Here is a 60,948-nt window from a genome sequence, read left to right as displayed (position 1 = left end):
AAAACAAATTAAAGTGCCCACAGATAGTGCTGTCTGCTGAATGCATGTACAATCTGTGATAACCAAATGGTTGTGACTATACTATATCAGCGGCCCCTGATGGACCAGAAATGAGGAATTGCTATAACTCAGCTGATAAGATAATGTACTAAATATTGTAGCTAAGTATCACTGCTGGGGAAATCAAGGAAATGAATAGATAGTCTACCTAGAGACCCCATATTAGAGAAGAGAAATGCCTTTGGAAAGAGAATATCATAACAACACAAAGCAGATAAGAAAAAGCTACTAGAAGAAACAAAAGGCACTGTGAAAAGAACAAAGTATAGACTCACAGCTATTCTGAAGTCTATCATGGGATTCCTAGGATTAGTGTTGAAAGGGATCTTAGGCCCCTCAAGTTCCACTTCCCCAGTTTACAGGTGAGTTAACTGAGGGACAGGAACATTGACTTGCTTCCGGTCACACAGTAAATAAGCATCTGAGGGAAGTTTTGAACTCAGGGCTTTCTGACTTCAGGTCTAATGCCCTGTCTACTATGACACACAAAGAATATTGCTGGAAATAGAAGAAGAGAGCAGAGAAGAGATCAGCACAAAGGGAGTACATGCATCATCTGTCACATAGTTTCTAGAGGGATTCTTAAACTAAACTGGGGTCTTCGGGATTAAAAAAATTAACACTGTCTTTCATTACAATTCTTTCCTTTATAATTCTATGTATTTTACTTTATGCATTTAAAAACATTGTTCTGAGAAAGGATCTCTAGCTTTATCGTACTGCTAAGGATCACACAGATTATGAATTCATTCTCTTGGGATTCTTTACAGTCATCTCAACAGAAGGTGAAGAACTCATTCCCACTTATTGCTCCAATAAAGATAGGCCTTCCCCTAACTTGCACAGACACAGGGACCCTCCCATCAATGGGGAAACATATTAAAAATCTCTTTTTTAGTCCACTTGAAAATACTAAGAAATAAATACCTCTCCAGTCCTTTCCAGACTTACATCTTCTTTCTTTTAACCCATTCCTTTCTTTTAGGAAAGTGTGTAAAAGGTCAAGGATGAAAGCAAAGGCCCCAGAGTATGGATTAATGGTGGTAACCAAACAGAAAGAGAACTATTTTATGTCTATTTAAGACCATGGTTTTCCTCCTCTCCCTGAAGGGATTAGAGTTATGATCTATTTAGAGCATTACCTTCTTTCGCCCTTTCCTGAAGGATCAGAGGAAGGAAGTGCCTTTGATGATTTCAGGTGACCTTGTGACCAGCTGTTGGAGAGCCCCTGAGGGAAATGGTGAAATTGGGATGAGCCGTTTTAAAAGAAATGCTCCAGGACTGTTCCTGAAAAATCAAGTGACTTTCAGATGAAGTTCTATGAGATGGAGTCAAATGTTAACCCTGAAGTATTTCATCATATTGTGTTACATTTTCCTCACTAAGAATTCCTAGAACTATTATGTCAAAATATCTTTGTTTAGAGAGATGTCTTAGAATATGAGTCACAATCCTCTCTCTCTCTCTCTGTCTCTCTCCCTCTCTCTCTCTCTCTCTGTCTCGCTTAAAAAATACTTGGATTTACAACAATGATTAATTAGTAAAAATTGTTCCTAGTGGAAGTTGTGCCTAAAATACAGAGCAGAGTACTAAAGGATGTTTTCTTTGTTACTAAGTATAGCCAGAAGAGACCACAGGAGGATCCACTTCATGACAACGAACAGATTCCGCCTTGATGATGAAGCTTTGGAAGAGGTCATAAGAACTGGAAGCTGGAATGGCTCTGATGTTGCTTAGAGACTTGACGAAACCCTTGGGAGGGAAGGGGAGGGAGCCTCAAAGGGGCAGAGTGGGGCCACCTTCAAGGGAATATTCTCTAAACCCCTTCCTTGTCAGGACCTAGATCTGCAAGTGTGTTCTGCCAGTTTCTAAGTAGATGTTGATGTTAGAAGGGAGAGACAGAGATCCCAATGATCTAGAAATCATCCCACTCTAAGGGAAATAGACACCATGAATCTCCTTCCTTCCCTCTGATTGCTTTCTCCACGACCTAGGGCAGCCCTTTGTTTTGTGGCTCTCTAATGCACTTATGCAATGCTGCATATTACACTTATTTGTTTTGTTGTTTCAGCCACTTGGACCATCATAAGCTCCACGATAGCAGCAACTGTGTCTTGTTTAAATTTTATATCTCCTCATAGTACTCAGCATGTGGTAGGAACTTCATATTTGCCAAATGAATGGATGGATGGATGAATACAAGAATAAATGGGTGGGTAGGTGAGATATGTATCCAAGCATTCCTGTAACATAAGTCTTGTACCCTACCCTTGGCTGTAGGTGAGGAGTGCGGGTCAATCTTTGATCCCCTACTGTTTCTTAGGACCTACATTTTGAACCAGCAAGAGGCATGCACCAACTTATTAACCAGAGACTCAGCCTTAGCATGGCTCTTTATTGGCATCCTGTGTCAGCACAAAAGATAAGGCAACGAGTATGTGGCCTAGAGCAGCGTTCATAAGGTAGAGCTGGAGAAATGGGAGGCCAAGAGGTGAAGTCAAAAGGAAGAAGTGACATTTTGGATCCATTCCCTGTATTTGTGAACTTTGGCAAAGAGCCCACCACTTCCCTGCAGAACACACCCATATGACATGGTCAAAATCCCATGGATCCTTCCATCACATATGGCTGGAACAGCTGAGATTTCCTGCCAGTGAGGAAAAAAAGAACACGTCAACAAACAATTTTGAAAAACTAAAGAACTCTAATCAATTCAAATGTCAACTCTTCCGACCAGCGGAACAATGATAAAGCATTCTACCTAGCTCCTGGCAGTCGTGATGAACTAAAGTACAGAATGAGACAGATTTCTAGGCCTGGACAATATGGGAATTTGTATAGCTGAACTATGCCTTTTTCTTTTTGGTTACAAGAGTTTTGTTTTCCTTTTTTTCCCATGGGGGGCATGGATGGGAGAAAAATATATGCTTGATAATTGAAAAATGAATTTGAAAATTGAATAATTTTTAGTAAAAAGGAGAAAAAAGAGCTTGTTAAGCAGACTGGCACAATGTTAAAAACAATGTGGCTTTCCAGTGCAACAAGTTGGATTTGTATTCTGCCTCTTATACGCTAGGTGACTGTGGACAGGTCACTTCATGAGGGAGTTGCGCTAAATGACCTCGAAGGTGTCTTGTGGAACTAAATGCGACACCTCGATGTTCAATTGTGTCTGATGTTTTTGTGAGAACTATTTTTGGGGTTGTATTGGCAAAAAGACCGGAGTGGTTTTTGCTGTTTGTTTCTCATTTTACAGATGTGGAACTGAGGCAAACAGGGTTAAGTGATCCTGCATTTAGGATTTCTAGCAGGAGAACCAGGGGTCTTAGAATTCATCTTCCTTTCCATCTGTCTGTCTATGTCTTCTCCATCCCTCAGGAGGCATGCAAAGCCAAGCCTAAATCCACTTGCAGGGGAAATTGGGTAGCTGTGGGCCTGCTTGCCCAGAGAGCCCTCCCTTCCTAGTTTAGGACTCCAGACTCCAGACTCCAGACTCCAGTTCAGGGACAGAGATGGGCAAAGACTTTGCTGTTTAGTCCCTCATTCCCTGAACTCAGTATTCAAGGAGGTGGAGTAATGATGGGTGTTACTTTACTTGTTATTGTGCTATCTACAGCTATAGCACCCTTATCCCTGTTCCTTTTGTCTTCTTTCTCCTCAGGGACCATTGCAGAGGAAGGGATGAGCTACCTGGCATGGGCTTATGAAATCATCGTAGAATCCCACACACATTGTATTTGCTGACAGTTTTTCTGGAAGCACTTTGGCACATTCCTCATCAGGGAGAATGTCATGGATTACCCAGCTCAGGATATCTGGGTGACTTGCTACAGGAAAGAGGAGAGAGAAACCGAATCCTAGGGTTACTTTCACCAATAGAATCTAAATTATATGCTCCCCCACAGCACCAGTTATACTCCCAAAATTATACTACCTACCATCCTTTTAACATGGCCTGCAACTTCCTCCATTTGTGATGCTTTCACTGTCCTCCATTATCTGCCCTCTCCCCACATTTCCAATTACTGAAATTCTACCCAATTTTTGAGGTTCAATTCAAATGCTACTTCCTCCATGAAGTCTTTCCTGATCTAGCCTGAAATGCTCTCCCTCTTCTCTAACCTTTTAAGAGGACCTTGTCATTATCTTTTGCTTAGCTTATACTGTGGTATTTAAAATGCTACAACCTGACCCCTTTCCATCTTTCCTGTCTTGTTCAACTTTACTCTGCTACATATCTTCTATGCTCCAGCTATATACTGAGTTACTTACTGCTCTTCACACATGACATACCATCTACCTTCTTGGCCTTCCCTCGTGCCTGGAATGCTCTCCCTTCCATCTCTGCCTCCTGGCTTCCTTGCCCTTCTAAAAAGTTTATAGCAGCTCTCTTTGTAGTGGCAAGGAACTGGAAAGTGAGGGGATGCCCATCAATTGAGGAATGGCTGAACAAGTTGTGGTATATAATTGTGATGGAATACTTCTGTGTTGTAAGAAATGATGAGCTCAATGATTTTAGAAAGACATGGAAAGACTTGCATGAAATAAGAGGAGTGAAATGAGCAGAACCAAGAGAACAGTGAATATAGTAACAGCAATATTGTTTTAAGAATGGCTTTGAATGAATATTATTTTGTCAATTATGAATATCCAAATTAACTCTAAAGGATATGTGAAGAAAAATGCTATCTGCATCCAGAGAAAGAACTGATAAGTAGAAGAACAAATCAAATAATTTTACATATGTGTGTATGTGTGTGTTTTTGCTTAGGCAATCGAGGTGAAGTGACTTGCCCAGGGTCACACAGCTAATAGTCATCAAGTGTCCGAGACTACATTTGAACCCAGGTTCTCCTGACTCCAAGTCCAAAGCTCTACCCACTGCTCCACCTAGCTGCCCCATATGTGTGTGTTTCTGATGATAGCTGTCTCCAGGGCAGGGAGAGGGGAGGAAAAAAAGAAAAAAAATTACATGATAATTTTGTTGTGTAATTGAAAGGAATAGCAAATTGTGCATAGCTGATTTGCAGTTTCATGTGCAATGATATTTTTTATTGTAGTATGTTATGAAAATGCTTTTTTATTCCGTGATGAAAAAAAAAAGATTTAGTTTCTACAGAAGGCCATTCCTGGTTCGCACCAGTGCTAAGGCCTTCTTTCTGAAATTACCTTCAATTGTATGGATTACATTGTTTATATCGTGTGTGTATGCATGTATATATGTATATATCCATGTATATGTATATGTATACATATATTACACACACACACACACACACACACACACACACACACACACACACACACACATACACATTTTCCTGCTGTCTCCCCTACTAGCTCGTTGAAGGCTTGAACTATACATTTGCCTTTGTTCTTATCGTTTCTCCAGGGTTTAGGACAGTGCCTGTCAGATTGTAATCAATAAGTGTTGACTGACTGACTGACTCATACTATTTCATTGTGTATTATAATGGTTTCTGTATATGTCCACTCCCCTTACTCGAGTGTAAGCTTTATTGAAGGCAGGGACTATTTTATTCATCTTTGCATCTTCCTCAGAGCCTACTACACTTCTTTAAGCATATTAATGGTTACAATAACAATAATAATAATATAAATATAAAAGAGTGCTAGGACCTTCTCTATCAAACTGAAATTTTCAGTGTAAGCATTTGTACTTCAGAAATAGGTAGATATGAGAAATCAAGGTGTGATTTCTTGTTTTGTTGATGATCTAGACTTAAGAAAGTGATGGAAAACATGCTAATAGTATAGATTAAACATAAAAATGTATCATTTTTTCCCCCAGGAAGATGTTTCTTAAACATTTATCAGCACACCCCTGGTTTCCTTCCTGCTCCTCAAGAGGACCACCTAGTCTACCTCTAGAGATTCTTCAGTAAAAAGAAGGGCTGCTATTATGAAATCTTGCCTAAATGTGCCTGTGACTAAAATTTGGGATCAACTAAACCCAGGGCAGATATACGAATGGGTACAGTAAAGTGGCAATAAGGGTTCCCTATTCCCCCTTATTTTCCATTCACTTAAAAAAATCCCTTCATGGCTTCGTCCTTCTTCCTCTTCCTTCCCCAATTTAAAGTGCTTTTCGGTTTACAAAGAACTTTGTTTACAACAACCTGTGAAATGAAGCCAGGCCAAGTATTATTTTACATTTAAGAAAACTGATTCTTACAGAGGTTGAATGACTTGGTCAGCTGTTTACCAGTCACCTCTGTTTGCCAGAATGTTGGTCCAGGGTTACTTTGATACTCCTAATCAATGGACAATGGCACCTTCTGTGAAGAGGCTTTTAGAAAGCTGTGATAATGTCTACCAATACTCTGTGAAGTTTTTGATTGTTTAGTTTTCAAATTAATGTTCTTGTAAATAAACAGACACTTGTGTTGCATATGTGTATATATATATATATATATACACACACACAATATTATTACATAATTATATTGCATATATATATATATATATATATATATATAATGTCATTAAAGTCAGAGAAACCCATCAGTTCACATACTCAGGTTAAAACTAATTTAATTTTTCTCATGTTTTAAATTAACGTTATCTAATCATTGATGTGTAAAATATTTAGTGATAACCTAAGAACAAAACTGATGAGTTGTGAGGTCTATATTTTGCTTCTCACCATGGCTGATAAATGTCAGAGCTAGGTCTTCTGACTACAAGTACAGCACCTTTTCTCCAATACCAGTTGGATGGTTGCAGCTGATAACCATAGCCCTTTCAAGTTCTTATTGGACCCCTTCTAGACATTTCTCCCTACTTGCTCCTATAAATTTCTAAGATATCCCAGTAGTCGAAATGGCTCAAGAGTTCGTTGAGGGCACTCACAGTTATTCCATTGTGTCCAGATCCATCCGGGGATGAAACACCTTCTAGTTTCAGAAGGAGCCATGGCCAGGGCCACTGTGCCCACATGTTTGTTGAGATTGGCAGGCTTATTTAACTTAATCAGCATGAGGTTGTTGTCCAGGTTTTTGAGGTTGAAGTCAGGGTGCTTGATGTTGACTAAGCAATTCTGGATCTGCTGTCTCTTTTCCTTTACATTGGGTTGAAGAACTCCCAGCCTGATCTGAGACCTTTGAGAAAGGGAACAAATAAAGGTGGGGAAGGCGTCGGGGCAAAGAAGAGGTATGATAGGTCTTGAAAGCATGAATTAATCATTCCCAGACACTCTCAAACCATCCAATGCTGAATGTGACTTAGGATTCCTCATTTCCATAATTACTTCTATCATTTAAAACTCCTTCCTATTATTGCTGTAAGAGTAGAGAACATATTTCATTAATCTGCACCCTGTTATGTGTTTTCTTTTCCCAATTCATACCATAGCCTTTGGGAATATTTGGAGGCAGTATGATATAATGAGAAGAGAAGGAAGTAAGGAAATAGTTTTTCATCTGAAGTTGATCACTAACTTTTTGATAATGAGAGCTGTCCCAAAGGGCAATGTGCTGCCTAGAAAGATAATGAGTTCCTTATACTGAAGATCTTCTAGTGGCATCTGAATGGTCAACTTGGTGTGGAAGTTGTAAAGGGATCCTTGTGTATATAAGGATACCTAAGGAAGGGATCTCAGAGATCTCTTCCATCAATGAGGTTGTGTGAACTAGTTAAGTGACGCAGATCAAGCTATTTTACCTCTGTTTCAGTTTCATTTTATGTTAAATAGTGGAATTGGACTAGATCATTAAGGCTTTTAAAATTCTGTGACTCTATGATTGTTTGAAGAGCCTACATTGTGTTTTATTTCTTTTGCCTCTTTCATAGGACCAAGAGCCATTCCAGAAACATGATAGGTGTTAATAAGTACAGTCAATCCTCAGTATTTACGTGACTAACTTTCATGACTTTAAGCATTCGGGTGATTTTATTAGTAACCTCATTTTCACTTTCGAGTTGGCAACCTCACATATTCGGGGCTATGCACATTAGAGAAAAAATTGAGAGGCACGGTGTGTGCAAGTTTGTGGAGTGGCTGGTATTCTACTAGGCACTTCATTGATCTTGTTCCACCTACCAGTGTAAAGAGCTTCCCATACATTTGTTGTATATTTTCACTGTTTGCCTTTGAAACTCAAGTTCTGTGCTACAATTATGCCTCCAAAGCATAGAGCAAGTCCTTTGGGTTCTCTGATGTGGAGAACTTGCCAGTCTCTGCATGTTTGGGTAGCAGTGACTAAAGTCCCATCAACCTCTTGGTTTTCAGAGGGTGGGCAAAGGTACAGAGGTTAGCAAGAGCATAGAATATAGTGCAATGCCCTGACACTGCAATCTGATACAGTGGAAGATAAGAATCAGGTTAAAAAATATTTTAGTTTTAAGAATTTTACTTGCTGTATACAGTATTTATGGCATGGTAGTTTTGTGTGCTATAAAAAATGAATATTGCCTGAAATTAATATGTTTTTTCAATTCAAGTGGTAGCATAAAAGGTCACAAAATCGTAGGGAATTATTAGTGGGAAAAATACTTTGTACGTTAACAATTTTATTTTCTGTACTGCATTTTGTGGTTACTGTGTTAGGAAAAGTGCATGTTATCAGAATTAATGTTTTGTTTTAAAGAATTATATGCAGAAAAGTGTATTTTCAGCACTCTCTAGTGAGCGATTCCAGTTTTTGGTGGTTACAGGAACCTAACCTCTCATTCCCCCATACGTTCAATGTATCAACATTTACGTTTTTGACATACGCCATTTTCTAGGAATGTCACCCCAACAGAAGTTGAGGATTGACTGCATGTGTTGAGGTTAATTGACTTGAACATCCATTTACTGAAAAACCAGGGACAAAAGAGTCCAGAAACCCCCTAGAAACTCACTGAAGTGTTTGGGAAGGTGTCAATCACACCCATCCTTGGGTATCACAAAAATTCATTTGAGCCCAAGGGAAAGGTCAGCTGTTGACTATGAGACAGAGCCTCATAGAAATTTCCCCTTCTCTACATTTCCTTTTCTACATTCCCAGTCCTGGACCCTTCTCATAACTACTAGGAATGTGATGTTAACCATAGAAGCATACCATGCTAGAATAGAAGGGACTTCATGGTTCTAGACCAACTTTGTCATTTTATAGGTAAAGTGATTTAACCTTACCTCCCTAATTTTAAAGTTTAAAAGACTGATAGGAACAAAAGTGCCATCATTACTCACGGTATGCTGCAGTGAGCTGCTGTTATCACCCACTGGGAAAGAATCAGAGTCCCCATGCAGAATGGGGAACTGGATTTCAGGTAGGCCATATAGGGGCTTGTAGCATCATCATAATTGTTTCCCAGGGAAGCCAAGGTCTGCTCAGCTAGTTAGTTTACAGAGAGAGCAGAGAGAAACAGAAAAAGGTGAGATTTCAGAATACTCAGGCAGCAGGCCTTTATCACTTCCTTACTAATACCCTTTTCTATGAGGTTTCTCTATCCTATACAGGAAGAGAACATGTAATTACAGAGAAAGGGGAAGGAGATTTCCCTTTGGAAGACACAAATTCAAATTTTTTTCAGAATGATCCCAGGACAGAGATCCTGTACAATGCATTTGGCTTAGCCTAAAAACAGGTAACTAAAAGATCCTGAGAGGTTATAGGTAATGGCTTACACTGAAGCAAGAGATTCATCTCATGGATAGGTTATGAGATTCAGTGACTTCCTGCTCCCATCACCCATCACTACAATTCCTGAAACCTCTTAAGCCCTCTTGTTTCATCAGTATTCAGTTCTTATTAGCTACTAGTGACAATCTTTCTTGCCAAATTTTCTTCTTCTTTTTTTTTCCCCAAAAGGTCTCTAACCTTTCTTGAAAACAGGAAACCCACAGATTCTCACCAGCTGCTGTCAGGAGAACAAAGAAGAGAAAGCATTTCATAGTGGAGTTCAGGTGGTATTACAGTGATGAAGCCAAAAGTCAACTACTGCTATTAATCCTGGTTTACATTTTAGGTCAGGGGCATTTGACAACTATAGTGATGGCTAGAGAGGTTTCTTCTAGCTATAGCCTGAATTAAAAGAATTCTCAAGGACCTTGTGGAAATCTTGGAGATATCAACTCTTCTCAAGGTCTACTTCCACAAAGCAACATGTTAGTCTCCTCTAGAGGCCGTTACAGGTGAGGAAAAGGACAATGGCTCAGTGTCTCAACATCCTTACTGATATTTCTTTACTCTAGAAATCTCCTGCTGTCTCCCGATCTCCTGTCCCTGTGGAGGAATAGGAGAAAAGAAATTTTGTATTCAGTGTTCAAAGGTTTTCCCTCCATAATCATCCTGTCACTTAGTTTGTGACATGTACCCATTCTCTGTGCCATAATTATATTCCTCCTTCCCACCATTTGACTTGTTTCTTCTATATGACCACTCCCTTCATTTTGACTGTGGACCTCTGCCCCTCTCCTACACTAGGAAATGGGCAACTACCCTCTGGAAAACTTTTCTCCAATATACACTTTTTTTTTTAGAGTGAGGCAATTGGGGTTAAGTGAGTTGCCCAGGGTCACACAGCTAGTGAGTATCATGTATTTGAGGCCAGATTTGAACTCAGGTCCTCCTGACTCCAGGGCCAGTGCTGTATCCACTGCACCATCTAGCTGACCCCAGTACACACTTTGATGACAGGTTGACAAGCTATAAGAAAGCAGTGCATTTAGTCAAAAGCAGTTAGCATTTGCAGTAATTGCTGTATGAACACCAAATTGAGTGTGTGCAAGAGTGTGGCTTTTTTGAATGCATATTGAAACAAACCTATAATGCACCAAACATACATATGCTTGTTGTCAGAGAGGAAAATATATAGAGTCGTAACATATCTGGACAATTATTTACTGCTTAAAGTGCCATTTAAGAATTTTTAGCATGAATCTCTCAGACCACTTTCTTTCTTTCTTTTTTTCTTTTTTCTTTTGGGCAGTTTTGCTTATTAATTTATTTTTAGTTTTCAATATTCACTTCCACAAGATTTTGAGTTCCAAAATTTCTCCCCATCTCATCCCTCTTCCTACCTTGAGGACAGAATGCATTCTGAATACTCCTTCATGTAATTTGCCCTCCCTTCTATCTCTCCCCCCTTCTCTTATTCCCTTCCCTTCTATTTTCCTGTCAGGTAAGACAGATTGCTATACCCCATTGCCTGTATATCTTATTTCCCAGTTACACATGAAAACAATTTTTAGCATTTGTTTTTAAAACTTTGGGTTCCATATTTTCTCCCTTCCTCACTCCCCACCCACCCTGATTGAGAAGGCAAGCAACTTGATACAGGTCATACATGTGTAGTCATGCAAAACATTTTCATAGTAGTCATGTTGTAAAAAAAAATAAAACTATTTCCCTTCATCCTCTCCCAGCCCCCATTTATTTTATTCTCTCTTTTGACCCTGTCCCTCCTCAGAAATGTTTGCTTCTGATTACCCCGCCCCCAATCCGACTTTCCCTCTAATACCCTCACACTCTTTTATCCCCTTTCCCCCTAATATCCTGTAGGGTAAGATAGATTTCCATACCCAATTGAGTGTGTATGTTATTGCCCCCTTAAGCCAAATCTGATGAGAATAAAATTCATTCATTCTCTCTCACCTTCCCCCACTTCCCCTCCGCTGTAAAAGCCTTTTCTTCCCTGTCACATGTGAGATAATTTACCCCATTCTACCTCTCCCTTTCTCTTTCTCCCAGTATAATCCTCTCTCACCCTTTAATTTTATTTTTTTAGATATCATCACTTCATATTCAACTCACCCTGTGCCCTCTCTCTCTCTCTCTCTCTCTTTCTCTCTCTTTCTCTCTCTCTCTCTCTCTCTCTCTCTCTCTCTCTCTCTCTCTCTCTCTCTCTCTCTCCCTCTAAATATAATTATAATTTTTTCCCCTCCAACTACCCTAATACTAACAAAGGTCTCATGAGTTATAAATATCATCTGTCCGTGCAGGAATGTAAACAGTTCAACCTTAATAAATCCTTTATTACTTCTCTTTCCTGTTTGCCTCTTCCTGCTTCTCTTGAGTCTTGTATCTGAAAGTCAAATTTTCTATTCAGCTCTGGTCTTTGCATCAGGAATGCTTGAAAGTCCTTTATTTCACTGAATGTCTACTTTCTCCCCTGAAGGATTATACTCAGGTTTGCTCGGTAGGTGATTCTTGGCTGTAATCCTTTTTCCTTTGACCTCCAGAGTATTATATTCTAAGTCCTCCAGTCCCTTAATGTAGAAGCTGCTAAATCTTGTGTTATCTTGACTGAGTTTCCACAATACGTGAATTGTTTCTTCTGGCTGCTTGCAATATCTTCTCCTTGACCTGGGAACTCTAGAATTTGGCTACAATATTCCTAGGAATTTTCCTTTGGGGATCTCTTTCAGGAGGTGATCGGTGGATTCTTTCCATTTTTATTTTACCCTCTGGTTCTAGAATATCAGGGCAGTTGTCCTTGATAATTTCTTGAAAGATGATGCCTAGATTTTTTTTTCCATCATGGCTTTCAGATAGTCCAATAATTTTTAAATGATCTCTCTTGGATCTGTTTTCCAGGTCAGTTGTTTTTCCAATGAGATATTTCACTTCTATTTTTTTTTCATTCTTTTGGTTTTGTTGTATACTATCTTCATTTCTCATAAATTCACTAGCTTCCATTTGCTTCATTCTAATTTTTAAGGAACTATTTTTTTCCTTTTTTGGACTTCCTTTTGGAAGCTTTTGGACTTCCTTTTCCATTTGGATAATTCTGCTTTGTAAGGCACTCTTCTCCTCCTTGACTTTTTGGACCTCTTTTGCCATTTGGGTTAGGCTATTTTTTAAGATATTATTTTCTTCAGTATTTTTTTTGGGCCTCCTTTATCAAGCTGTTGACTTGTTTTTCATGATTTTCTTGCATCACTCTAATTTCTCTTCCCAGTTTTTCCTCTACTTCTCTTACTTGCTTCTCAGAATCCTTTTTGAGCTTTTCCATGGCCTGGGACTGATTCATATTTTCCTTGGAGGCTTTGGATATGGAAACTTTGACTTTGTTGTCTTCTTCTGATTGTATGTTTTGATCTTCTTTGTCACCAAAGAAAGATTCTATGGTCTGACATTTTTTTTGTGCAGTTTGCTCATGTTTCTATCCAATTACTTGAGTTTTAAACTCTTTGTTAAGGTAGTGGTGTGCTCCCAGTGTGGAGAATGTACTGTCTCAAGCTTCGGGGGTTTTGTGCAGATGTTTTCAGAGATACTTCTAGGGACCTGTAAATTTTCAGTTCTTCCAAAGTGGAGTGATCAAGGGTGAGATGTTGACTCTTTTCTTGGCCTGTGCTCTAGTCTATGAGTGATTACAAGCACTCTTTTCTGCTTTGGAACTGTGCAGAGAATTTTCTCTTAACTGCTACTGTAAGTTGTACCATGCCCGAGCTCCTTCTCGCCCAAGGACCGCCACCCAGAATTGTGACCCAGATCCAAGCATGGGCAAAGGAAGAGATTCTTGACTCAGCAGCAGCAAAGAGATCCTTGAAAAGGATCCACTCACTCCCTCTCCACTCAGTTCAGAACCATGGTTTCCCTCTTTACCATATTTCAACTAATTTAGGAGACTTGGAACTGAAAAACCTTCTCGAGTTTGAGCTCCTGGATGAAGTGAGATGGGAAGATGCCTTGGGGACTGGGGACACCAAATATTTTCCTTCTAAAATAGCTGTATGATTGTAGTGATCAAAGATAACACAGACATTGTGCTTGCACTAATGCAGGCACCTTAGGGAAGGCTGTTGTAGATGGGACACTTTGGAGAAAAAAGACGGGATGGGCAAAGCAACCTTGAAGCCAACCTCACCTTTATTCTCTAGCTTTGTTCTGCTTCCTGAGGGCACAGACAAGATGAGGAGGAGGAGCTAGGAGACATTGAAGTGGGAAGGGAAAGGGGAAATAAAGAGAAGGCTAGATTCCCTGGAAAACATTATTCAGGAACTAATGTCAAACTAAATGTATATTCTGGACCTGCCTGGGCAATATGTCTGGCTCTGAGCTCTATTCCCTGTGATGCATGGAAGGAAAACTCTGACCCATTCTATTTTCCAATTCTAGGGTGACTCTGGTGGCCCTGTGGTCTGTAATGGAGAACTCCAAGGAATTGTCTCCTGGGGTTATGGCTGTGCCCTTAAAAACAAACCTGGTGTCTACACCAAAGTCTGCAACTATGTGAGTTGGATTGAGGAGACCATTGCAAAAAATTAAGCTGCGTCCTCCACGGCCCCTTTGCTCTGATCTAATCCTCTTGCAACTACAAAAAATGGAGAGCACTACTGCTATTAACCACAAGTGGAGACATTGGATCTAAATAAAGGCTTTCATGTTTTGTGTTGCATCTTGTCTCATTCCAGTCCTTGACTCTAGCATACCTACTTTTTTCTGATACTGATAGGTTGGGTAAGCATAGAGCTTACTCTAACATTCTACACCTTTTGGAACCCTCTCTAATGAAGAAGAGTGGCCATCTTCTACTTTCAATCACTATCCTGACAGCATTCCTTAGTAATCTCTCTTGAAATCCCCCTCTAAACATTCACCTGATATCCTTATTGTCTATGGGCCAAGAGTTCCAGAAGCAGCCACTGCCCCTGGGCTGCAGCGGGACTGGGGCTGGCACTGAGCTTCTCTCTCACTGTGGTCACAGACCTTTCCTATTGACCTTCTAAGTTGTCTTTGGCATTTATAGGTTGAGAAATCTGGAAATAGCCACAGCTGCCTGTGATTTAGTCCCTGAGGCCTGCTTCAGGTTCTCTGAGGTCTGGGCTTTGCCTGCATGGCCCACACTGAACTGTGCTCCTCTCCCATCCTGGCACAGTAGACCTTTCCAATCAACCATCCAGGTTGTCTTGGGCTGGAAATTTGCTTTACTCTGTCTTTTTCTCGGTTCTGCTACCGTAGAATTTGTTTAGAGCCAATGAGGAGAAAAATGCCCTAAAAAGCAAAATTGGCCAAATGGAAAAGGAAGTCCAAAAGATTACTGAAGAAAATACTTCCTTAAAAATTAGAATAGAATAATTGGAAGATAGTGACTTTATGAGAAATCACAACACAGTAGAACAAATCCAAAAGAATGAAAAATTTAAAAAAACCAATGTGAAATATCTCATTGGAACAACAACTGACCTGGAAAATAGATCCAGGAGAGGAATTTAAAAATTATTGGACTATCTGAAAGCCATGATCAAAAAAAGAGCCTAGACATCATGTTTTAAGAAATTATCAAGGAAAACTGCCCTGATATAGTAGAACTAGAGGGCAAAATAGAAATGGAAAGAATCCACAGATCTCCTGTTGAAAGAGATCCCCAAAGGAAAACTCCTAGGAATATTATAGCCAAATTCCAGAGTTCCCAGGTCAAGGAGAAAATATTACAAGCTGCCAGAAGGAAACAGTTCAAGTACTGTGGAAACATAATCAGGATAACACAAGATTTAGCAGCTTCTACATTAAGGTATTGCAAGGCATGGAATATAATATTCTGGAGGGCAAAGGAGATAGGATTATAACCAAGAATCCCCTACCCAGCAAAACTGAGTATAATCCTTCAGGGGAAAAAATGGTCATTCAGTGAAATAAATAGCTTTCAAGCATTCTTGATGAAAAGACCAGAGCTGAATAGAAAATTTGACTTTCAAATACAGGACTCAAGTGGAACATGAAGAGGTAAACAAGAAAGAGAAATCATAAGAGACTTATTAAGATTGAACTGTTTACATTGCATGGAAAGATGACATTTATAACTCATGAGACCTTTGTCAGTATCAGGGTAGTTGGAGGAAAAAGATTATATTTATGTATATGTAGATAGATAGATAGAGGGCACAGGGTGAGGTGAAGATTAAGGGGTCATATCTGGAGAATAAAATTAAGGGATGAGAGAGGATTACACTGGGAGAAGAAGAAAGGGAGAGGTAGAATGGGGTAAATTATCTCACAAAAAAAAACCACAGAAAAGAAAAGTCTCTTACAGTGGAAGGGGAAACGGGGGAAGTTGAGAGGGAATGAGTGACTCTTATTCTCATAGGATTTTGCTTAAGGAGAGAATAACATACACATTCAATTGGATATGGAAATCTGTCTTACCCTACAGGAAAATAGGGGGAGAAGGGGACAAGAGAACAGGGGGATAATAGGAGGGCAGATTGGGAAAGGGGTTAATCAGAAGTAAATACTTCTGAGAATGGACAAGGTCAAAAGAAAGAATAGAATACATGGGAGGGTAGGATAGGATTAAGGGAAATAGAGTTCATTTTTCACATGTCTGCTATGGACGTGTTTTGCATAACTGCACATGTACAACCTATATTGAGTTGATTGCCTTTTCAGTGAGGGTGGGTGGGGAGCGAGGAAGGCAGAAAAATTGAAACCTAAAGTTTTAAAAACATATATTTTCTAAAAAATGTTTTCACAAGCTACTGGGAAATAAGAAATATGGGAAATGGGGTACAGAAGTCTGTCCTGCCCTACAGGAAAATAGAAGGGGAAGGGGGTAAGAAAAGGGGAAAGAGATAGAAGAGAGGACAGACTAGGGGAAGGGATATTCAGAATGCATGCCATCTTGGGGTGGGGGGAGGGGGGAGATGGAGTGAAAATTTGGAACTCAAAAACTTGTGGAAGTGAATGTTGAAAACTAAAAATAAACAAATTTATCTTAAAAAAAACCTAGAAACCCTTGATTGTACAAATATCTATTTTTACGTAATGATAGTTCACAAGTTGCTTTGCAAACTTTATTGTGCTAAATAAATGTGACTCATCTGCTCTCTCAAAAAAAACACAACAATAATCTGATTAGAGTGTATGAGATTCCTTCCCATTACTACCTCAATTTCTTGTATATGAAACTATGAACTTCTTTTGCATGAAGTTTTCTTTTTAAAAAGTATGAAAATTTAAAAAGATAACAAAATTATTGTTCTTGTATATCTCTTTTGAGCCTCTTTTGCTGTCCTCTGTGTATTTTAAAATGTTTTATTAATAGTCTTTCCCTCATATTTCTTTCAGATGAATTGCTATCGAGCCACAACTCCCCAATGTTGTACTTGTAAAATTTAATTTTAAACCAATGTTTAGGAATTTAAATTTATCTCTACTGCAATGTTCACTATTCCATTGTCCTATGTAAATATCATTGTTCTAGTCCCTTAAGAAATATTTTGGATTCTGATGGTCTCATGCAATGTATCAGGTACATGTCATTTGAAAAATTGTCAGCTTGCCAATTTGCATCTCTATCCACCACTGTTAAAAATCTCACTACATAATACCAGGAGTGAGCAGCTGCCATCAGAGTTGACACACATCCATGAATGACTAGCCTTTTGGAATGATTGGTCATTCAGCCAGCTCTGATTTTGTCTAATCCTGCTTGTCTCCATCTTGGTTACAAGAACAGTATGAGAAACCGTGATGTATACGGGACATTTTAAAAGAGACTTGGAGAGTATGGAGAGAAGAACAGTGAACAGCCCACGAAGGCTTTTGGCTCCATAGTCTTCTGATCAAAAGTAGGTGAGATTCATTTTCCTTGCCCGTGAAGAAGCCATCACTTACTTTAGGCATATGAAGGAAGAAAGGGAGTGAGGGCTCCCTAAAGTGATTTATCTCCCATTCTCCTTGTGATCTTGAAATCTAGGTCCTGTCAAAGTGGTTCAGCTGAAATGCTTCTGGGCACACGTGTGTGTGTGTGTGTGTGTGTGTGTGTGTGTGTAGGGTGGAGAGAGTTGAGATTTCACTAACTGCCCAGAAGCTGTTCCAATGCTCAAGAATGCTCTTTTTATACCTGTTTCCTTTAAAATTCAATAAATGTTCTTTAATCTACACAGGGTGTCTTAAAAGTCTTTCAGTCTTATCTTTGTGACTCCATTTGGGGTTTTCTTGGCAAAGATACTGGAGTGGTTTGCCATTTCTTTCTCCAGCCCATTTTATAGATGAGAAAACTAAGACAAATAGGGTGAAGTGACTTGCTCAGGGTCATACAACTAATAAGTATCTGAGGTCAGACTTGAACTCAGGAAGAGGAGTCTTCCTGACTCCAAGTGCTGTACTCTATCCACTATACCACCTACCTGCCCTTGTCTCAAAAGTCTTAGTGCAGTTTTAAGCTTTTAAAAAGTTTAAATAAGAAAGGAAATCCTTTCAGGGTCATGCTCATGTGGGGAAAACATTTCATATTCTGTGGGAGGGGACTCAAGTCTTCGATAACTTATGAATTATTGTTGGTAATTAATCATAACATTAGCATAGATAGAAGTCCAGGGGAGGCAGTAGCTGGAAAGATTAGGGGATATGGGGATGACAGTTCTCCTTGCTCATATACCCAGGGAGTGAGCTGGTTTAGGTTTGAGGTTGCCAGTGATGATCATACTTTCAGACTAACTTAATCTGATAGGTGTCAGAATAGAGTTCAGATATTGGAGTGCAGATCTTATTTGGGTTTAGGATTAGTGATTTAATTGGTACAGTGAACTGCTGATGAGCAAACTCCCTCTTCCAAGGCAAATTGACACCTTCTTTGCAGCTTGCAGTATTACAGTTGTAGGAGGGTACAGAGGTGTTAATTGTCCCAGGTTACATGGCTAACGTGTTGAAGTCAGGACTTGAATCCAGATCGTTGTGGTTTCTCAGCCAGCCACATATTCAACACACAATGTTGCCTTTCACAGATATTGTACTCTGAGTAATTACTTGGCCACAGATTTTTTAGTGCTAACGTAAAACAATTTGTTCTGTGTGTGCGGTCACAATTCCTTTATATAGAACTTCAAAGTTTAGAGAGATTGCTAAGGAATTGTGTCAGAATAGTGATTGAAAGTAGAAGATGGACACTCTTCTTCATTGGAGAGGGTTCCAAAAAGTGTAGAATGTTAGAGTAAGCTCTATGCTTACCCAACCTATCAGTATCAGAAAAAAGTAGGTATGCTAGAGTCAAGGACTGGAATGAGACAAGATGCAACACAAAACATGAAAGCCTTTATTTAGATCCAATGTCTCCACTTGTGGTTAATAGCAGTAGTGCTCTCCATTTTTTGTAGTTGCAAGAGGATTAGATCAGAGCAAAGGGGCCGTGGAGGACGCAGCTTAATTTTTTGCAATGGTCTCCTCAATCCAACTCACATAGTTGCAGACTTTGGTGTAGACACCAGGTTTGTTTTTAAGGGCACAGCCATAACCCCAGGAGACAATTCCTTGGAGTTCTCCATTACAGACCACAGGGCCACCAGAGTCACCCTAGAATTGGAAAATAGAATGGGTCAGAGTTTTCCTTCCATGCATCACAGGGAATAGAGCTCAGAGCCAGACATATTGCCCAGGCAGGTCCAGAATATACATTTAGTTTGACATTAGTTCCTGAATAATGTTTTCCAGGGAATCTAGCCTTCTCTTTATTTCCCCTTTCCCTTCCCACTTCAATGTCTCCTAGCTCCTCCTCCTCATCTTGTCTGTGCCCCTAGGAAGCAGAACAAAGCTGGAGAATATAGGTGAGGTTGGCTTCAAGGTTACTTTGCCCATCCCATCTTTTTTCTCCAAAGTGTCCCATCCACAACAGCCCTCCCTAAAGTGCCTGCATTAGTGCAAGCACAATGTCTGTGTTATCTTTGATCACTACAATCATACAGCTATTTTAGAAGGAAAATATTTGGTGTCCCCAGTCCCCAAGGCATCTTCCCATCTCACTTCATCCAGGAGCTCAAACTCGAGAAGGTTTTTCAGTTCCAAGTCTCCTAGATTAGTTGAAATATGGGAAAGAGGGAAACCGTGGCTCTGAACTGAGTGGAGAGGGAGTGAGTGGAACAGAAACTGACCTGGCAGGAATCCTTTCCACCCTCTAGATAGCCCACGCAGATCATGTTGCTGGTGATCTGTCCAGGGTAGGCACTACTGCAGCTGCTGTCAGAAAGCACGGGAGCCACCAAACACTGAAGCAGATCTGGGTAGTCAGCTGTTTGGAACAAAGATGACCAAGATGGTATGTTCTCTGTGGTGTCCTTGGAAAGCCTTCAACTGACAGGTTTTCTCTGCCTTCTCTGGCACTTTTTAAGATCTTTCAATGTGAGAAAATGACTGATTCAACCTTGACTGTTGCTGGTCTCGGATCATATGGGCATGAGCAACAAGGAGTTTGATAGGTTCTGGTAACCCTAAAACCCTTAATGGTACCAGCTCCGGGCAAAGGTTATGGCCCTAAGAAGACAGCATCATTTAAGTTCCTACCTCCCCCCTCCATGTCTAGGACCAATCAGTCGAATATCAAGGGAACTCTTTAACCCTCCTCCTGGTATCCTTGCTCTTGCTAACGTTCATCCTTGCATGGTACCACCCTAAATCTTTTCCACCTTTCTGGCTCTTCTATCTAGCCCTCATGCAATTCACTGCAACCCAGTAGGTAATCCTGGAAGTGGCAGGTATTTATGTGTGGAGGCAGGGAGGTAAGAGTTGGACTTTTTGACCTCTAATGCTCTTTTCGTGCTCCATGAGTCACTCACCTCCAGAACTCACAGTGTTGCCCCAGCCAGAGATGAGACATGAAGTGCCAGCAGCAGCACAGGCTTGGGGTAGAGAGACGGTAGACACTGCAGAGTTGAGTGTGGCAGCTGTTTCCAGCTTAATCAACATGATGTCATTGTTGAGGCTGTTAGAATTGTAGTTCGGGTGGCGGATGATTTTAGCTGAGTTAATGAACTGCTCACTGCCTTCAAGGACCTCAATGTTGTACTCTCCCAGCCTCACCTGGATTTGGCTGGATGGACAAAGAAGAGCCCTTAAGCAATCTGATTCCCAGATTTTTCCTTCTATATCTCACCACAGTCAGGTAACCACTTCCTCTCCATTCAAATTGATCCCATTCTCTCTCTTTTCCATATGTCAACTACATTCCTTTCATTGCTTATTCCTGCCAGTGTAAGTCACATTTAGCCAGGTAGTTCTCCTGTCAAATATAGTGGAAGTATTACCACCTCTTTCCCTAGGGGAAGTCCTGCCCTCACACTTTCCTTCCCCAAACAGTTACCCAGTCAGAATGCTTAACCAAGGGGGTGTGCATCAGGAATATGTAGGCAAGGAGAGGGGAGAGGGGAGAGAGGAGAGGGGGGGGGCAGGGGAGAGACAAAGAGAGGCAGGGAGAGGGGAGAGAGAGAGAGAGAGAGCCCTGAAAATTACCAACCAAGGATGCATCACTCTTCTAAATTCTCCTGATCCACCCTCTTTTCCATAGAGACTTTAATATGTGAGTTGAGAATGGGGGCTAGGGTATTATCTTTATATTCAGCTTTCTATTCCTCTCCCCACCAAACACACATAATTGACTAAAACCCTACATGAATAATCTCCTGGGAAATACTAAGGATTTAACATTTGTTTTTTATTTAAGCTGAGAGCCAAGCAGGGCGGATCAAGGAGGCAATTATAATTGTTTTGTTTTTCTCTTTCATATGGGCAACTTCATGTGCCTCTACTGCCCCAAGACTTTGAGATTCTTATAGGTAGATGATGCATTTTCTTTCCTCCTTTGACCTTTACCTCTCAGGCACACATGTAGGCACACCCGCACTCATGCACACACACACACAAACACACACACACACACACACACACACACACACACATTCCATTGATAGCTACTTTAGCTTTGGAAAACAAGTACCCTTGAATAAACCCCCCACTTTACCTACCTATCCTACCTGAAGATTCTTTGGAGATTTCCCAGCCCTGAATGGAATTTGTGGGCTTGGCCTTAGCACTGAGCTTGCCCTAGATGTGAGTATTAGTTACTTACGACTTATAGCAATGAGCAGCTGATACCACCCACTGTGCACTGATGAGAGAACCACCACAGAAATGGTAGCCAGAGTTTAGAGACACCTGGTAGGGGACTGAGTAAGCATCACACGTGTAGCCTCCAACAATCTTGTCATCATCATCACCAGTGGGGTAAGCAACTAGGGAAGGAAAGAGATAGGAATTTCCAGTTCAACAGGACCTCCTGAAATTTCAGCTCTTCCAGAAAGTCTTCAATATTGATCAGAGAAAAACTGACAACATTTCTTTTCCCTTAGAGAAGTAGCATAGTATAGTGGAAAGAACATTGACTTTGTAACCAGAAGACCCAGTTTCACATCTGATGCTTTTACCCTGTATGACCAAGGTCAAGTCACTTTATATTCCTGGGCCCCAGTTTCCCAATTTGCAATATTAGAGGCTCTGTGATACCTTTTAGACTTTAAATCTGTGATCCATACATGATTTCAACAAGTCAGTCTCTTGCCTACTGTCCATAAGCACTTTTACTCACCTATTTATTTAATACTCACAAGCATTATACCACGTTCATGACCTAAAGAACTAACTCATCATTCATGTTCATCATTTTGCCAAGACCCACTGAAGCAGAGCCATGTGGATATGTAACAGATCCATGACCCTTCCTGAATAAAGGGACTTGGTAGACAGATTTATCTTTTGGAAGACCTCAGCATAGAAGCCATGCAAATGAGTTCTTGATAAAAACCTTTTCTGAAAAAGATGACAGGTGTCTAAGGAGACATTATGATTTCTCCTTTGATAAACTATACTCTATACATATACCCCTGCTACCTATTCTTAAAGGTCAGTTCAAGTTGGAGTCTTTACCAAGTATTCTACAGAGGCTACGTTCATCTCCTGCTTTGGTACAGCAGCAATAGCTTGAGTCACATGAGTTGCCTTTTAGTCACATTCTGTCTTCCAATCTTTCCTTTTATTTCCCTGGATTAGTGTTGTTTCTTCAGTTAGATTATCACTTTTGAAGGCAAAGATTTTGAATAACTCATTTTTTTCCTTGCAGTATCAAGGACAATGAGAAAACTCAATAAGCATTGTTGATTGGACAAGAGAAACTTACCAGCAGCCCCTAAGAGGGTAAGGAAGATGATGACCTTCATGGTTGTCCTAGGGATCTAGACAAGAAAATGGAATCCAGGGTTTTCAACCATTACTATTTATCCCTTCAGAGTTGGCAAGACTTCCAGAGAACCAGAAGAGTGACTCAATGGAAAATTTAGAAATCCAAATTTAGAATTTCATTTTCCCTAGTTTGGAAGATAATCAAACATTGAAATTATTTGATAACCCTTTTCTCTATTGCTGAGAAAGTTCCAGGAATATCTACCTGGGTCAGGTTTCCTCACATAGCAGAAAATTCAGATTAGGTCACAAAGTAGAGCCCCAGGTGTCCTTCATCCCATACAAAACTGCTAACAATTTGACCACCTCAATCCTTTACCTTTGATTCTAAGTGGTCCTATGATCCATATGCCCTCTTTAATGAACCTCTCCCACACTATCTTCAATTATATGCATCTGAGCATAGGCTCTATTTGGTGTGATATTATGGATCTATGCCTATAATTTATGTATGTATACATATTTCCAACTTAAGAGCCATGGGATTTTGTCAATATGGATATTTGTTCTAGAGACTGGAACTCTATGATAATTTAATACGGAAATGCTAACAACTTATCTGGATTTTTAGCAGTACATTGGATAAAATATCTCATTTTTTTTCTGTGTATGTATGGAAAAAGGAGTTACATGATCTAGATAACACTATATTTAAATTGCTTTAGAAGTGAGAGAATAGCTAAACTCAAAGAATAGTCAGTAATGGTTCATTGTCAATTTAGAAAGAGGTCATCAGTGGAGTGGTCAAAGAATCTGTGCTTGGCCATGTGTTATTTAATTTTTTTTTATTAATGACTTAGATAGAAACATCAATTACATGCATATAAAATCTGCAGAGAAGACAGAACTGAGGAGGATCTTTAACACTGGATGATGCAGTTAATAATTTTGACAAGCTCAAACATTGGCTGAATCAAAGTTTCATAATTAGGTTAAAACACATTACTACAAAGGTACCAAAGGAATAGAGTACAGAAGTTAGACGGAAGTCTGCAGGAAGAGGACCTAGAGGTTTAAGTTTAGTGAATGAGTCAACAGTATGATATTCCAGCCAGAAAAGCAAACCAAATGAAATCAGAAGAAACAAAGCAAAACAAAATAACAACAAGAAACCACTCAATCTTACCTTCCATTTAGAAAGACATAGCTTCTATGCATATGAAAATGACTTTTCTCTTATATTGTGTCCTGATCAGACCACAGCTAGAGTACTGCAGCCAGTTCTGGGCACCAGAGCTTATCTTTCAGTCCTTGTTACATGAAGATTGCTTGAAAGAAATGGTAATGTTTAGCCCAGAGAAGAAGACATGGGGAACATGAGAGCTGTCTTCAAGTATTTAAAGGGTTGTTATGTGGAAAATTGGATTAAACTTGTGCTTGTTCTCAGAAAGCAAAATTAGAAAAAGTAGAGAGAAGTTGCAAAAAAGGTAAATTTTGGATTGGTGTGCTTAGGATAGTAACCAACTTCATGATTTCTTTTAATTTCATTTATATGTGACAGGACATCAACTGCCCACTGGTGGGTAAGGAACTCTCCAAATTTCCTTTACTGGTCCCCTGGAGAATTTAGCTTCTCCCATTACTAAAGGAGGGGAAGAGAGAGAATTAGCTACAAGATAGAAAGTCACATGAGATGGGAAGTGGAGGAAGCAGCAGAAATAGGTGCAAGCAGGCATAGGGGCTGCTACCACCGTAGCATCATCCTTACAGCTTAGAACAACTCTGTTTAGGGCAAGCTAAATTGGAAAAACCAAGAGAAAGGCTGTTGCTTCCTCTACTTTACCAGGCTTGAGAGTGGGTGGCTGGTAGAAGCCTTTCCAGAGACTTGGGATGGAGAAATGGAAGATGAGGAGAGGAGAAAGAAAGAGTAGTTGCAACAGAAGTAGTTGCGGACCTAGAGCAATGAGGTTGCCAGAACCAGAGTCAGGGACCAAGAAGCGTATCAGGGCAGATAGGAGTCTTGCTGAATTCACCCTTATGGGAAGATCCAAGTTAGCAATTCTGTTTTCCTTTTCCCTTGTCCTTCCTTAGAAGGGCATATGTTGTATATACCCATATTTATGTCTAATGTTAGCCATCTCTAGGACTGGGTGGAGGGGAAGAAAAGAAAAAAAGGTTAAAAAGGCAAACTTACACAATAACTTTATCATATATTTAAAGGGACTAGCATGGGGGTGGGGAACCTCTGGCCTCGAGACCACATGTGGCCTTCTAGGTCCTTGGGTGCGGCCTTTTGACTGAGTCCAAGTTTTATAGAACAAATCCTTCTATTAAAGGTATTCATTATGTGAAATTTGGATTGAGTGAAAGGGCCACACTTGAGGACCTAGAGGGCTACATGTGTCCCTAAGGCTGCAGGTTCCCCACCCCTGAAATAGCATGTTGTACATAATATATTTGCAGTTTCATGTACAACTAATCATTTTTTTAAATTATTATTATACTGCGTTACTGAAATTCTTGTTTTATTCCATCAATTAAAAATGAAATAAATAAAAATTTTCAAATGGGCATATATTTGTTCCAGAGCTTTTCTCTATTTCTTTATTGTTTATGCAATCACACATATATGTATACGTGTGTGTGTGTGTGTGTTTGTGTGTGTATGCCAATAAACGTTTAAGAAGTACCAACTATATGCCAGGTACATTATTATATGCCCTATGTAGCCAAATGCTGGGGATACAAAAAGAGGCAAAAAACTATCCTCTAGTAGCTTATTTTCTAATGTACATAAACATGTATATGCACACATACATATACACATATGTGGTGTATATTTGTGCATGTGTGTGTGTATACACACACATGCACACGCATATGCCATATTCCTTAGTGCTTAGTACTTAGTACCTGACACACGGTAGGCACTTAATAAATTTTTATTGACTAACTCATTATTCTGCCTTCAGTAATACAAGGTTACGTTTAGCTATTTTTGCATTATCCTTACATGTAGAAGATGCTAAATCTTATGTTATCTTGACTGTGGCTCCATGATATTTGAATTGTTTCTTTCTGGCTGCTTAGAACATTTTTGCTTTAACATAGGAACTCTGGAATTTGACTATGATATTCTATGGAGTTTGCATTTCAGAAGCTCTTTCGGGAAGTGATTGATGGTTTTTCAATTTTTATTTTGGGGCAGTTTTCCTTGATAATTTCTTGAAATATAATGTCTAGGCTCTTTCTTTGCTAATGGCTATCAGATAATCCAATAATTCTTAATTTATCTCTCCTGGATCTATTTTCCAGATCAGTTGTTTTTCACACTTTCTTCTATGTTTTTTTCATTCTTTTGATTTTGTTTTATTGTTTCTTGATGTCTCATGGATTCATTAGCTTCTACTTGGCTAATTCTAATTTTTAAGGAATTATTTTCTTCTGGAGATTTTTTTAAACCTCTTTTTCCATTTGGTTAAAATTTTGTTTTTTTAAGGAGTTCTTTTCTTTAGTAAATTTTTATACCTCATTTTTCATTTGGCCTATTTTGCTTCTTAAGGAGGTGTTTTCTTCAGTGAATTTTTGTGTCCCCTTTATCATTAGGCCAATTCTGCTTTTTGAGGTTTTATTTTCCTCTGTATTTTTTGTGCCTCTCTCACCAAGCTGTCCTCTCTTCATAATTTTCTTGCATCACTCTCATTTATTTTTCAATATTTTTTCCTCTATCACTCTTAACTCTTTATTTAACTCTTCCAGGAATTTTTGTTGGCTTGGGTACCATTAGCATTTTTCTTTGAAGCTTTCTTTGTAACTGTTTCCACATTGTTGTTTTCTTCTGAGTTTATTTCCTGCTCTTTTCTGCCACTGTAGTGGCTTCTTATGGTCAAGTTCTTTGTTGTTGTTTGCTCATTTTTCCAGCCCTTTTATTTTTTATTTTTTGTACTTTGAGCTTTTTGTTAAAGTTGGGATCTACTTACCTGGGGATAGGAAGACACTGTCTGAAGCTTCAGGCTTTTTTATACTACTCTTTTCAGAGCTTGTTCTGAGAATCTGCAAGGTGGTGTGATACTGGGTTAGGTGTGGTCACTGCTTTCCGGGTATGTGCTCTAAAAGATGGGATATTTTAAAAATATTGCTTAATGGTACAAAATATTTTTGCTGTCATTAAAGTATTAATACTTTTAGAGAGCAATATAATTGATTATACTTCATTATTTTTGAGAATCTTCCTTAAGTACTTTGAGATAATTATTCAAAGGTGTTTTTATAAATTCCACTTATTCTGACATTCGGTTATTGACTATCGTAACTCAAATAAAGATACCTATAATGGGAAATTGTTGCATTTCAATATTTTAAGCAAATGGGTTCAAAACCTAGTGAAATTTTTCCTTTGAAAGATTTTTAAATAGGTTACTCATTTTTGTTTCAAGGTTCTTTAAACATACAGATATGATGCCAGGGAGATCCATTTGAGTAGCAGACTGTGGTTCATTTGCCTGTCCTCTCCTTTCTCCACTTGGGGAGTGATGGTTCCTGCTCCTAAATAGAATCCTCTATTTGTCCTAAGACTGTTTGTTGTCAGGGACCCTACATTCATTACACTTAATATATATTGGTTGAATTAAATTGAATAGTGGAGAGAATTCTGGAATTGAATCAACAGACCATGGTGCAAAATCCTGTCTCTGATATTTACTAGCTATATCTTTTAGGACAAGTCATGTAACCTCCTTAAGTCTCATTTCCCTCTTATATAAAGTAAGGATTATAGTACCTGCATTATGAATCTTAAAGCACCCTGTAAGCTTAAAAGTTCTATCAAAATAGGGGGTGATTATTCTTAATTATTTGGATACAGCAATCATGTCTCTCCTGAATTATTCCTTCTCGAAGTTAAAAAAAAATTGCATTCTTTTAATCTCTTCTTTTATGGAATGGTTTCAAATCCACTCACTTATGGTCACCTTCCAGCAAGTATGCTTCCGTTCATCAATATTTGTTTTTGACAAATCTGTATTTGTCCTTTCTACTTCCCAGGCAGTAGAAGAGGTCCCTTTTGGAAACTACATGTGTGCCTGGTTTAAGAATGGCCTTGGATACAAATAAATACTTTCCGAGATGTAATGAAAATGTTTAGGTACACACTGGGCCAGGAACATTTTATGTCTTATCTCTATTCTTACTTTCCCTTGGTTCCTTCGCATTTTCTCTCCAGTTCCCTAAGCCGGAATCTTTGGCTTACTTTGCTGATGTCCTTGCCCCCCCAATAGTACCCAAAGAACATTTGGTATTTGCCATCTTTCACTTTCGTTAACAAGTATGTGTCAAGGGAGGTTGGGTAGGTGGTGGTAGAGGAGGGTATAATGCTTTGACGCAGGAGCAATTTCAATGTTTAAAAAACAATTTTTATTAAGAGTCAGAGGTAGACTAAACAAAGCAATGAAATACGAATAATAATAGAAACTACTTTTCACAATGATAGAACACTTTTACATGCATTATTTTGTTTGATTCTTAACTATGATTCTATTAGGGAACTAGGGAATATCTTGTTATCTTTATATTACAGATGAAGAAACTGAGGCTCAGTGTGGTTAAGTGACTTGTTGAGGCTCATATACTTATTAAGTGGCTAACGAAGGATTTGAATTCAGATCTTCCTGACTGCTAGTTTAGTGCCTCTACATTGTGCTGCCTCTAAAAAGAGCTGTCTTTCCCACACTGGGAGTCAAACCTGGGCTTCCTGAATGAATATCACTTATTCTAATAATTAGATCATGTGGGAACAACAAGAAAATTACTGGTTAGGACAAAAAAATGAGTCCTTAATATCTTCTTACTGATCATTGCTTCCTTTCTAAATATACATAAACTAAACTGTTGTAGAATTTTATAAGAAAATGAAGGGAAGCTTATAGTTTGCAGATTCCACTTGCCTCTCCCCTCTACTCCCTTAAAAAAATGTAATATAACATTTGCCCTTCTCCAGTGTTGTGGCACCTTTCCCTTGCTCTGTAATCTTGCAAAGATCATTAACAGCATCTCAGTAATCACACAGCAATGCCACTTAAAAAAAATCTCCATAGGATATTGTCCTAGATTCATGACATGTTTTCTTACTCTCTTACTCCTAGATGATATCTAAGATCTCTTCTAGCCCTAATATTCTTTCTAACATGGGGAATTTTAGGAGATTGCTGCCAGAGACTATTATTCCATCATTTTATCTTAATACTGTCAAAATACGGTCAAATACAGTCAAGAAAATATTCAGGTCTTATGCTATGAATCCTTAGCAGTATTTCTTTTTGTCTTCTCTTTTTGTAGTTACCATGTTTCAAATCACTTTACACAAATTGCCTGTATTTCTACCATTTTTTTTATCCTATGGGGTGTAACGAGTCCAGAAGAGATGTGTTTTCAAGAGGATTACTTGCCTTATCATTAGAAAAGTATATTTTCCCTTCCTTTTAATTAAAAAATATTATTGATTACTTTTGTTTTTAACAACACTTTTGTCATGTTCTTAACTCAACCCTATTGTAACCAAGAATACTCCCTTATACCAAGGAAAAATGATTAAGGAAAATTGACTGATGCAGTGGCCACAATGTAGATACCACAGCCCCTCACCACCTTTGTAAGGGGAGGCAGGCAGTATGTTTCATCATCTGTCCTCTTGGACCAAAGTTAGTCTTTGCAATCTGAGTTTGTCTGTGTTTTTATGGAGCTCTCATTAATGTTATTGGAGTCACTGGAATGGTTAGTTTTCAGAAGCAATTTAGCTCAATAAATACAGAGGCAGAGATGATAGCCCTGTAGGATTTACTAAACATCTCACCAGACACCAAGAGGAGAGGGGATTGCCCCCAGAAGATCACAGGAATGCTCAATCTACAGAGACAAGGTGGAGAGAAACAGAGTATGAACTGAGTCACCTGACAATAAGTGCAGCAGTAACATTTCTAGGACAATGGAAGAGCCCCTTTCCCCTACTGCAGCTGGACTAGGTATCTATAGTGTGGTGGGTGAAAGATAAAATGACTAAGGAAACAAAGGTTTGAGCTTCTGAGCATATCATTGTATTAAGCAATTCATGCAAAGTGCCTAACAGGTTGGGACCAGGCCTCTTCCTCAGCTTAGGGCTAGACCCTGAATACAGGGGGAGACATATTTTTATACATTAAAAACAATTAATCAAATAAGGCCAATTAATTAAAAAGAAGCAACCAACCAGGATATCACATTAGATAAACTGATTTTTAACTGGAAGAAAGATTAAGGCTTTCCAAGTTGGGAGGGGAAATGTGAAAAGGTACAATTCTCTGAAATTAGAAAAAGAGGCATCCCATTCCCCCAGATGTCCATACACACTCAAAGGAACATAGGAACAATAACTGACTGATCAGTAATGGGCTAGTTTTCAGTTAAGACATGTGAGTTGTTAGAGATATGTAATTTTGAGAAAACTCTTCACATCAATCTTTAGATCTGACTGAGTTTCTGGTCAGCATAAGCTAGGTCCTTAGTTAAGGGTTTCTAAGCCTCAGGGAGAGGCAGTCCAGCTTCCCAGCTGCACAGGGCTAGGTTCAAACAATGCAACAAAGTCCTCTCACAATTCCCACAATTGAATAAAGTTTTCTCACAGGACAGAAATTGGACTAGACCCATAATTGAATAGAAAGGGAACTGAGCTACTTCCAGAATTGGAACATCCACAAGATGGAGTCAGTGTGGTTCTCTGAATTCCCATTGCCACCTGCTGCACCAATCACCTCAATTCCCTCACAGGATTCTGCTAACGTATACCAATGCTGCGAAAGTATTTGAAAGAAAAATGTAAGCAAGAGAAGACATTCAGGACCGAGTGACTTTGGGTCAGGGATGAGGGAGGAGCTATGCCTATGAACATTTTAGGGATGAGAGGAAGGACGGATCTGTCCTCTTGAATGTGAACTGCTATATTCTGAGGGGAAATTGAATTGGAACTACATGTGTGCAGAAAGTTTATTCTTGTAACTGTTAATCAGAACTGTGTGATCTCAGTAAAGTACCTAGATCAATCCAGGTTTCTCCAGTGTAATTTTTGACACTTGATAGAAAGAGGACTAGAATTTAACTGGGGTAGCTCACATGTTGAATTACAGGATGAAGTTAGGTCATCCAGTTGGCAAATATTTATTAAATGTCTACTAGTTGCTAGGCACTGTGCTAAGTTCTAGAGTTACAGATGTGAAAAAAAGACAGTCCCTGTCTTTAAGGAGCTTGCAATCTAATGCAAAAATACAACCCACACAACGAAGCAATCCAAAGGAGTGCAGCCAGGTGGGAAATGAGATGAAACTTAATAGAAATATATAGAAACTCCTGTACTTGTCTACAGAATAATGCATGTGAAGAAAATCCGTGAATATTCTAGACTGAATGCTCAACATGAGTCAATATTCTGATATACCAGCTCCCTTCCTTTTCTCCCCATCCAAACAGCAAAGAACTCCTGCTGTTATAAACTGCCTTGACAGAAATAATGAACAAAATGGCGGCAGTGATAGTTTTGATATCCTCTTTCATAGTCTACATATGTAGAGTATTATATTCAGTCCTGGGTGTTCCAAGTTAGAAAGGTCACTGACAAGTTAGACAGCATCTAAGGAAGAGTACCTAGGATGAGAAGGGAATTAGCAATACATTAGCATTAACTGAAAGGTTGGAGAATGGATAGCCTGAAGAAGAGAAGATGGAGAGGGCTATGCTAGCTGTCTTCCAAAATTTGAAAGGCTTTCCTAATGGACAAAGGATTGGACATGCTTGCCTTGGCTGAAGAAAGGAGACTAGGGAATAATGGATAGAATTTTGTGTTTGTTATAAGGAAAAATTTATTAAAAATTAGAACTATCCAAAAATAGAATGTCTGCCTTAAGGAAGAGTGGGTTCTCCCTCCTTGAAGTTCTTCGGTAGAGACTGAATGACTACTTGTCAGCAGTGTGGTAGAGAGGACCCTTCATGAAGTTGATGTTGGAGAAGACAGTTTCTGACATCATTACAACTCTGAGATCTTCTTTGATTCTGAAAGTACCCACTGGGCATTGATCAGGGAACCACCACACATTGAGTTGTCAGTAACTATAAACACCTGGTGGGGTACCGAGTTCTTTGCACAGTTCTTTCCTCCTCTGATGCTTTCAACATATTCCTGGGAAAGGCAACTGAGGGGAAAAAGAAATGGGAATTACTGGTTAAACCAATCTCCCTTGAAATGTTCACTCTTCCACAATGCCTTCCAAGGTTAAGCAGAGAAAAACTAACTAATAGCGTTTCTTTGTCCTATATAGTTGGGACATCAGTGTTCAGTGGCTACTTTCCTTAAAGGTATCTCAATTATATTCTTATCTTTTCTTTATACCTATGGTATACACATGACATAAATACTCTACTGCCCATTCATATTTATAATTTAGAGCAGGTCCACTAATACTATTGCAGGTACATACCAGTGGCTATTCTGAATTATAGCTCCCAGGATCAGGAGCTGGGTAGACGAAATACCCATTTGTAGAACTTTCTTGATAATCTCTAAGTTAAGTGACCTTTAGATTATCTAAATCTTTAGGTTTAGATCGTTAGGAAAACCAACTTAAACTTGAAAGATTTTCTCTCTTTATCCCTAAATTTGGAGGTCATGAAAGTATAATCTTCTTTAAAAATAATTGTATTTTCCCCCAATTACATGTAAAATCAATTTTAACATTCTTTTTGCTTTGGTTTTTTTTTCAAATTTTGGGTTTTTAATTCACTCCCTCCCTCCCTTCCCCAAGTCTCCCCCTCCCCCATCGAGAAGGCAAGCAATTTGGCATAGGTTATAATGTATCGTCATGCAAAACACATTTCCATGTAAGTCATTATGTGAAAGAAAACAGAGACCAGAAAAAAAAAACCCCAAGAAAAATAAAGAGAAACTATGCTTCAATCTCATGCAAAGATAAAAGATTTGGGATCACAGTGGTGGTGAGCAGCAGTGATGATATTAGGTAATTATTCTAGAGCAAAGAAGGGAAGGTGAGTCATCAGGGATAGGGAAGCTTCAGCCAACTACCAGACAATGTCACAACATTGAAACTCTGGTTGTCAAATTTCCAAGCTTGTGAGGGGCTCATGGTCTTTACAGACTGTTTCTCTAGACTTCTCCCAGCACACCCTTTTCCCTAAAGGCATTTATCTGCCTAGCAACTGTGACCCACCTTCCCTTCATTGCTCTGGAATACTTACCCAATATCTTTGCTATTGCCCACTCCAACCCTTACCTCCCTATTTCCCCACTTGCCCCCACTACCACCACCATTGTCATCCAAAATCTTTTAAGAATATATTTGTGTGGCCTTCAAATTCAGAAATAAAGAGAGAAATTTTTTCAAGTTAAAGTTGTTTTTCCAAACAAAATAATCTGCCGGAAACTGTGATGTCACTGTGATCTGGAAAATGCAAAGAGGAAACCATAAGGATAATACCAAAGGATCTTGGATCTTCTTACACCTTCCTAAAGGTTCAGGAGTATGGTCTCACTCTGTCCTCAAGGCCTAGGTTTTTTCCTCTGAAAAATACAGGAAACCTTAAAACATGATCCATTTTTGGGTTTAAAATCTTCTGGGGTCTAATGAGATATACTGATATCTTCTGTCAGTAATGATATTAATTGCTAGCTCTGTGCATGTAAAACTGTAATCACCACCCTATTGTTTCTCTGGAAATTATGTTGATTTTACTTGGCAAGACTATTTGGGCAAAAAGATCATAAATCCATACCTATTATTATTATTTGATTTTATTTTTAAAGAGACAATTTCATTTTTCCAAAATTGTCAGACTTGAGCCAAAGTAGACTTCAGAAAAGAGTGGAATTATACTTGCTTAGGGAACCACCTACAAACTCTGGTCCAACTAACTGGGAAAGGTTTCATGTACAGGTGTGCCAACATTATGTATGTTTGTTTTCCATGATCCAGCCTAGTAATCTTCAGAGAAGATCACCCACAAGTTGGTTACAGGAGGATGGTGAGGGTTTTTTGTCCACAAGAATTCTCACAGCCTATCCATTGGATCACAGATGGAATGAGACCTGCATTTGTGGAGTAAAGGAAGGCCCACACATACATAAGTTCTAGCATCCTTGAAGTATTGATATATATATTAAGTCATCTTATATGGGAGCCAAGGGAAGGGTAGTAGAAACCTACATCTTCCAATGGCCAAGCCATTCTTTTAATTTTGAGAGGTGAATCAGCTTAGAATTTTATGTGCCAGGCAAACGGGACCATTGCCTGTTTTTTTGAAGTTGCCATGCACCTGCTACCTTTATGTTTTAGAGCAAGTCATCCCTCATGCTGGGTACTCCTGCCCCATTCTCAGTTTCCAGATTCTTTTTCTTCCTTCAAGACTCATTTCAAGTGCTATCTCCTACATGAACTCTTCCCCAATTTCTCTGTCTAAAAGTGATCTCTCATTTACCCCCCATTACATCCTATTTTTGTGATCCTTATTGCTGCACATATTATATCTTCTCTCTTTACAACCTTTCCCTCACCAATATACCTAGTCACCTTCAAGTGACTGGGACCTTTTAGAAAGTAGGGATAATCTTATTATTATTAGTATTTTTTGTCTTTAATCCTCAGCTCCAAATATTGCTTCTAGCACATATTTATTGTGGTTATTTTTAAATGACCCCAAATATGTTGGAAAGGATAAGATATGAACTCTCCTTTCCTTTAGTGTCTTCTTCAGATATTAAAGTCTGTTCTGTTCTTTCATTTTTGGTTCAAGTTCTTTCTGCTTCCTAAAGCTTTTTCCAATGACTCTAGATCAAAGTTATCTTTCTCTGCATACCCATGACATATAGAATCTATACTGTAGAATTCAACATCATTATTGATGTATCATTTACTACTTACTTTTCTTAATCTTGTTCCCCCAACTCAGTTGCAAGCTTCTTTTATTTATTTATTTATTTGTCATTACTTTTTATTTTTTAAATTTTATTAATTTATTGTGATTTATCAACAATCACTTCCTTATCCTTCTGAGTTGAAAATTTTTCTCCCCTTCCCTCCCTCCCACCCTCCCAAGAGGGGGCACAATCTGATATAGGCTTTACATTTACATACCCATTAAACATATTTTCACATTAGTGAAGTTGTAAGTAAAAATTAAAACCAGTAGAAGGAACCATCAGAAAGATGAAGCAAAACTGAACAGAAGGTAAAAATAAGTGATAGCAATTCGACTTGCATAGTTCTTTCTTTGGATGTGGACAGCATTTTCCATCCCGAGGCCTCTGGAGATGTCTTAGATCCTCGTAATGCTGAGAAGGGTTCAGTTTAACATATTAGTCATTTCATAACGTGGCTGTTATTGTGTACAAAGTCTTCTTGGTTCTGCTTACTTCACTGAGCATCAGGCCATATAAGTCTTTCCAGGTTTTTCTGAAGTCAGCCTGTTCATCATTTCTTATAGCACAATAATATTCCATTACATTCATATACCACAACTTGCTCAGCCATTCCCCAATTGATGGGCATCCCCTCAATTTCCAATTGTCTGCCACCATAAAAAGAGCTGCTATGAATATTTTTGTACATGTGGGTCCTTGTCCTATTTGTTTGTTCTCCTTTGGATATACCCTAGAAGTGGTATTGGTGGATCAAAGGGTATGCACATTTTTGTAGCCCTTTGGGCATAGTTCCAAATTGTTCTCCACAATGGTTGGATCAGTTCACAACTCCACCAACAATGTATTAGTGTTCCAATTTTCCCACATCTTCTACACCAGTGGCTAATGTGTTCAAGTCAGAACTTGAACCCAGACCCTTGTGATTTCTCAGGCAGCCACATACTCAACACACAATGTTGCCTGTCACAGATATTGTACTCTGAGTAATTACTTGGCCACAGATTTTATTGCTAATGTAAAACAATTTGTTCTGTGTGGGGGGTCACAATTCCTTTGTATAGAACTTCAAAGTTTAGAGAGATTACTAAGGAATTCTGTCCGAATACTGATTGAAAGAAGATGGCCACTCTTCATTGGAGAGGGTTCCAAAAAGTGTAGAATGTTAGAGTAAGCTCTATGCTTACCCAGCCTATCAGTATCAGAAAAAAGTAGGTATGCTAGAGTCAAGGACTGGAATGAGATAAGATGCAACACAAAACATGAAAGCCTTTATTTAGATCCAATGTCTCCACTTGTGGTTAATAGCTGTAGTGCTCTCCATTTTTTGTAGTTGCAAGAGGATTAGATCAGAGCAAAGGGGCCATGGAGGACGCAGCTTAGTTTTTTGCAATGGTCTCCTCAATCCAACTCACATAGTTGCAGACTTTGGTGTAGACACCAGGTTTGTTTTTAAGGGCACAGCCATAACCCCAGGAGACAATTCCTTGGAGTTCTCCATTACAGACCACAGGGCCACCAGAGTCACCCTGGAATTGGAAAATAGAATGGGTCAGAGTTTTCCTTCCATGCATCACAGGGAATAGAGCTCAGAGCCAGACATATTGCCCAGGCAGGTCCAGAATACACATTTAGTTTGACATTAGTTCCTGAATAATGTTTTCCAGGGAATCTAGCCTTCTCTTTATTTCCCCTTTCCCTTCCCACTTCAATGTCTTCTAGCTCCTCCTCCTCATCTTGTATGTGCCCTCAGGAAGCAGAACAAAGCTGGAGAATATAGGTGAGTTTGGCTTCAAGGTCGTTTTGCCCATCCTGTCTTTTTTCTCCAAAGTGTCCCATCTACAACAGCCCTCCCTAAAGTGCCTGCATTAGTGCAAGAACAATGTCTGTGTTATCTTTGATCACTACAATCATACAGCTATTTTAGAAGGAAAATATTTGGTGTCCCCAGTCCTCAAGGCATCTTCCCATCTCACTCCATCCAGGAGCTCAAACTCGAGAAGGTTTTTCAGTTCCAAGTCTCCTAGATTAGTTGAAATATGGGAAAGAGGGAAACCGTGGCTCTGAACTGAGTGGAGAGGGAGTGAGTGGAACAGAAACTGACCTGGCAGGAATCCTTTCCACCCTCTAGATAGCCCACGCAGATCATGTTGCTGGTGATCTGTCCAGGGTAGGCACTACTGCAGCTGCTGTCAGAAAGCACGGGAGCCACCAAACACTGAAGCAGATCTGGGTAGTCAGCTGTTTGGAACAAAGATGACCAAGATGGTATGTTCTCTGTGGTGTCCTTGGAAAGCCTTCAACTGACAGGTTTTCTCTGCCTTCTCTGGCACTTTTTAAGATCTTTCAATGTGAGAAAATGACTGATTCAACCTTGACTGTTGCTGGTCTCGGATCATATGGGCATGAGCAACAAGGAGTTTGATAGGTTCTGGTAACCCTAAGACCCTTAACGGTACCAGCTCCGGGAAGAGGTTATGGCCCTAAGAAGACAGCATCATTTAAGTTCCTACCTCCCCCCTCCATGTCTAGGACCAATCAGTCGAATATCAAGGGAACTCTTTAACCCTCCTCCTGGTATCCTTGCTCTTGCTAACGTTCATTTGCATGGTACCACCCTAAATCTTTTCCACCTTTCTGGCTCTTCTATCTAGCCCTCATGCAATTCACTGCAACCCAGTAGGTAATCCTGGAAATGGGAGGTATTTTTGTGTGGAGGCAGGGAGGTAAGAGTTGGACTTTTTGACTTCTAATGCTCTTTTTGTGTTCCATGAATCACTCACCTCCAGAACTCACAGTGTTGCCCCAGCCAGAGATGAGACATGAAGTGCCAGAAGCAGCACAGGCTTGGGGTAGAGAGACGGTAGACACTGCAGAGTTGAGTGTGGCAGCTTTTTCCAGCTTAATCAACATGATGTCATTGTTGAGGCTGTTAGAATTGTAGTTCGGGTGGCGGATGGTTTTAGCTGAGTTAATGAACTGCTCACTGCCTTCAACGACCTCAATGTTGTGCTCTCCCAGCCTCACCTGGATTCGGCTGGATGGACAAAGAAGAGCCCTTAAGCAATCTGATTCCCAGATTTTTCCTTCTATATCTCACCACAGTCAGGTAACCACTTCCTCTCCATTCAAATTGATCCCATTCTCTCTCTTTTCCATATGTCAACTACATTCCTTTCATTGCTTATTCCTGCCAGTGTAAGTCACATTTAGCCAGGTAGTTCCCCTGTCAAATATAGTGGAAGTACTACCACCTCTTTCCCTAGGGGAAGTCCTGCCCTCACACTTTCCTTCCCCAAACAGTTACCCAGTCAGAATGCTTAACCAAGGGGGTGTGCATCAGGAATATGTAGGCAAAGAGAGGGGACAGGGGAGAGAGGAGAGGGGAGAGGGGGGACAGGGGAGAGACAAAGAGAGGCAGGGAGAGGGGAGAGACAGAGAGAGAGAGAGAGCCCTGAAAATTACCAACCAAGGGTGCATCACTCTTCTAAATTCTCCTAAATTCACCATGATCCACCCTCTTTTCCATAGAGACTTTAATACCTGAATTGAGAATGGGGGCTACGGTATTATCTTTATATTCAGCTTTCTATTCTTCTCCCACAAACACAATAACAGACAACACTAATATACTATCCACTGAATATTTCCTGGGAAATCCCAAGGATTTAACATTTGTTTTTTATTTAAGCTGAGAGCCAAGCAGGGCGGATCAAGGAGGCAATTATACTTGTTTAGTTTTTCTCGTTCATATGGGCAATTTCATCTGCCTCTACTGCCCACAGGCTTTGAGATTCTTATAGGTAGATGCTGCTTTTTCTTTGCTCCTTTGATCTTTACCTCTCACTCAGGCATGCAGGCACACCCGCACACATGCACACAGATACATACACAGGCGCACACACACACGCGCACACACACACACACAAACACACACACACATACATTCCATTGATAGCTACTTTAGCTTTGGAAAACATGTACCCTTGAATAAACCCCCCACTTTACCTACCTATCCTACCTGAAGATTCTTTGGAGATTTCCCAGCCCTGAATGGAATTTGTGGGCTTGGCCTTAGCACTGAGCTTGCCCTAGATGTGAGTATTAGTTACTTACGACTTGTAGCAATGAGCAGCTGATACCACCCACTGTGCACTGATGAGAGAACCACCACAGAAATGGTAGCCAGAGTTCAGAGACACCTGGTAGGGGAGGGAGTTAGCAGCACACGTGTAGCCTCCAACAATCTTGTCATCATCATCACTAGTGGGGTAAGCAACTAGGGAACGAAAGAGATAGGAATTTCCAGTTCAACAGGACCTCCTGAAATTTCAGCTCTTCTAGAAAGTCTTGAATATTAATCAGAGAAAAACTGACAACATTTCTTTTCCCCTAGAGTAGTAGTATAGTATAGTGTAAAGAACATTGAGTTTGTAACCAGAAGACCCAGTTTCACATCTAATGCTTTTACCCTGTGTGACCAAGGTCAAGTCACTTTATATTCCTGGGCCCCAGTTTCCTAATTTGCAATATTAGAGACTCTGTGATAACTTTTAGACTTTAAATCTGTGATCCAGACACAACTTCAACAAGGCAATCTCTTGCCTATTTTCCAAAAGCACTTTTACTCAGATACTTATTTAATACTCACAAGCGCTATACCACATTCATGACCTAAAGATAACTATCATTCATGTTCATCATTTTGCCAAGACCCACTGAAGCAGAGCCATGTGGATATGTAACAGATCCATGACCCTTCCTGAATAAAGGGACTTGGTAGACAGATTTATCTTTTGGAAGACCTCAGCATAGAAGCCATGCAAATAAGTTCTTGATAAAAACCTTTTCTGAAAAAGATGACAGGTGTCTAAGGAGACATTATGATTTCTCCTTTGATAAACTATACTCTATACATATACCCCTGCTACCTATTCTTAAAGGTCAGTTCAAGTTGGAGTCTTTACCAAGTATTCTACAGAGGCTACGTTCATCTCCTGCTTTGGTACAGCAGCAATAGCTTGAGTCACATGAGTTGCCTTTTAGTCACATTCTGTCTTCCAATCTTTCCTTTTATTTCCCTGGATTGGTGTTGTTTCTTCAGTTAGATTATTACTTTTGAAGGCAAAGATTTTGAATTACTCATTTCTTTCCTTACAGTATCAGGGACAATGAGAAAACTCAATAAGCATTGTTGATTGGACAAGAGAAACTTACCAGCAGCCCCTAAGAGGGTAAGGAAGATGATGACCTTCATGGTTGTCCTAGGGATCTAGGCAAGAAAATGGAATCCAGGGTTTTCAACCATTGCTATTTATCCCTTCAGACTTGGCAAGACTTCCAGAGAACCAGAAGAGTGACTCAATGGAAAATTCAGAAATCCAAATTTAGAATTTCATTTTCCCTAGTTTGGAAGATAATCAAACATTGAAATTATTTGATAACCCCTTTGTCCATTGCTGAGAAAGTTCCAGGAATATCTACCTGGGTCAGGTTTCCTCACATAGCAGAAAATTCAGATTAGGTCACAAGGTAGAGCCCCAGGTGTCCTTCATCCCATACAAAACTGTTAACAGTTTGAACACCTCAATCCTTTACCTTTGATTCTAAGTGGTCCTATGACTCATATGCCTTCTTTAAAGAACCTCTCCCACACTATCTTCAGTTATATGCATCTGCACATAGGCTCTATTTGGTGTGATATTATGGATCTATGTATACATGTATGTGTACATATTTTCAACTTAAGAGCCATGGGATTTTGTCAATATGGGTATTTCTTCCAGAGACTGGAACTCTATGATAATTTAATAGGGAAATGCTAACAATTTATCTGGATTTTTAGCAGTATGTTGGATAAAATATCTCATGTTTTCTGTGTATGTGTGGAAAAAGGAGTTACATGATGTAGATAATGCTATATTTAAATTGCTTTAGAAGTGAGAGAATAGCTAAACTCAAAGAATAGTCAGTAATGGTTCATTGTCAGTTGAGAAAGAGGTCATCAGTGGAGTGGTCAAAGAATCTGTGCTTGGCCATGTGTTATTTAATTTTTTTTATTAATTACTTAGATAGAAACATCAATATGCATATAAAATCTGCAGAGAAGATAGAACTGAGGAGGATCTTTAACACTGGATGATGCAGTTAATAATTTTGACAAGCTCAAACATTGGCTAAATCAAAGTTTCATAATTAGGTTAAAACACATTACTACAAAGGTACCAAAGGAATAGAGTACAGAAGTTAGACGGAAGTCTGCAGGAAGAGGACCTAGAGGTTTAAGTTTAGTGAATGAGTCAACAGTATGATATTCCAGCCAGAAAAGCAAACCAAATGAAATCAGAAGAAACAAAGCAAAACAAAATAACAACAAGAAACCACTCAATCTTACCTTCCATTTAGAAAGACATAGCTTCTATGCATAAGGAAATGACTTTTCTCTTATATTATGTCCTGATCAGACCACAGCTAGAGTACTGCAGCCAGTTCTGGGCACCAGAGCTTATCTTTCAGTCCTTGTTACATGAAGATTGCTTGAAAGAAATGGTAATGTTTAGCCCAGAGAAGAAGACTTGGGGAACATGAGAGCTGTCTTGAAGGATTTAACGGGTTGTTATGTGGAAAACTGGATTAAACTTGTGCTTGTTCTCAGAAAGCAAAATGAGAAAAAAATAGAGAGAATTTGCAAAAAAGTTAGATTTTGGATTGGTGTGCTTAGGAGAGTAACCAACTTCATGATTTCTTTTAATTTCATTTATATGTGACAGGATGTCAACTGCCCACTGGTGGGTAAGGAACTCTCCAAATTTCCTTTACTGGTCCCCTGGAGAATTTAGCTTCTCCCATTACTAAAGGAGGGGAAGAGAGAGAATTAGCTACAAGATAGAAAGTCACATGAGATGGGAAGTGGAGGAGGCAGCAGAAACAGGTGCAAGCAGGCATAGGGGGCTGCTACCACTGTAGCATCACCCTTCCAGCTTAGAACAACTCTGTTTAGGGCAAGCTAAATTGGAAAAACCAAGAGAAAGGCTGTTGCTTCTTCTGCTTTGCCAGGCTTGAGAGTGGGTAGCTGGTAGAAGCCTTTCCAGAGACTTGGGATGGAGAAATGGAAGATGAGGAGAGGAGAAAGAGAGAGAAGTTGCAATGGAAGTAGTTGCGGAGCTAGAGCAATGAGGTTGCCAGAACCAGAGTCTGGGACCAAGAAGCGTATTAGGGTAGATAGGAGTCTTGCTTAATTCACCCTCATGGGAAGATCCGAGTTAGCAATTCTATTTTCCTTTTCCCTTGTCCTTCCTTAGAAGGGCATATATTTTATATACCCATATTCATGTCTAATGGTAGCCATCTCTAGGACTGGGTGGATGGGAAGAAAGACAAGAAAGGTAAAAAAAGGAAATTTATGCAATAACTTTATCACATATTTAAAGGGACTAGCATGGGGGTGGGGAACCTCTGGCCTCGAGGCCGCATGTGGCCCTCTATGTCCTTGGGTGCAGCCTTTTGACTGAGTCCAAGTTTTATAGAACAAATCCTTTTATCAAAGGTATTCATTACGTGAAGTTTGGATTTAGTGAAAGGGCCACACTTCAGGACCTAGAGGGCTACATGTGTCCCCAAGGCTGCAGGTTCCCCACCCCTGAAATAGCATGTTGTATATAATATATTTGCAGTTTCATGTACAAGGAATATTTTTTTAAATTATTATACTGTTTTATGGAAATGCTTGTTTTATTCCATAAAATTAAAAATGAAATAAATAAAAATTTTAAAAAGGGCATATATTTGTTCCAGAGCTTTTCTCTATTTCTTTATTGTGTATGCAATCACACATATATGTAGAGGTATGTGTGCGTGTGTGTGTGCATACACCAGCAAACATTTAATAAGTACCTACTATATGCCAGCTATATTATTATATGCCATATGTAGCCAAATGGTGGGGATACAAAAAGAGGCAAAAAACTATCCTCTGGTAGCTTATTTTCTAATGTACATAAACATGTATATGCACACATACATATACTCATATGTGGTGTATATTTGTGCACGTATGTGTGTATACACACACATGCACACGCATATGCCATATTCCTTAGTGTTTAGTACTTAGTACCTGACACACAGTAGGCACTTAATAAGTTTTTATTGACTAACTCATCATCCTGCCTTCAGTCATACAAGGTTACGTTTGGCTATTTTTGCATCAGTTACTATATTGCATTATCCTTACATGTAGAAGATGCTAAATCTTGTGTTATCTTGACTGTGGCTCCATGATATTTGAATTATTTCTTTCTGGCTGCTTAGAACATTTTCGCTTTAACCTAGGAACTCTGGAATTTGACTATGATATTCTATGGAGTTTGCATTTTAGAAGCTCTTTCAGGAAGTGATTGATGGATTCTTTCAGTTTTTATTTTGGGGCAGTTTTCCTTGATAATTTCTTGAAATATAATGTCTAGGCTCTTTCTTTGCTAATGGCTGTCAGATAATCCAATAATTCTTAATTTATTTCTCCTGGATCTATTTTCCAGATCAGTTGTTTTTCACATTTTCTTCTATGTTTTTTTCATTCTTTTGATTTTGTTTTATTGTTTCTTGATGTCTCATGGATTCATTAGCTTCTACTTGGCCAATTCTAATTTTTAAGGAATTATTTTCTTTGGAGATTTTTTTAAACCTCTTTTTCCATTTGGTTAAAATTTTGTTTTTTAAGGAGTTCTTTTCTTTAGTAAATTTTTATACCTCCTTTTCCATTTGGCCTATTTTGCTTCTTAAGGAGGTCTTTTCTTCAGTGAATTTTGTGCCTCCTTTATCAGTAGGCCAATTCTACTTTTTCAGATGTTATTTTCCTCTGTATTTTTTGTGCCTCTCTCACCAAGCTGTCCTCTCTTCACAATTTTCTTGCATCACTCTCATTTTTTTTTCAATTTTTTTCTCTACCACTCTTAACTCTTTCTTTAACTCTTCCAGGAATTCTTGTTGGCTTGGGTACCATTAGCATTTTTCTTTGAAGCTTTCCTTGTAACTGTTTTCACATTGTTGTTTTCTTCTGAGTTTATTTCTTGCTCTTTTCTGCCACTATAGTGGCTTCTTATGGTCAATTTCTTTGTTGTTGTTTGCTCATTTTTCCAGTCTTTTTTTTTTTTTGTACTTTGAGCTTTTTTTAAAGTTGGGCTCTACTTATCTGGGGATAGGAAGACACTGTCTCAAGGTTCAGGCTATTTTATGCTACTGTTTTCAGAGCTCGTTCTGGGAATGTGCAAGTTTTTGGTGCTTCCAAGGTGGTGTGATACTGGGTTAGGTGTGGTCACTGCTTTCCTGGTATGTGCTGTAAAAGATGGAATATTTTAAAATAATGCTGAATAGTACAAAATATTTTTGCTCTCATTAAAGTATTAATACCTTTAGAGAGCAATATAATTGATTATACTTCCTTATTTTTGAGAATCTTCCTTAAGTACTTTGAGATAATTATTCAAAGGTGTTTTTATAAATTCCACTTATTCTGACATTCAGTTATTAACTATCATAAGTAAAATAAAGATACCTATAATGGGAATTGTTGTTTCAATATTTTAAGCAATGGGTTCAAACCTAATGAAATTTTTCCTTTGAAAGATTTTTAAATAGGTTACACATTTTTGTTTCAAGGTTCTTTAAACATGCAGATATAATGCCAGGGAGATCCATTTGAGTAGCAGACTGTGGTTCATTTACCTGTCCTCTCCTTTCTCCATTTGGGGAGTGATGGTTCCTGTTCCTAAAGAGAGTCCTGTATTTATCTTAAGACTGTTTGTTGGCAGGAACCCTACATTCATTGCACTTAATATATATTTGTTGAATTAAATTTAGTAGTGGAGGGAGTTCTAGAATTGGAATCAGGAGACCATGGTGCAAAATCCTGTCTCTGATATTTACTAGCTATACCTTTTAGAGCAAGTCATGTAACCTCCTTAAGCCTCATTTCCCTCTTATATAAAGTAAGGATTATAGTGTCTGCATTATGAATCTCACAGCATCTTGTAAGCTTAACAGTGCTATCAAAATGGAAGGTGACTTATTATTAAGTATTTGGATATAGCAATCATGTCTCTCCCAAATTATCCCTTCTCCAGGTTAAAAAAAAATTCATTTTTTAATCTCTTCTTTTATGGAATGGTTTCAAATCCACTCACTCATGGTCACCTTCCAGCAAGTATGCTTCAGTTTGTCAATATTTGTTTTTGACAAATCTGTATTTGTCCTTTCTACTTCCCAGGCAGTAAAAGAGGTCCCTTTTGGAAACTACATGTGCGCCTGGTTTAAGAATGGCCTTGGATAGAAATAAATACTTTCCAAGCTGTAATGAAAATGTTTAGGTACACTCTGGGCCAGGAACTTTTTATGTCTTATCTCTATTCTTACTTTCCCTTGGTTCCTTCTTATTTTCTCTCCAGTTTCCTAAGCCAGAAACTTTAGCTTACTTTACTGATCTCCTTTCAGCCAATACTACCCAAAGAATATTTGATATTTGCCATCTTTCACTTTTGTTAACCCATATGTGTCAAGGGAGGTTGGGTAAGTAGTGGTTGAGGAGGGTATAATGCTTTGATGCAGGAGCAATTTCAAGATTTAAAAAATAATTTTTATTGAGAGTCAGAGGTAGACTAAACAAAGCAATGAAATATGAATAATAATAGATAGTACTTTTCACAATGTTAGAACACTTTTACAGGCATTATCTTGTTTGATTCTTAACTATGATTCTATTAGGGAACTAGGGAATATCTTGTTATCTTCATATTACAGATGAAGAAACTGAGGCTCAGTGAGGTTAAGAGACTTGCTCAAGCTCATATACTTATTAAGTGCTAAGCAGGATTTGAATTCAGATCTTCCTGACTCCTAGTTCAGTGCCTCTACATTGTGCTGCCTCTGAAAAGATCTGTCTTTCCCACACTGGGAGTCAAACCTGGGCTTCCTGGATGAATACGAGTTATCCTAACAACTAGATCACATGGGAACAACAAGAAAATTACTGGTTAGGACAAAAAAATGAGTCCTTAATATCTTCTTACTGATCATTGCTTCCTTTCTAAATATACATAAACTAAACTGTTGTAGAATTTTATAAGAAAATGAAGGGAAGCTTATAGTTTGCAGATTCCACTTGCCTCTCCCCTACTCCCTTAAAAAAATGTAATATAACCTTTGCCCTTCTCCACTGTTGTGGCACCTTTCCCTTGCTCTGTAATCTTGCAAAGATCATTAACAGCATCTCAGTAATCACACAGCAATGCCACTTAAAAAAAATCTCCATAGGATATTGTCCTAGATTCATGACATGTTTTCTTACTCTCTTACTCCTAGATGATATCTAAGATCTCTTCTAGCCCTAATATTCTTTCTAACATGGGGAATTTTAGGAGATTGCTGCCAGAGACTATTATTCCATCATTTTATCTTAATACTGTCAAAATACGGTCAAATGCAGTCAAGAAAATATTCAGGTCTTATGCTGTGAATCCTTAGCAGTATTTCTTTTTGTCTTCTCTTTTTGTAGTTACCATATTTCAAATCACTTTGCACAAATTGCCTGTATTTCTACCATTTTTTTTATCCTATGTGTGTAATGAGTCAGAAGAGATGTGTTGTCAAGAGGATCTTGCCTTATCATTAGAAAAGTATATTTTCCCTCTTTTTAATTAAAAAATATTATTGATCACTTTTGTTTTTAACAACACTTTTATCATGTTCTTAACTCAACCTATTGTAACCAAGAATACTCCCTTATACAAGAAAAATGATTAAGGAAAATTGACTGATGCAGTGCCACAATGTAGATACCACAGCCCCTCACCCTTTGTAAGGGGAGGCAGGCAGTATGTTTCATCATCTGTCCTCTTGGACCAAAGTTAGTCTTTGCAATCTGAGTTTGTCTGTGTTTTTATGGAGCTCTCATTAATGTTATTGGAGTCACTGGAATGGTTAGTTTTCAGAAGCAATTTAGCTCAATAATACAGAGGCAGAGATGATAGCCCTGTAGGATTTACTAAACATCTCACCAGACACCAACAGGAGAGGGGATTGCCCCCAGAAGATCACAGGAATGATCAATCTACAGAGACAAGGTGGACAGAAACAGAGCATGAACTGAGTAAGTGCAGCAGTACCATTACTAGGATAATGGAAGAGCCCGTTTCCCCTACTGTAGCTGGACTAGGTATCTATAGTGTGGTGGGTGAAAGATAAAATGACTAACGAAAGAAAGGTTTGAGCTTCTGAGCATATCAATTCATTAAGCAATGCATGCAAAGTGCCTAACAGGTTGGGACCAGGCCTCTTTTTCAGCTTAGGGCTAGACCCTGAATACAGGGGAGACATATTTTTATACATTAAAAACAATTAATCAAATAAGGCCAATTAATTAAAAGGAAACAACTAACCAAGGTAGAACATTAGATAATCTGATTTCTAACTGGAAGAAAGATTAAGGCTTTTCAAGTTGGGGGGGGGAAAGTAAACAGGTACAATTCTCTGAAACTAGAAAAAGAGGCGTCCCACTCCCCCAAATGTCCATACACAATCAAAGGAACATAGGAGCAATAACTGATTGATCAGTAATGGGCTAGTTTTCAGTTAAGACATGTGAGTTGTTAGAGATATGTAATTTTGAGAAAACTCTTCACATCAATCTTTAGATCTGACTGAGTTTCTGGTCAGCATAAGCTAGGTCCTTAGTTAAGGGTTTCTAAGCCGTAGGGAGAGGCAGTCCAGCTTCCCAGCTGCACAGGGCTAGGTTCAAACAATGCAACAAAGTCCTCTCACAATTCCCACAATTGAATAAAGTTTTCTCGCAGGACAGAAATTGGACTAGACCCATAATTGAATAGAAAGGAACTGAGCTACTTCCAGAATTGGAACATCCACAAGATGGAGTCAGTGTGGTTCTCTGAATTCCCATTGCCACCTGCTGCACCAATCACCTCAATTCCCTCACAGGATCATGCTAACGTATACCAATGCTGTCGAAAGTATTTGAAAGAAAAATGTAAGCAAGAGAAGACATTCAGGACCGAGTGACTTTGGGTCAGGGATGAGGGAGGAGCTATGCCTATGAACATTTTAGGGATGAGAGGAAGGACGGATCTGTCCTCTTGAATGTGAACTGCTATATTCTGAGGGGAAATTGAATTGGAACTACATGTGTGCAGAAAGTTTATTCTTGTAAACTGTTAATCAGAACTGTGTGATCTCAGTAAAGTACCTAGATCAATCCAGGTTTCTCCAGTGTAATTTTTGCACTTGATAGAAAGAGGACTAGAATTTAACTGGGGTAGCTCACATGTTGAATTACAGGATGAAGTTAGGTCATCCAGTTGGCAAATATTTATTAAATGTCTACTAGTTGCTAGGCACTGTGCTAAGTTCTAGAGTTACAGATGTGAAAAAAAGACAGTCCCTGTCTTTAAGGAGCTTGCAGTCTAATGCAAAAATACAACCCACACAACGAAGCAATCCAAAGGAGTGCAGCCAGGTGGGAAATGAGATGAAACTTAATAGAAATATATAGAAACTCCTGTACTTGTCTACAGAATAATGCATGTGAAGAAAATCCGTGAATATTCTAGACTGAATGCTCAACATGAGTCAATATTCTGATATACCAGCTCCCCTTCCTTTTCTCCCCATCCAAACAGCAAAGAACTCCTGCTGTTATAAACTGCCTTGACAGAAATAATGAACAAAATGGTGGCAGTGATAGTTTTGATATCCTCTTTCATAGTCTACATATGTAGAGTATTATATTCAGTCCTGGGTGTTCCAAGTTAGAAAGGTCACTGACAAGTTAGACAGCATCTAAGGAAGAGTACCTAGGATGAGAAGGGAAATTAGCAATACATTAGCATTAACTGAAAGGTTGGAGAATGGATAGCCTGAAGAAGAGAAGATGGAGAGGCTATGCTAGCTGTCTTCCAAAATTTGAAAGGCTTTCCTAATGGACAAAGGATTGGACATGCTTGCCTTGGCTGAAGAAAGGAGACTAGGGAATAATGGATAGAATTTTGTGTTTGTTATAAGGAAAAATTTATTAAAAATTAGAACTATCCAAAAATAGAATGTCTGCCTTAAGGAAGAGTGGGTTCTCCCTCCTTGAAGTTCTTCGGTAGAGACTGAATGACTACTTGTCAGCAGTGTGGTAGAGAGGACCCTTCATGAAGTTGATGTTGGAGAAGACAGTTTCTGACATCATTACAACTCTGAGATCTTCTTTGATTCTGAAAGTACCCACTGGGCATTGATCAGGGAACCACCACACATTGAGTTGTCAGTAACTATAAACACCTGGTGGGGTACCGAGTTCTTTGCACAGTTCTTTCCTCCTCTGATGCTTTCAACATATTCCTGGGAAAGGCAACTGAGGGGAAAAAGAAATGGGAATTACTGGTTAAACCAATCTCCCTTGAAATGTTCACTCTTCCACAATGCCTTCCAAGGTTAAGCAGAGAAAAACTAACTAATAGTGTTTCTTTGTCCTATATAGTTGGGACATCAGTGTTCAGTGGCTACTTTCCTTAAAGGTATCTCAATTATATTCTTATCTTTTCTTTATACCTATGGTATACACATGACATAAATACTCTACTGCCCATTCATATTTATAATTTAGAGCAGGTCCACTAATACTATTGCAGGTACATACCAGTGGCTATTCTGAATTATAGCTCCCAGGATCAGGAGCTGGGTAGACAAAATACCCATTTGTAGAACTTTCTTGATAATCTCTAAGTTAAGTGACCTTTAGATTATCTAAATCTTTAGGTTTAGATCGTTAGGAAAACCAACTTAAACTTGAAAGATTTTCTCTCTTTATCCCTAAATTTGGAGGTCATGAAAGTATAATCTTCTTTAAAAATAATTGTATTTTCCCCCAATTACATGTAAAATCAATTTTAACATTCTTTTTGCTTTGTTTTTTTTTCAAATTTTGGGTTTTTAATTCACTCCCTCCCTCCCTTCCCCAAGTCTCCCCCTCCCCCATCGAGAAGGCAAGCAATTTGGCATAGGTTATAATGTATCGTCATGCAAAACACATTTCCATGTAAGTCATTATGTGAAAGAAAACAGAGACCAGAAAAAAAAAAAACCTCAAGAAAAATAAAGAGAAACTATGCTTCAATCTCATGCAAAGATAAAAGATTTGGGATCACAGTGGTGGTGAGCAGCAGTGATGATATTAGGTAATTATTCTAGAGCAAAGAAGGGAAGGTGAGTCATCAGGGATAGGGAAGCTTCAGCCAACTACCAGACAGTGTCACAACATTGAAACTCTGGTTGTCAAATTTCCAAGCTTGTGAGGGGCTCATGGTCTTTACAGACTGTTTCTCTAGACTTCTCCCAGCACACCCTTTTCCCTAAAGGCATTTATCTGCCTAGCAACTGTGACCCACCTTCCCTTCATTGCTCTGGAATACTTACCCAATATCTTTGCTATTGCCCACTCCAACCCTTACCTCCCTATTTCCCCACTTGCTCCCACTACCACCACCATTGTCATCCAAAATCTTTTAAGAATATATTTGTGTGGCCTTCAAATTCAGAAATAAAGAGAGAAATTTTTTCAAGTTAAAGTTGTTTTTCCAAACAAAATAATCTGCCGGAAACTGTGATGTCACTGTGATCTGGAAAATGCAAAGAGGAAACCATAAGGATAATACCAAAGGATCTTGGATCTTCTTACACCTTCCTAAAGGTTCAGGAGTATGGTCTCACTCTGTCCTCAAGGCCTAGGTTTTTTCCTCTGAAAAATACAGGAAACCTTAAAACATGATCCATTTTTGGGTTTAAAATCTTCTGGGGTCTAATGAGATATACTGATATCTTCTGTCAGTAATGATATTAATTGCTAGCTCTGTGCATGTAAAACTGTAATCACCACCCTATTGTTTCTCTGGAAATTATGTTGATTTTACTTGGCAAGACTATTTGGGCAAAAAGATCATAAATCCATACCTATTATTATTATTTGATTTTATTTTTAAAGAGACAATTTCATTTTTCCAAAATTGTCAGACTTGAGCCAAAGTAGACTTCAGAAAAGAGTGGAATTATACTTGCTTAGGGAACTACCTACAAACTCTGGTCCAACTAACTGGGAAAGGTTTCATGTACAGGTGTGCCAACATTATGTATGTTTGTTTTCCATGATCCAGCCTAGTAATCTTCAGAGAAGATCACCCACAAGTTGGTTACAGGAGGATGATGAGGGTTTTTTGTCCACAAGAATTCTCACAGCCTATCCATTGGATCACAGATGGAATGAGACCTGCATTTGTGGAGTAAAGGAAGGCCCACACATACATAAGTTCTAGCATCCTTGAAGTATTGATATATATATTAAGTCATCTTATATGGGAGCCAAGGGAAGGGTAGTAGAAACCTACATCTTCCAATGGCCAAGCCATTCTTTTAATTTTGAGAGGTGAATCAGCTTAGAATTTTATGTGCCAGGCAAACGGGACCATTGCCTGTTTTTTTGAAGTTGCCATGCCACCTGCTACCTTTATGTTTTAGAGCAAGTCATCCCTCATGCTGGGTACTCCTGCCCCATTCTCAGTTTCCAGATTCTTTTTCTTCCTTCAAGACTCATTTCAAGTGCTATCTCCTACATGAACTCTTCCCCAATTTCTCTGTCTAAAAGTGATCTCTCATTTACCCCCCATTACATCCTATTTTTGTGATCCTTATTGCTGCACATATTATATCTTCTCTCTTTACAACCTTTCCCTCACCAATATACCTAGTCACCTTCAAGTGACTGGGACCTTTTAGAAAGTAGGGATAATCTTATTATTATTAGTATTTTTTGTCTTTAATCCTCAGCTCCAAATATTGCTTCTAGCACATATTTATTGTGGTTATTTTTAAATGACCCCAAATATGTTGGAAAGGATAAGATATGAACTCTCCTTTCCTTTAGTGTCTTCTTCAGATATTAAAGTCTGTTCTGTTCTTTCATTTTTGGTTCAAGTTCTTTCTGCTTCCTAAAGCTTTTTCCAATGACTCTAGACCAAAGTTATCTTTCTCTGCATACCCATGACATATAGAATCTATACTGTAGAATTCAACATCATTATTGATGTATCATTTACTACTTACTTTTCTTAATCTTGTTCCCCCAACTCAGTTGCAAGCTTCTTTTATTTATTTATTTATTTGTCATTACTTTTTATTTTTTAAATTTTATTAATTTATTGTGATTTATCAACAATCACTTCCTTATCCTTCTGAGTTGAAAATTTTTCTCTCCCCCTTCCTCCCTCCCTCCCACCCTCCCCAAGAGGGGGCACAATCTGATATAGGCTTTACATTTACATACCCATTAAACATATTTTCACATTAGTGAAGTTGTAAGTAAAAATTAAAACCAGTAGGAGGAACCATCAGAAAGATGAAGCAAAACTGAACAGAAGGTAAAAATAAGTGATAGCAATTCGACTTGCATAGTTCTTTCTTTGGATGTGGACAGCATTTTCCATCCCGAGGCCTCTGGAGATGTCTTAGATCCTCGTAATGCTGAGAAGGGTTCAGTTTAACATATTAGTCATTTCATAACGTGGCTGTTATTGTGTACAAAGTCTTCTTGGTTCTGCTTACTTCACTGAGCATCAGACCATGTAAGTCTTTCCAGGTTTTTCTGAAGTCAGCCTGTTCATCATTTCTTATAGCACAATAGTATTCCATTACATTCATATACCACAACTTGCTCAGCCATTCCCCAACTGATGGGCATCCTCTCAATTTCCAATTGTTTGCCACCACAAAAAGAGCTGCTATGAATATTTTTGTACATGTGGGTCCTTTTCCCATTTGTTTGATCTCTTTGGGATATAGCCCTAGAAGTGGTATTGGTGGATCAAAGGTTATGCACATTTTTGTAGCCCTTTAGGCATAGTTCCAAATTATTCTCCACAATGGTTGGATCAGTTCACAACTCCACCAACAATGTATTAGTGTTCCAATTTTCCCACATCCTCTCCAACATTTATCATTTTCCTGTTTTATCCTGTTGGCCAATATAATAGGTATGATATGGTACCTCAAAGTTGTTTTGATTTGCATTTCTCTAATCAATAACGATTTAGAAGCATTTTTTCATATGACGATAGATGGTTTTAATTTCTTCATCTGAGAATGGTCTGTTCATATCCTTTGACCATTTATCAATTGGGGAATGGCTTGTATTCTTATAAATTTGTCTTAATTTTCTACATATTTTAGAAATGAGGCCTTTATCAGAGAGACTGGTTGTAAAAATTCTTTTCCAATTTTCTACCTTCCTTCTAATCTTAGTTGCATTGGCTTTGTTTGTGCAAAAACTTTTCAATTTAATGTAATCAAAATTATCCGTTTTGCTTTTCATAATGTTCTCTATCTCCTGTTTGGTCATGAATTCTGTTCTCCATAGATCTGATAGGTAAACTATTCTTTGATTTTCCAGTTTACTTATAGTATCATGTTGAAGGCCTCTCTTAAGAGTCCCACATGGGTTTAAGATCCAGGACAGAGTTTGATCTTTGCCCAGGCTTTAACCTAAAGGGCTCAATAATTAAGAAGCAGGGCTGTCCAAATCTCTCCCTGCTAGGATGCTCCTGAGACATTCCTTCTCACTCTTTGAACCTTAGACTTACATATTCACTCCTCTGTACAAGGGCCAGGAAAAAGCCTTGGAATTTACAACCCTATCTAGGAACTCTGATAAGGAGGAAATGTATGTTATTACATCCTTAGCGGAAGTTTGGGGAGTGTCTCACAGGAAGGACTCTGAAGTTAGGATGAATTTTCTCTATATATCCTGTACCCTCAGAAGAATAAACTGAGTCAGTTCTACTGCTCCGCCTGGCACATGACTCAAGTTTATTTTATGCCTTTCTGTTCGGTGTGCTATCTGGTTGCAGGCAACAGTATCAGCCTTTATATCTAAGTCATGAGCCCATTTTGGCTTTATTTTGGTATATAGTGTGAGATTTGGGTCTATGCCTAGTTTCTGCCATACTCTTTTCCAGTTTTCCCAGCAGTTTTTTTCGAAGAGTGGATTCTTATCCCAGAAGCTGGGGTCTTTGGGTTTATCAAATAATAGATTACTATAGTCATTGACTACTGTGTCTTGCATATTTAACCTATTCCACTGATCCACCTCCCTATTTCTTAGCCAGTACCAAGCAGTTTTGATGATTGCTGCTTCATAATACAATTTAAGATCTGGAATTGCTAGGCCACCTTCCCCTGCATTTCTTTTCATTAGTTCCTTTGATATTCTGGACCTTTTGTTTTTCCAAATGAATCTTGTTATTATTTTTTCTAACTGTATAAAATAATTTCTTGGTAGTTTGATTGGTATGGCACTGAATAAGTAAATTAGCTTAGGTAGGATTGTCATTTTTATTATATTAGCTCGGCCTACCCATGAGCAACAGATTTTTTTCCAATTATTTAGATCTGATTTTATTTGTATGAAAAGTGTTTTGTAATTGTGTTCATAGAGTTCCTGGGTTTTTTTTGGGAGATATACTCCTAAATATTTTATGATGTCTACAGTAAGTTTAAATGGGATTTCTCTTTCTATCTCTTGCTGTTGGGCTTTGTTGGTAATATATAGAAATGCTGATGATTTATGTGGGTTTATTTTATAGCCTGCAACTTTGCTAAAGTTGTTTATTATTTCAAGTAGTTTTTTACTTGATTCTCTAGGATTCTCTAAGTATATCATCATGTCATCTGCAAAGATAGCTTTGTTTCTTCTTTGCCTATTCTAATGCCTTCAATTTCTTTTTCTTCTCTTATTGCTAAAGCTAAGGTTTCCGGTACTCTATTGAATAGTAGAGGTGATAATGGACATCCTTTTTTCACCCCTGATCTTATTGGAAATGCTTCTAGCCTGTCCCCATTATATATAATGCTTGCTGAAGGTTTTAGATAGATGCTATTTATTATTTTAAGGAAGACTCCATTTATACCTATGCTTTCTAGTGTTTTTAACAGGAATGGGTGTTGTATTTTATCAAAAGCTTTTTCTGCATCTATTGAGATGATCATGTGGTTTCTGTTGGTTTTGTTGTTGATATGCTCAATGATGCTGATAGTTTTTCTAATATTGAACCAACCCTGCATTCCTGGTATAAATCCTACCTGGTCATAGTGTATTATTCTTGTGATAAGTTGCTGCAATCTATTTGCTAGTATTTTGTTTAAAATTTTTGCATCTATATTCATTAGAGAAATTGGTCTATAATTTTCTTTCTCTATTTTGACTTTTCCTGGTTTAGGTATCAACACCATATTTGTATCATAAAAAGAATTTGGTAAGACTCCTTCTTCACCTATTTTCCCAAATAGTCTATATAGTATTGGAATTAATTGTTCTTTAAATGTTTGATAGAATTCGCATGTAAATCCATCTGGCCCTGGAGATTTTTTCCTAGGGAGTTCATCAATGGCTTGTTCAATTTCTTTTTCTGAGATGGGGTTATTTAAGTATTTTACTTCCTCTTTGTTAATCTGGGCAATTTATATTTTTGTAAATATGTATCCATTTCACTAAGATTGTGAAATTTGTTGGCATATAGTTGGGCAAAATAATTCCTAATTATTGTTTTAATTTCCTCTTCCTTGGTGGTAGCTTTGCCCTTTTCATTCTTGATACTAGTAATTTGGTTTTTTCTTTCTTTTTTTAAAAATTAAATTAACCAAAGGTTTATCTATTTTATTGGTTTTTTCATAAAACCAGCTCTTAGTTTTATTTATTAGTTCAATAGTTTTCTTAATTTCAATTTTCTTAATTTTTCCTTTGGTTTTCAATATTTCTAATTTGGTGTTTAGTTGAGGATTTTTAAGTTGTTCTTTTTCTAGTTTTTTTAGTTGTATGCCCAATTCATTAATCTCCTCTTTTTCTATTTTTATTATGTAAGCATTTAGAGATATAAAACTTCCCCTAAGAACTGCTTTCTGCATCCCATAGGTTTTGGTATGTTGTCTCATTATTGTCATTCTCTTGAATGAAATTATTGATTGTTTCTATGATTTGTTGTTTGACCCAATCATTTTTTAGGATTAGATTATTTAGTTTCCAATTATTTTTTAGTCTATCTTTCCATGGCCCTTTATTACATATAATTTTTTTGTCATGATCTGAAAAGGATGCATTTAATATTTCTGCCTTTCTGCATTGGATTGTGAGGTTTTTATGCCCTAGTACATGGTCAATTTTTGTGTATGTGCCATGTACCTGAGAAAAAAGTATATTCCTTTCTATCCCCATTCAGTTTTCTCCAGAGGTCTATCATACCTAACTTTTCTAATGTTCTATTCACCTCCTTAACTTCTTTCTTGTTTATTTTGTGGTTAGACTTATCTAGTGCAGAGAGGGGAGGTTCAGGTCCCCCACTAGTATAGTTTTGCTGTCTATTTCTTCCTGTAACTCCCTGAACTTCTCCTGTAAGAATTTGGATGCTATACCATTTGGTGCATATATGTTTAGTAATGATATTACTTCATTGTCTATGGTGCCTTTTAGCAGGATGTAGTTTCCTTCCTTATCTCTTTTGATTAGATCTATTTTTGCTTTTGCTTTGTCTGAGATCAGGATTGCTACCCTGCTTTTTTTACTTCAGCTGAGCATAATATATTGCTCCAGCCTTTTACCTTTACCCTGTATGTGTCACTCTTTTTCAAATGTGTTTCCTGTAAACAACATATTGTAGGATTATGTTTTTAATCCATTCTGCAATCTGTTTCCGTTTTATGGGAGAGTTCATCCCATTCACATTCACAGTTATGATTACTATCTGTGTCTTTTTCTCCATCCTTTCCCCATTTATGCTTTTCTTTCTCCTTTTTCCTTTCCCCCTTCACTAGTGTTTTGCTTTTGACCACCTCCTTCAGTCCCTCCCCCTTTTATTATCCCTTTCCCTTTTCTTCCCCTTTACTTACTGCTTCTTCCCTCCCTTCTTTCCCCCCTCCCTTTTCTTTACCCCCTCCTTTTCTTTCCCCTTTTCTCCTACTGCCTATAGGGCAAGTTAGATTTCTATACCGAACTGATTATGTTATGCCCTTCTTGAGCCAAATCTGATGAGAGTAGGGTTCAAACAATGCCCCCCTCCTCCTTTCTTTCCCTCTGCTGTAACAGGATTTTGTGTCTTTTCCTGTAATGTAATTTACCCTTGTCTGCCTCCTCCTTTTCTAGTTAAGGTGTTCCAGGGTTTTTTTTTTCTGGGGTGATATTTTCTGGGTTTTCAGAGGTTGATAGGGGAGAGTGAGAGCAACTACCTTTTCACTTCGCCTCCTTGGCTCCCAGAAGCAGAACTCTTCAAGCTTCTTGAAAGCTAGAACCATGCCATCTGCTTCTTTGCATTCCATACAATCACTAGCATAATGATAGGACTCAATAAATACTTATTCACTGAATGAACAAGAGTGAGTTACCAGCAGCTCCTAGGAAAAAAAGGAAGACAAGGGCCTTCATAGTGATTCTAGGGTTTCAAACACACTGGTGTAACCCCGAGTTCTCTCTCACTGCTTTTAACCCTTTCTACCTGGCTGCAAATGCTTCTGAGGAATCAAAATAGTGACTCAGCCACTCATTAATAATTCTAAATTTAGTTTTTTTAATCTGGCCCGGGTTGGAAGAGACTTCAGGATTGGTATTAATCATCAAGTGTCTTTTCTATTGTTCATGGAGCTTTGGGAAATGAGAATAAGAATCCATCTGGGAGGGATTTTCCTCCACATAAAGTTAGGATTAGGCTACAGGTGCAAGAGTGCCAAGTGTCCTACTTCCTAGACAAAAATCTTTTTACATATTCGCATAACTTCTTCATAATATGTCATCTAATGGGCTCCCATGATCACTGTGACCTCTGACCACTGTGGTGAGAGGCCCTTTTCCATCAATCACAATCACATTTACCTGAAATTGGGATTTCCTTGGTGTGAAAACTATGATTATATTGATGCTTTCTGTCCATATAACATATATGCAAGCTCATGGGACCACTGGTTTAGAGAGGAAAGCGACAATCAAAGATGTGTTGTCCAATTCCTCATTTAACAATTGAGAAAACTGAGGCCAAGAGAGGTTAAATGACCTGTCCAAAATTAGATAGATAGTAACCAGAGGAGACAACATTTGAAACTAGATTTTATGATTATAAATCCAACATTGTTTGCATTGTGCTACCCTGTCTCCCACATGCTTATGTGGGATATGATATACATACAAAAAGTCATAAATGAGTGCTTTTTATAACATGGGGCCTACAGACTGCCATTCTCTGAAGATCTCCCTAGTGCACCTTAGGCTATGCCAGTAGAATCCCAACTTTAAGGAAAGCGCATGCTTCCAGGGTGAGATGTACATAGGTTAGGGGAGCTCCCTTGGAAAGTACTATTGTGGAATTCATTTCAAGGGAGAATGAGTTGAGATTCTCCACTTAACAACTAATATTGATATGGATGATGAACCTAACGATGGTTTTTCAATACCACAGATTAGAAAGTATCCCGGAGAGGAAAGGGGCAATGTAGGGGATGGCAGTAAACACAGAGAGAAAGCATTGTAATCAGGTGTTCTGGTTTGTGAGCCTTCTGAGAAAGACCTAATATGCATATATGTTTATGTGGAAGGCTGTATTTTTAATGGAAAATCACCTAACAGGGGCCTTGGGGGTGGGAGGCTGTAGTTCTTGACTTCAATGGTAGGGTTGGCCTAGCTGGCTTCTAAGGTCCTTTTCAAGTCTAGTATTCTATAATTCTTTTTTAAGCTTGAAAAGGGAGAATTAGGGTGAAAGTCATTGGACTCTCAGTAAACGATTGCTGTTTATTTTGTATTTGGCCAAAAGTTTTGCTATCAGCACGATAAAGGAATTCTACTTAGTGAATGTACACCCAGCATGCTGTGGGTTCCCTCACTGCCCCCTTTCCTTGCTTCCTTTCTTTCTTCCTTCCTTCCTTCCTTCCTTCCTTCCTTCCTTCCTTCCTTCCTCCCTTCCTTCCTCCCTAGCTTCCTTCTTTCATCCTTCCTCCCTCCTTTCCTTCCTACCTCAATAGTTGAGAGCTCAGCTGTACCTGGCAAACATTGAGGTGGGGGTATGAATAAATGTCCATTCTCCTGATACACTTTTCTTCTTCTTGACCCTTACCCCAAAGTACTTGGATATCTGTTAAGGCATGTATACATACACATATGCATACATACATATACACACATGTATATAGGTTTATATGTAAGTATATCATATTCATCTATCTATCTAAGGATATGCATGCATGTATGCATGCATGTATCTCCTTAGAAAGACGTTGGAAGATCCTTTCTTGACTGACCCAAGAGTGCACAAACTACTCGTTGTCCCACAGACAGTAATGCATTTATGACTGCTCTGGGCTTTCCTTCCTTCCTTCCTTTGAGGGACTAGGAAAGTCGATAAAGGAATTCAGAGAGAATAAAGGGCTGTGTGTGTGTGTGTGTGTGTGTGTGTGTGTGTGTGTGTGTGTGTGTATGTGTGTATGTGTTTCAGAAAAGTGTTGGTTCTTCCTAGCAAATTCTTTCATTTTGTTAAGTTAATTATTACGATTTGTACCTTATTTTAATTAGTGATACTTTCTCTCTTGATTAGAAAGAAGAGAGAGGTTTTTTTTATTCAATTGCTAAGCTGGGAGAGCTGGGGGAGCACTGGATATTCCTGAAGGTCAGATAGAGAAAAGAATTTTTAAAGACTGATGTATTGACACCCCATTATAAAAACAAAACAAAACAAAAAGCCTGACTGAGAGGGACATGGACCTCAATCACAGAACCACTGAATCTGACTTGTGGAGGGGTGCTTTAGTGTCCATCTAGTTCAAGCTATATATTTTTAAAAATCCCCATATATCCAAAAAGTGGTTATGCAACTTCTGCTTGAAGACCTCAAAGGAGGGAAAAATCTATCACTCTTGCAGTAATCAATTCCACTTTGAGACAGCTCTCAGCGGTAGGAAGTTTTTGGGTTTTTTTCCTGATAGCAAGCCAAAGTTTACCTCTTTTCACCTTCTACACTTTGCTCCCAGTTCTGCTCTGTGGGTCCAAACAGTACAAGCAGAATCCTTCTTCCTCATCACAGTCTTTCAAATATAAGATCTTCCAAAAGTCTTAATGGTTTTAAGTTATCAAAACTTTAGAAAAAAAAAAGCTATTGAAATTTAAGCACTAAGACTTTTTGAATACCAGGTGAAGACATCTAGCATGCCAGTTCTAAGGCTTCACTTCTCCATGCCAAACGTCCCTGGCTCCTTCAAACTTAGATGTGTATGCATTTCATCTGTAAAATGGGAGTAAACACAGGTGCAGTAACTATGAAGTTACTATGGGGATCTGTAAGATAACCTATATAAAACCCTAAAGCACTATATAAATATCAGTCATTATTGTTATTATTTCTATTGTCATTTTTGAAGGAGTTCAGATAAGGAGTCTCTGTCCTGCTATCATTCTCTTGGGTTTGCTGATCTGCAGACTATCACAGGGTAGATAAATCAATCAATCAAACAAACAAACAAACAAACTTCAGTTTGCAATGAAATGAAAACACTGAGATGTGAGCCCATCTTCTGTAGGCTCACCAAAAGCCTCTTTAGGACACCACCAATGGCCGAAGAGGCAATGGGGATAATGTCTACCTCAATCTGGTCCTGCCTGTTGTTGATTTCATCCTCTAGATCTCTGTTTTGGAAACTTTCCATTCTAGTTTGGTGATTATGAATATTTCATATGGTGACATATGTAAAAATGCTATTCTTAAATCTGGGGCACTTTTTTATGTCATATTCCTCTAGACTATATTTTCAACTTCACTGCTATGCCTCATAATAATATAGGGTAAATACTATTGTTCTAGATTCATTCATTCATAGATTATTCTAGATATTCTAGATTATTCATCATAGAGTCTCATAGTTAATTGAGAGTTCTCAAACTATGTCTGGATAGGAATTTTCCATATGATATCTTGAACAAGCAGGCTT

At 38.6% G+C, this 60,948-nt stretch overlaps 3 protein-coding genes and 1 long non-coding RNA gene across 4 annotated transcripts; 1 reads left to right on the top strand and 3 right to left on the bottom strand.

The window, feature by feature from the left end:
* Window positions 1–1,539: 1,539 nt before the first annotated feature.
* On the top strand, window positions 1,540–2,454 carry LOC144456944 (uncharacterized). The gene is made up of 3 exons (XR_013486182.1): window positions 1,540–1,755; window positions 2,202–2,272; window positions 2,384–2,454. It is a non-coding gene; the product is annotated as an uncharacterized LOC144456944 (long non-coding RNA).
* On the bottom strand, window positions 2,436–9,406 carry LOC110216245 (trypsin-4-like). Its single transcript, XM_020998047.2, has 4 exons — window positions 9,257–9,406; window positions 6,934–7,181; window positions 3,751–3,887; window positions 2,436–2,707 (listed from the first exon to the last, which is right to left on the bottom strand). The coding sequence occupies exons 1-4, from the start codon at window positions 9,343–9,345 to the stop codon at window positions 2,558–2,560; spliced, it is 624 nt and encodes a 207-aa protein (XP_020853706.2). The 5' UTR covers window positions 9,346–9,406; the 3' UTR covers window positions 2,436–2,557.
* A 9,656-nt stretch (window positions 9,407–19,062) lies between these two features.
* On the bottom strand, window positions 19,063–23,003 carry LOC110216251 (trypsin-like). The gene is made up of 5 exons (XM_020998059.2): window positions 22,954–23,003; window positions 21,850–22,012; window positions 20,561–20,814; window positions 19,880–20,016; window positions 19,063–19,304 (listed from the first exon to the last, which is right to left on the bottom strand). Exons 1-5 carry the CDS (start codon window positions 22,991–22,993, stop codon window positions 19,155–19,157), a joined length of 744 nt encoding a protein of 247 aa, XP_020853718.1. The 5' UTR covers window positions 22,994–23,003; the 3' UTR covers window positions 19,063–19,154.
* Window positions 23,004–36,146: 13,143 nt separating this feature from the next.
* Window positions 36,147–40,170, bottom strand: LOC110216250 (trypsin-like). Its single transcript, XM_020998058.1, has 5 exons — window positions 40,120–40,170; window positions 39,019–39,181; window positions 37,686–37,939; window positions 37,007–37,143; window positions 36,147–36,431 (listed from the first exon to the last, which is right to left on the bottom strand). The coding sequence occupies exons 1-5, from the start codon at window positions 40,157–40,159 to the stop codon at window positions 36,282–36,284; spliced, it is 744 nt and encodes a 247-aa protein (XP_020853717.1). The 5' UTR covers window positions 40,160–40,170; the 3' UTR covers window positions 36,147–36,281.
* Between the last annotated feature and the right edge of the window lie 20,778 nt (window positions 40,171–60,948).

Source organism: Phascolarctos cinereus, unplaced genomic scaffold (genome assembly GCF_003287225.1).
Source record: "Phascolarctos cinereus isolate Bilbo 61053 unplaced genomic scaffold, phaCin_HiC Scaffold_1;HRSCAF=81, whole genome shotgun sequence".
Classification (NCBI taxonomy): Eukaryota; Metazoa; Chordata; class Mammalia; order Diprotodontia; family Phascolarctidae; genus Phascolarctos; species Phascolarctos cinereus.
The sequence above is the reverse complement of the archived record's forward strand: the minus strand, read 5'-3'. Positions and strand labels throughout refer to the sequence as shown.

Coding starts and splice junctions, on each gene's coding strand:
- LOC110216250 (XM_020998058.1), bottom strand. CDS start 40,159: ATGAAGGTCATCATCTTCCTTACCCTCTTAGGGGCTGCTG. Junction 39,182..40,119: donor TACCCTCTTAGGGGCTGCTG/GTAAGTTTCTCT, acceptor TTCGTTCCCTAG/TTGCTTACCCCACTAGTGAT. Junction 37,940..39,018: donor GCTGCTCATTGCTACAAGTC/GTAAGTAACTAA, acceptor TTGTCCATCCAG/CCGAATCCAGGTGAGGCTGG.
- LOC110216251 (XM_020998059.2), bottom strand. CDS start 22,993: ATGAAGGTCATCATCTTCCTTACCCTCTTAGGGGCTGCTG. Junction 22,013..22,953: donor TACCCTCTTAGGGGCTGCTG/GTAAGTTTCTCT, acceptor TTCCTTCCCTAG/TTGCTTACCCCACTGGTGAT. Junction 20,017..20,560: donor CAACACTGTGAGTTCTGGAG/GTGAGTGACTCA, acceptor TGTTCCAAACAG/CTGACTACCCAGATCTGCTT.
- LOC110216245 (XM_020998047.2), bottom strand. CDS start 9,345: ATGGCCTACCTGAAATCCAGTTCCCCATTCTGCATGGGGACTCTGATT. Junction 7,182..9,256: donor GCAGCTCACTGCAGCATACC/GTGAGTAATGAT, acceptor CCTTTCTCAAAG/GTCTCAGATCAGGCTGGGAG. Junction 3,888..6,933: donor CTGGACACAATGGAATAACT/GTGAGTGCCCTC, acceptor TCTTTCCTGTAG/CAAGTCACCCAGATATCCTG.